The sequence below is a fragment of the Magnolia sinica genome, chromosome 8 (assembly GCF_029962835.1).
Source record: "Magnolia sinica isolate HGM2019 chromosome 8, MsV1, whole genome shotgun sequence".
Classification (NCBI taxonomy): Eukaryota; Viridiplantae; Streptophyta; class Magnoliopsida; order Magnoliales; family Magnoliaceae; genus Magnolia; species Magnolia sinica.
In genome coordinates, this window is record NC_080580.1 from 20,491,730 (window position 1) to 20,563,818 (window position 72,089).

At 41.1% G+C, this 72,089-nt stretch overlaps 1 protein-coding gene across 1 annotated transcript; it reads right to left on the reverse strand.

Annotated features, from left to right (window-relative positions):
* Nucleotides 1-17,056: 17,056 nt before the first annotated feature.
* On the reverse strand, nt 17,057-41,342 carry LOC131253044 (probable pectate lyase 4). The gene is made up of 5 exons (XM_058253867.1): nt 41,159-41,342; nt 20,091-20,442; nt 19,537-19,747; nt 19,341-19,409; nt 17,057-17,352 (listed from the first exon to the last, which is right to left on the reverse strand). The coding sequence occupies exons 2-5, from the start codon at nt 20,291-20,293 to the stop codon at nt 17,116-17,118; spliced, it is 720 nt and encodes a 239-aa protein (XP_058109850.1). The 5' UTR covers nt 20,294-20,442; nt 41,159-41,342; the 3' UTR covers nt 17,057-17,115.
* Nucleotides 41,343-72,089: the final 30,747 nt, after the last annotated feature.

Here is a 72,089-nt window from a genome sequence, read left to right on the forward strand (position 1 = left end):
TATTTGTCACGTCTGGATGGAGCCTCTTCCTCGCTAGTAGCTGAAGCCCTTTTTCACTCATGTGGCGTAGACGCCCGTGCCACATGTCAATAGCTAAATCTTTCGCTGCGTTCAACCCACCCTTGCTCACACTGACACTTGCCTTGTAAAGGGTGTAACACTTCTTTCCTCTAACTGCGATCAACGAACCCTTAAGGAGCTTTTAGCGCCCACCAGCAAACTGACTTTCATAGTTATTATCATCCAACCTTCCCATTGACATCAAGTTGAGGCGAATGTCTAGAATATGCCTCACATCCCTGAGAACCAATGTGTAGCCCACATCGGTCTTCACACAAATATCACCGACTCCTACGATCTTCGATACGCCAGAATTTTCCATCTTCATAGTCCCATAGTCACCTGACTTGTAGCTTGTGAAGAAGTCCCTGCGTGGAGTCGCATGAAAAGAAACTCCTGAGTCAATCACCTAGTCATTGTCCTGACTCATAGCCGTGAGACAAACATCATGATCTGCTGAAAGAATAACTACAAGGTCGCTATCTGAAGTGATCGTAGTGGAATCTGATTCATCTTCCTTATCCTTTCCTTTTCCTTTCTTGTCGTTCTTATTTTTATGACATTCATGCTTATAGTGGCACTTCTTGCCACAATTCCAGCATTCAACATCCTTCCTGGTACTCGACTTGCCTCTTGATTTATCTCGAGCCTTCCTGCCCTTCCTGTTCTTTCCTCTCCCCCATTCCTGTGTCACAAGAGCTTCTTACTGAGTAGATCCTTGAGACTTCCTCCTTATCTCCTCATTGAAGAGACAGCCAGTAACTTGTTCTATGGAAATCTTTTCATCTGGCGCGGAGTTATTTAGAGACACTACCAATGTCTTCCAACTGTCAGGCAATGAACTAAGCAATAACAAAGCCCGCAATTCATCATCTACGACTATCTTCATAGTGGAGAGTTGGTTCACTATATTACTGACCTCATTCATGTTCTCGGCCACAAAACCGCTATCTTTGAACTTGAGATTCACAAGTCGTCTTATCAGAAAGATTTTATTACCGGCTGTCTTCCTCTCATACAGCCCTTCTAGTTTCAGCCATAGGCTAGCGGTTGAGGTTTCTGTAGACGCATGGTGAAATACGGAATCATCCAACCCTTGTCTATTAAACCCCATCGCCTTCCGGTCTAACTTTTTTTAATCATCATCAGACATATCCTTGGATTTTACTGATATGCCTAAAATTGGAGAATACAGGTCCTTGCAATAAAGCAAGTCCTCCATCTTAGTCTTCCATATGGTTCAGTTAGAACCATTGAGGCTGTTCATCCTTGATGAGCCACCTTCCATAATTCAAAAGAACTGATCCCACTTCATTCAATGAACTTAGCTTTGATACCACTTTGTTGGGGGCCTTGCACAAAACCTTAGGATCTAGCTTTCTAAAATAAACCAGAATTATGGGGTAATAAATCAATGAAATAAATCAAAGCATAAACCACATGACATAAGAGATTTTTACGTGGAAAACCCTCAAAGAGGTAAAAACCACGGGACCTCGTCTAGATCAATAATCTACTATGAAGTAGAACGTTACAACCTTCTTCACTCACGCAGGAGTGGATAAATAATAAGAAAAATAAAGAAAATGGAGAGATCTCACCGATTACGAGGACGTAGAAGCGCTGAGATATGGTAGATCACCTCTACGAGCATAGCCTCCCTTCCATAAGCTTCCTCTCTCTCTCTCTCTCACACCTTTGATAGCCCTAAACCCTTTAGCAAACCCTTGCAAAGCTTTAGGAAACCCTCTTGCATGCCCTAGAAAACCTTAGGGACCTCTTATTTATATTTTAGAAAACTCTCTTTCACACCCTTGCGAAAACTGCCTTAAAATTTCGCATCCCGCACAAGATCCGGACTCAAATCTGCGTAAGCTCGACTGGTCGTGCAGAATCCTCGACCAATCGGGCGGCACCTGGTCAAGCCGACCCTCATAGAGTTCGCTGGACTTTGAGCCGAGTGACCCAGGATTGGTCAAGCACTGTTCACTCGACCGGTCGAGCAGGCCGCAGGACTGGTCGAGCAGCGCGGGGATTCCACTGTTTGTGGCATTCGAACCGCACCTCATCTCCTCTGACCTGAGGAGGAAAACCCCATCAAATAGTACCAGCAGGAACCATTATACGTTAACGAGCCATTTTAGGTTATGGAAAAAATGCTCCTCGAACAGCCATTAGGGACCTATCAGGACTTATGGAATAGATAGCATAATAGTAGCTGGCCAGGTAAAAATTGCAGTTTTGCTTGGCTAAGAATTTCCATGGGATATTATTGATGTCTTGTTACGTAGGTTCTCCTGATCATGCATGCATGTGGATTGTGGACATGGGCATACACAAACTCAGACAAGAGAACATGGAATTGGTGGAGACCTCTGTAAAGAATTTTCCTTTTTAAAAGATTAATCCTACAAGTTGTACTAAAAAAATAGGAAAAAAGAAGAAGAAAAAAATGAAAGAAAAAAAAAGGGACTATACCGTGTCTCTAAGTGAGGGTCCTCTCTTTAAAGTGCAGTGACCACGGGGTTTTCCTCGATCAATTCCATGCCTTTACTCAATCAATCTCAAGGCTAAACAAAAAAGTCTCACACAACGAGCGTGATGTGAGCAGCAACATTTTGACCGACAATCAATCCCATGCCTTTTTTTTTGGAAAGGGAAGAATTCATTTCACTAAAAGGATTTACAAAACTGGCTCGCATCAACCAGGATTTGGGCTCCCACAGACAAAAAGGCGAGGGGAGCCTATCATAAGGCAAAGAAGATAAAAGAAAATAAAAGAAGGAGGGAGCGCAGGGGAGTAGATCGTACGCCCCCCTCCTCACCGAGCCTAGGGCCAATATGTCAAGGAAGAGTAGGCCTCTAACCATTGGAGGGAGGTTGGAATGATCTAAAAAAAAACTCGACCTTTGACATTGGCTCCCCAATTTGGCCAAGGCATCCGCTGGCCCGTTACCTTCTCTAAGAGTATGAACAAATTTTACATTTCTAGCTTTGGAGAGGTTGTGTATTCTATCTATCCATCCTTTCCATTTCCAACCGGGAATAACATGACCCGAGAGGAAGTTCACGACGAGGAGCGAATCAGATTCGACAAGAATATTGGGGTACCCCAGATGAAGGCAGTGCTGAAGCCCATCATGAATCGCCCGAAGCTCCACCCAAGTATTGGAGGCAACGCCATAGCCCATGTGGAACCCAAAGAGGAACTCACTCCTCTCGCCTCTGCAGACTCCTCCCCCCTAGCCACACCTGGATTACCCCTAGCAGAACCATCAATGTTTAATTTGACTCAGCCCGGCGGGAGCTTCCTCCAAATCACCACCTGGGATGAACATCGAGGCTGGGTAGACACTGAAATGCCGATAGCCTCAAGCTCCCTGCTCGTTGAATCGGACTGGGAGGGAGGAATTCCCCATCTGTTAACGATGAGATGAACCCAACCATAGATGTGAGAGATGATCACTCTCTGCTTCATAGTCACCCCTTCATATCTCGCTAAATTTCTGCTCTTCCAGATCACCACCTGGGATGAACATCGAGGCTGGGTAGGCACTGGAATGCCCATAGCCTCAAGCGCCCTGCTCGTTGAATCAGACCGGGAGGGAGGAATTTCCCATCTGTTAACGATGAGATGAACCCAACTATAGATGCGAGAGATGATCACTCCTTGCTTCATAGTCACCCCTTCATATCACTTCATGCCTTTAAGTAGTCAATATATTGCAAATAGTTAAGCTCATTAACAACAACTTCTTATTAATTTCCATTGTTGCTGCAAATGTAGGCTATTATGGCCTTTTTACTTAGTAAAAATAACTTAAAAGGGAATAAGAGAAAACTAATTTTTGTTGTAGTACTTCTTCATATATGAAAATGAAATCCATACACATATTTATATTATATATATATATATATAAAACTAAGGGACATGACTCTTCAACAAAGAGACATGAACCTTTTCAACTAAGGGACATGTGACTCTTCAACAAAGAGACATGAACCTTTTCAACTAAGGGACATGTGACTCTTCAACAAAGAGACATGAACCTTTTCACAAAAGTGCATTAATTCAACACTCCCCCTTAATGCACTTTATGAATTACTCCCAACATCTCTTGAAGATGACAAAAATTTGTTTAGGGAGTGCCTTGGTGAATTATGTCAGCCATTTATTCTTTCATCTTACAATACGTCAACTTGATCTCGCCACTCTCAATAACTTCGCGGATGAAGTGATGCTTGATAGCAATATGCTTTGTCTTGTTATGATATACTGGATTTTTTGCAATTGAAATGGTTGACATGTTGTTACAATATATAGTAGTTCCTTCATTTTGCTTTTCGCCAATATCTTCAAGAATTCTTCGTGACCATATTGCTTGAGAAACTGCAAGAGATGCCGCCACATGCTCTGCTTCTGCTGTAGAGTGAGCAACGGTACTTTTCTTTGACGCCTAAGAAATTATCCCAAATCCAAAAGAGAAAGTGTATGCCAATGTGCTTTTCATATCATCTATGGATCCTACCCAATCACTATCTATATATCCTACCAATTTTGAGTTTGGAATAGGAGTATACATGATTCCATAATCTAACGATCCTTGGATGTATCGTAACACCCTTTTTGCAACTCCTAAGTGAGTTTGCTTTGGACAATTCATGAATCTCGAGAGTAAACTTGCAGCAAACATAATATCAAGCCTAGCAGTAGTGAGATATAAGAGGCTTCCAATGATACTTCTGTACAATGATTCATCCACCTTTTTTGAACCATCGTCTTTTATCAGCTTCTCATTTACTATAAGAGGAGTAGTAACTGGGTTGCATCCTTTCATGTTGAATTTTGTAAGAATAGATTTAGCATACCTTTTTTGAGAAATTAAGATTCCATTTTCATCTTGAGAAATTTCTATTCCCAAAAAATAATGCATCATGCCAGGATCATTCATCTCATATGTCTTTATCATATCGAGTTTGAATTGATGGAGCATACTATGATCATTTCCCATGAGTATCAAATCGTCAACATACAATGATACAATGAGAATAGATGTACCTTCAGTCTTGAAATATAAGTTAGGCTCACACTTGCTCTGATGAAACTGATTCTTGGCAAAATAACCATCGATTTGGCTATACCAAGCACCCGACGCTTGCTTTTTAGTCCATACAATGCTTTCTTCAACTGATAGACTTTATCTTCTTTGCCCTCCACCACAAATCCTCGTGGTTGATCAACATAAATTTCTTCATCGAGGACACCATTCAAGAAGGTTGATTTGACATCAAGCTGAAAGATGGACCACTTCCTTTGAGCTGCAAGTGTAATGAGGGTTCGTATAGTCTCCAATCGAGCAACCGGTGCAAAGGTTTCATTATAATCAATGTCTGGTTGTTGTGTAAAACCTTTTGCAACGAGCCTTGCCTTATATTTTTGGATTCAGCCATCTGAATTGAGTTTAGACTTGTAAACCCATTTTACTCCAACAACATCTTTGCTGCTTGGACGATCAACTAACTCCCAAGTAGAGTTCTTCTCGATCATGCAAATTTTCTCTTCTATAGCTTTCACCCAATTGTCTTCTCGAGCTGCAACTTCAAAGCTTTCCGGTTCTACAACCGAAAAATTGTAACGCTCGTAGATGTCTCTCAGACTCTTCTTTTTTCTAGGGGGCGATTCAGATGAAATACTTGAACTTGTTGATGGAGAACTTGATGATGCGGATGGAGTAGCTTCTGGTGAAGAGAATGGAGTTGTGAGTCCATAATCTTCTTCATCATGTTCTGCTTCTGTTTCTTCTTCCACATCTTGAGTGCTTTTCGGCTCATCTTCTTATATAAGAACGGCTTGTTCTTGTATATTTTTCTTTTTCCAATCCCATCTTGTACTTTCACTAAATAAAACATCTCAACTAATCATTAGCTTCCCCGTCTCAAAGTTATATACTCGATAACCTTTCGATAAAGTACTATAACTAATGAAAATGCAAATTTCAGATTTTTCATCAAGTTTTTGACGCTTTTGAGATGGAATATGAATATAACAAATGCAACTGAAAATTTTGAGATGTTTTACAGGAGGCTTGTGACTTGACCATGCTTCAATCGGTGTTTTGCCATCCACAGCTTTTGTAGGACTCCGATTAAGCAAGTAAACAGCTGTAGACACAGCTTTAGTAAAAAAGTGTTTGGGATGCCTTTCTCTTTCAACATAGAATGAGCCATTTCGACAATTGTTCTATTCTTCCGTTCTGCAACGCCGTTTTGCTGAGGTGTATAAGCAATAGTCAGTTGCCTCTCGATTCCTTCTTCTTCACAATATGTCTCAAATTCCTAAGAGACATACTCGCTGCCACGATCACTTCGTAGCATCTTGATTTTGAGACCACTTTGTCTCTCAACTTGTGATTTGAATCCCTTGAAGATCGAAAGAGCTTCTGACTTTTGCTTTATGAAGTACACCCACATCATTCTTGTATAATCATCAACAAAGATGATAAAATACAAGCTTCCACTAAGTGATGGAGTTTGCATTTTTTCACAAATATCAGTGTAGATTAACTCCAAGGGCGCCTTTGCTCTCCACGCGCTTCTTGAGAAAGGTACATGATAATGTTTTCCCAATGCACAACCCAAGCAAATGTCATTTTAAAATTCGATAGATGGTAAACCATCTACTAGATTCTTCTAATCCATCAACTTCAATCTATGAAAGCTCAAATGCCCCAGTCTTTTATGCCAAAACCAAGATTCATCAAGTGTCTCAACTTTTCATGCACAATCGATCGAATATTGCAACTAAATAGGAAAATTATGATTTTTCTCCATATTTACCTTAGCAATCACTCGATTTATGCCTTTCTTGTCATAGATAATGCAAGAATCATTTTCGAAGAATATAGAGTGCCCATTTTGAACAAGTTGCCTAACACTTAGCAAGTTTTGATCCAAGTCAGGAACAAGTAAAACATCTTTTATATACTTAACCCCTTTCTTGGTTTCAATGGCAATTATTGTTGCGCAGCACGCAAACAATGTAGTGAACCGAGATCCAATCTCCGGTCTCACCCACAAACAATAAACAAGAAGAAATATAAGCTAGAAACAGATCAAAGCAATCTAAACAAACCACAAGACAAGCTATGTGGAAAAATCCCAAACTAGGGTAAAAAACCACAGATGTAAACTTTCACTATGAAGAATAAAAAAGGGTACAAGGTAAAATACTAACCTCTCCCCTGGAAGAATAGAGAAAACCCTTTTTCCATACCTTAGAATTATTTTCCAATATTCACCTTCACTCTGGAATAGCCATGGGGACCCCGATTTATAGTTTTGGCAACTTCCCTTTCCCACCCTTGTGAAAGACGACTCAATTTTTTACAGTCCACATCAAATCCGGAAACGAATCTGCGTAACCTCGACTGGTCGAGCAGATTATACGACCGGTTGAGCATGGCCCACGACCGGTCGAGCACCTCGGGCCCAAAAACTGATGCTCGCTGGACTTTGAGTCGAGTCAGTCCACGACTGATCATGACTGGTCAAGCGAACCCCACGATTGGTCGAGTAGGGACCACGACTGGTCGTGCATCCCCCAGATGTGACTCCACATCTCAACAATCTCCCACTTGGAGACACATCACCATAAATCTTTATTTTCTTCATCCGGAGTACACCACCTCCCCGTCTTCAAGCCTGAAGACTAATCAAAGCTGAATAGAGCTTCAACTTCTCTCGTGTGACCGCCTTGGTTAGTATATCCATAGGATTCTCACTTGTATGAATCTTCTCCAGAGCAATCGATCCATCTTCCAGTAACAAACGTATGAAGTGATATCTAATGGCAATATGCTTGGTCCTTAAATGAAAGGATGAATTCTTACCCAAGTGTATTGTACTCTGACTATCACTGTATAGCTTGCAATCTGCTTGCTTCTTACCCAACTCTTCCATGAAATCTTGCGTCTGCACCATCTCCTTACATGCTTCTGTAGCCGCAATATATTTTACTTCTATCATACTGATAGATATTATCTTCTGTAACTGAGAGACCCAACTGACTGCAGCACTACCTAGAGTAAAGACATAACCTGTAGTGCTTCTTCTGCTGTCGATATTTCCTTCCAAATCTAAATCCATGTAGCCTTGTAACTTGATTTTCGATCTACCATAGCACAGCTCTACATCTTTAGTATCTACCAAGTATCTAAGGATCCACTTTACAGCTTCCCAATGTTCCTTCCCAAGGTTGTTCATGAACCTGCTAACAACTCCCACTACTTGAGCAATGTTTGGCCTCGTGCTCACCATAGCATATATGAGACTCCCAATAGCTGAGGCGTATGAGACTTTAGCCATATAGTCCTGTTCCTCCTGCGTCTTTGTACCTTACTCCTTAGATAGCTTGAAGTGGTTGGCTAATGGAGTGCTAACCGGCTTAGCACCTCCCATATTGAATCGATCAATTACCTTGGCTATGTACTTTGCTTGTGACAAAACTAGTTTCTTGTTTTCCCTGTCACGTTTTATCTTCATGCCTAGGATTTGTTTTGCAGCTCCTAAATCTTTCATGAAAAATTCTCTAGAGTTGTCTTTTGAGATTTAAGATGTCTTTCATGCTTGAACCAACTACAAGCATGTCATCAACGTACAGAAGAAGGATGATGTATGACGTATCAAACTTCTTCAAATAGCAACAGTGGTTAGCATAACATCTCCTGTAACCGTTTCCCGACATAAAACTATCGAACTTCTTGTACCACTGCCTCAGGGTCTGCTTCAGGCCATATAAACTCTTCTTCAGTCTACATACCTTGTTCTCCTTTCCTAGTGCCATGTATCCTGTCGGTTGATGCATATATATCTCTTCTTCAAGGTCCCCATGAAGAAAGACTGTCTTAACATCTAGCTGCTCTATATGTAAGTTCTCCGTAGCCACTATACTCAAGACCATACGAATCGTAGAAAGTTTCACCACAGGTGAAAATATTTCAGTGAGATCAATACCTACCTTTTGTTTAAACCTTTTCACAACTAATCTAGGCGTGTACCATTTCGAACCATCATGCTCCTCCTTCAATCTGTAAACCCATTTATTATAAAGAGTTTTCTTACTATTGGGTAGAGTGACTAGCTCCCATGTACGATTAGACTCAAGAGAATCCATCTCCTCATCCATGACCTGCTCCCACTTAACCCGTGTATATGACTATAATGTCTCTTAAAAACACTCTGGTTCACCATTATCTGTTAGCAGTAGATAATGTAAGGAGGGTGAGTATCGGACCGTGGGTCTCCTCTCTCTAGTAGACCTCCTCACAACCGATGTATGCAGCTCTGCCTCATAATGCTCCTGTGCATGATCATCCTGTGGCACTATAACACCCATATCCCGTAACTCTTCCATTTTTACGAATTCTTTCTCCTCGGCCTTATTTTCTTGCACACTGTCCTTATGCATCACTTTTTCATTGAAGACTACATTTTTGCTTCTAATGATTTTCCTATTTTTTGTATCCCAAAATATGTAGCCAAAATCATGTTACCCGTAGCCTATAAACGTGCACCTTCTAGACTTCGCATCCAACTTATTTATGTGCTCTGCATCAATGTGAACTATGAAGTGCAACCGAACATTCTAAGATGTATAAGGTTCACTTCTTTCCCAGTCCACGTTTCTTTTGGTAACCCACAATCAAATGGTGCTGAGGGATTTCTATTGATGAGATATGTGACAGTATTCACAGCATCTGCCTAAAAGGTCTTGGACAACCCTGCATGTAACCTCATGCTCCTGGCGCGCTCAAGGATGGTCCTGTTAATGCGCTCAGCCACACCATTCTGTTGTCTTCTTAAATACATCAAATATATCAGATTTATATTTTAAAAAATAGACCCACAGTTTCCTACTAGCATCATCAATAAAGGAAACAAAATAACGTGAGCCATCAAGAGATAATACATGTGTCGGTCCCCACACATCAGTGTGTACAAGCTCCAACAGATGCATCTTTGGAGCGTGTCCCGTCTTCTTGAAGCTTACCCTCTTCTGCTTGCCATATACGCAGTCCTCACAGAATTTCGAGTCAATAGACTTCAGCCTCGGTAGATTCCCTTTTGATAATAATACATTCATCCCCTTTTCACTTATATGTCCTAACCTCTGATGTCATAACTGCCCATTCACTCCAGTTGATGTGAGTACGAGTGAATTATACGATCCTGAAGTCACATATAAAGTATCTTCCTTCTTGCCTCGAGATATCACTAAGGCACCTTTTGTGATCTTCCACGAATCACTAGTGAATGTTGTCACATAACTGGTATCGGCCAACTGCTCCACTGAGATTAAGTTTCGTTTCAAACTCGGTACATGTCTGACATCTTTCAATTTTAAGTCGTTCCATCTTTCTGATTAACATGAACATCTCCCATTCCAACAATACTGCACAACTCATCATCACCCAGGTAGACTCTCTTAAAGTCACCTGACACATAATCCGCAGAGCTTCCTTACACGAAGTGGCATGAAATGAAGTACCCAAGTCTATGACCTAAGACTCATTCCTCACATCAAGAGACAATATCAACGCCTCTGTGTCACTCTCCTCAGATAGATTCATTGAATCCTTCCTGCCTTGAGAGCTTCCTTCTTGTTTCTTAAGCGCCCTACAATCACATTTCATGTGCCCCTTCTTCCCACAATGCCAACACCCATCTTTGTCTTTCGATCCCTTGGAATTCTTCATCGACTTAGAACGCCGGTGTTTATTACCTCATTTGTTCAGTGATCTTCCTCTTCCTTCAACGTTTAGAGTATTCCCTGAATCCCCTGAAACTTCTGGTGCTTTTCTTCTAGATTCTTCGCTGAGAATTAGACCGGCCACATCATCAAATTTTAACTTTGTCGACCCTGAAGAATTGCTCACAGCAATCACCAAACCATCCCAACTGTCTGGCAGACTGGATAAGATCAATAACGCCCTGACCTCATCCTCAAAAATAATGCCAACGGATTCCAACTGGCTCATGACTGTATTGAACTCATTTAGATGTTCAGCCACGCTCCCACCATCTGACATCTTCATGTTGAATAGTTGTTTCATAAGATGAACCTTGTTGGACGCTGAGCGTTTTTCATACATGGTAGCTAGGGCTTCTATTAATTCTTTTGTAATTTTCACCTTGGATATATTGAAGGTAACGCTCTTAGACAAAGAGAGTCGGATCGCTCCTAAAGCCTTCCGATCCAATAAAAACCATTTATCATCTATCATCTTTTCTAGTTTCTTCTCTTTTCCTCCTAAAGGAATATAGAGGTTCTTCTAATACAAATAATCCTCCATCTACACTTCCAGAAGGCAAAGTTTGAACCATCGAATTTCTCAATTCTAGGATCTTCCCTTCTTCCGTCATCGCTCCTAATATAACTAAACTAATAGCTCTAATACTAGTTGTTGCGCAACACGCCAACAACTCAGTGAACCGAGATCCAATCTTTGGTCTCACCCACAAACGATAAACAAGAAGAAATATAAGCTAGAAATAGATCAAAGCATTCCCCGGACTTGGTGATCGGACTCACAAGGAACCGAGATGGCCGGTTCGCCGCATGACCTCCGTAGTACCCCATTCTCGGCTCCTGAAGCAGGTTCCGATCCTGGGATCCTACAAGGAGGATTTCCATAACAATATAACCATTTCCAATACGAGCATACCCAAGATCATAACAAGTAAATCTGAGAATAAAAATGGCACATATCACAAAATCCACTAAGAATTTGAACTTATACAAGTTTACATAAGGTCCAAAAGGACATACATAAGATAATAGAAGAAAGAAAAGAAGGATGCAATACTGGGTCCTCAAGCTCAGCTCTAATCCAAACTCTGCCACTGCGACACCTGCCTAGGATCTCCTGCACGCATCAATCGTGCATAAGCTTATAGAAGCTTAGAGGGTGGTGTAAGTGTGTGATAATAGTGCACAGAAGAATAATAGGAGATACAGGAAGGAGACATGCTCAATGAGAATATCACTAGCCTTACCAAGGCTTATCATGAATATGATGCAATGAGTACTGGACGCCATACCAAGGCAATGCATGAAGGGGCTTACATAACCAATACTAATGCGATGCAAGTAATGCCAGTGCTCATAACCAAACCATATGTCAAGTATATTTCCAATCATAAGGAAATCACCGAGGTCCATTACACTGCTGGATGACTGCCGCTCTCGAGACCACTTGCAGTCAAACGAGCGTAAGAGACCTCACTACCCGCCTGTGGACAACCAATCACCAGCAAGGCCTGACGGTAGCGGACCCATTCACGAGCTGGTCAGACTCAGCCTAGCAATGCCCTCTTACATCAGGCGAGTAAGGCCACACCCCTATCCAACCGACTACACGACAGTGGGAGTCGCGGCCTAATAGTATAAGGCCCTCGTGCGCTCATATATTCCACTCGGTCACGGCGTTGGAGCAGATCCTTGGTACCATGGAAGTTTTGGGAATTTCACCCATGGGCATCCTATGCACCCAGTATGCTCAAGTAACATTTCCGGTGTCCAAACATGGCCATCCACGATGTATCTGTGGAGGCTACAACCCTGATGAAGCAAGGGTGATAATGCTCATATATTATGCAATGCCAGATGCATGAATCACACAATCACCTATGCATCAATTCCAAGCATCCAACATGCTCAAGAGGGAATATTACGTCCCTCGGGAAGACAGCATGCAATGCCCAATGGCACAATCATAACCACACACACAGTGTCATCCAAGCATACAATGATGCACATGGGTCATGAAGATGGGTCTAGGCGCATCATGCGGCGATATACAAAGTAAATTACATTCCTCCTATCCAAGAAGGAACCAAGACTAGGTACTTAGACAATATCCATAAGGAATCCCACCTCTAGTGGGGGCCCATTTACCTGGGGTAGCCCACAAGACTAAGCATACAACTACGGGTCTAAGTAATATAAAAATGAGCCTAGCAACTGTCTAAGATAAGTATCCAATCACTTTTAAATACAATCAGACCTAGAGGAGTCCATAATGGGGACATTTAACCACCATTCCCCAAAAAGGCATATCTACCATGAACTATATGGGTAAAAGGCCCAAGGCCTACATTTAAGATAAAAATAAAAGTAATTACATACATATATTCCTCATAATAGGCCATAAAAAGATATAATACCACTTTTAACAACATGGCTCTAAGAGGGGAATTAAGGCCCAATGCCCAATTCCCAATGGCCATAGAATCCATGCATTAAGTTGGACTTGGTGGGCAGCCCGCGTATACAATATATGACCCAAAAAAAAGTTTAAGTTTGGATGAAATGGGCCCCACTATATCAGCCCAATAATTAGCAATTTAAGTAGGCAACCGAGGGCCCAATACTATCCTTACCTCAGCCCACAAGTCCATCAAAATGGTGGAAGTCGGCCCAATGTATGGTTGGGCCAAGCTAGGATGTCCCTGCCCAATCTGGGCTCACTGGATGTCCCAAAATTCTGATCTTAAGATGGGGTCTTCATAAGATCACTAAAAGTGACCTAAAAGAATGCATTGATTAAGCCCAAGGATTATAAGAAAGCATAAGCATGTAACACGTACACAAGTTCTCAATATGGTGAGCCCCACAGTTAAATAAAGTTGTAACCATAAAATTGTACATTAAAGGCCCTTTGATAAACTTTTGGCCCGTTTGACTTCCTGGGCCTGCTAAGGTCCAGAAATTAGTTGAGTATGTGGAAATAATCTCATGAAGGCCAACTATACTCACTGGGGAACCGCACCAGATGGAGAGTGTGTATATATCATGAAAAGATCAAGTAGGCCTACTACTGGATTGTGAGTCCAGCAGCAACCCAAGGCAGAGAGTGCTTCCACAATCGGGCGATCCAAGGCTTGGACGGCCTGGACCAAACATGCATTAAGGTAGGTTCTACATACATGCATTTGAGCCTTAAATAAATAGCCTAAGGTCTATGGTGGGCCTTTAACCACCCATAGAGAAACCTATGAGCTTGCCTTAGGATCACCCAGGAGGACATCCAACCTCAACTGGTTTCCAAGAGGTAGCTCACCACTACCCATATAATGAAAGATCTAAGGCCTAAGCAATGCGTAGACTAGTAGGCCATACACCAAGCCCAACTCATAAGCCATATAGTGGGCCCTCAAGTAATGTTTGGGCCCAACCACAAAGGTCATAATTCCACATATTGTGGTGGGCTTCATGGGCAGCCCAGTAATTCATTTACATGGGCAAGTTTCACATTTAACACAAGTGAGTTGGGCCTCACTTTTGGCCTAAGTACAGGGTCAGTTTAATGGGCAGCCAAGGGCCCGACTTCTTGTGTATCATTGCCCCTAAGCCCATCACAATAGATAGGAGAGTATAGGCTCAAGATCAATGGGCCTATCCAAAAGAACTGAGTCCACAAGGCCTACTTGCTAACACAAACATGCATATACTATATCACATAATGGGCCCTAAAGAAATGGCCCAAAACAAAAGTCATCCAATTCACACATTATGGTGGGCTTGAGGGCAGCCCATAAACCCAAGAATACACATAGGCAAGGCCTATACTGACAGTGTGGGCCTTGCCACATCAGCCCAAAGACTTAACAAGGCCCTCCACAATATACATTTATATGGGCCCCACAAGTCAGCCCATAATTAAGCATTTCATGAGGGCATCACGGCTAATAAATACACACGGTCAGCCTGTAGACGGCTCATTGGGCCCGTGAAACAATAAGGTCAGGCCCTACACGATCTTGGGCTCAAGAAATAGGTTTCCAGCCCATTGGGCCTATAAACTACCAAAAATCTGGTTAAGGCTAACCCACAACATCACCACAAAGGTGAGCCTTAAGAGCCACTAATTATGCCCAAAAATATCTAAGGAAATAAGGCAAGGAGTGTGTGCAACACTCCCTTAAATCTGGTGGGCCACAACAGCTCCAAAGCAACCAACTATGGAGCAAATTTGGGCCCCTTGTTGGAATTCCAGCCCACCCACTTCCTGGGCCTGCTAGAAATCCAGAAATTTATGTAATTCAGATGGGTTACTGGCCCATGGTGACCCACACATATCAGTGGGTCCCACCAGATGAGAGGGGAATGCACAACACACATTAGAAGTAGGCCATGCTGCTGGAATACAGGCCCAACAACAGCCCAAGGTAGGGGCGTCCCGTGATGGGTAGTCCTACGGGCCTGAGTATCTGGCCCAAAACTGACCCAAGTTTGCAGGCCATACCACGATCAGTACAGGGGCCCGATGACCATGAAAATTCACAAGATGGTCCTCCCATAGGTGGACCACGAATCCTCAAAATTTTGTGATTTTTGGACGATCAGAAGTATTTTAATTAATTTAAATAAATCAGACCATTAAGAAAATCTGGTGAATCGGGACACCTGGACGTGGTGAGCCATTCCAGCACTTGTCACGGTGTACACAGGGCTCCATTGGCCCCAAAAATTTGTAGGTGAGTCCCACCATAGGTGGACCACCTCTCTGTAAATTTTCATGATTTTAGGATACTCAGAAGTATTTAAATTAATTTAAATAATACAATCTATCCAGGGTGAAATATTGCTGGAATATAACTATCCTGAATTTGGGCCATCCAATGGGTGGGTTCTGGGCCTCCAAAATTCCTGAAATTTGGACCCAAGGTCCCTCATCAAGCCTAAAACAAGTTGGAATCCATAAATATGGCCTACCTTCTTAGAAATTATTTTTTTAATATTATTTTTATGGGACTATGCTGCTGGACTGCACAGCAGAAATTTCTGGCAGTCCAGTATGTTGGCCCACCCTTTTGGATGCCCAAATAGGATTCCTTGGCCCTGAAATTTTGTGGATAGGTCCTACTATGGGTGGGACACCTCCTTACAAAAATTTAGGATTTTTGGGATAGTAAAAATATTTTATTTAACTCATGCAATTTATGGACAGCAAGGTCCAGATTTTTATTTTCCTGCTGCAGCAATGCTGCTGTCCCTGACTTTAGCACCCCATTTGAGTGGGCCCAGGTCTATGTAAGTTTGGAAAAATACAAGGCCAACCTTCCTATACAAGTATACATTAAGGTGGGGTCCACAAAGGTGGCCCAGCATTTCAAAATCAGGCTGATATTTATGAGTTTCCAGCAAACAGTGTAGCTGGACAGTCCAGAAAAATCTGGACCGTCCACCCTCCTTGGCCCACCCTTTTGGGTGATCAAATAGGGACATTTGAAGCTGAGGTTTAGCATACTTTTAGGTGGGGTCCATACCTCAAAGAGAAGTCTAAGAAATCAGGAAAAATGAGACCACAAACAAGGCCTACAACACATACATTACAGCATAAAAAAATTCCAGCAATCTGGACAGCAACATGTTGCTGTCTAGATCAGCCCAAAAATTTAATAAATGGGAAATAAATCATAGATTCCATAAGGTGGGGTCCACCCTGATGTGTCACACAACTCCTAGGCCCAGCACCTCCCCAAGAAAATCCATAAAATCAGGCCCAAAGGCTTTCCAAATCAAGCAGCAAAACTAGGCAGCACAGTTGGGCCTGGGTGTCCAACAACTTGGGCCTGATGTCCCAAATTTAAAAATTCTGGTTGCATGGCACATCAGGTGGGCCATATAATCATTACATCCAAACCATAGAAAGTGGAGAAGAGAGGAATAAAGGAAACTTATCAAGATGGGGTCCATGGAGAATGGCTCCCATCAAGATCACATGCATGCAAGTGATGGCTAAAGACTTTATCCAAGGAGTGGTGGTGGACCTTCACCATTGATGTGGTGAGTCCTATACTCTCCATATGAAGCAACAAAAGATCTATGACAATAAGATCATGCAATCTATCCTACATGCTCACCCACTTGTTGGATCTTCAAGATTCTCCTTCAACCACCATGCTCCTTAAGCTTCAAGGAAGGGGTAATTTAGCCACTAGAATAGGCAGTAGATCAGACTCAAGCGTATATACCCAAATGACAGGAGCCTCTTACGCTGTTGAAGCAATCTCCGGTGGCCTCGGTATCGCCTGCCATCCTGTACAAATTTGGAGAACCTCTTTCAGACCCACCGACGGAGCTTCCATAGTCAATGTCGAGCAGCATTCGCTTGCCTTAAACACAGAATCCACGCCAGGCCCGGTGACTAAACAAGGTTGAGAACCGTTTAGGAACAGATCACCTTCAGACCTTACCCACCCAGATGCAGCCTCTTCACAATCAGCTGCCTGCACCAGCATCACAATACCCCACCACTTCAGTCTCACCATACAAACAGCTACGAGTAAAGTGAAAAAGCACTGACATGCAACCAAATATAGGAACTGGATTTTTCTTTTTTCTTTTTTGAAAGATGACAAAAAAATTTTAAAAAATAAAAATAAAATAAAAAATAAAATAAAATTATCAGGGAGGCTCACAAAACGAGCAAAAGAATACAACACCAACGACGCCAGATCAGGCCCAACTCACTAAGAAACTGGAGATTCTACTAATGATCTCCTCATCCCTAGGCTGGATAAGAACTGGAATTATCAGGCCCAACTCACTCGGAATGCAACTATAATGGAGGACATGCAAAGTTAATCAATTCTATGCATGTGGCAGCCAATCAGATCAACAGTCTAGATTATGGAACAACGGGTCCCACATGTATGGAATTCCAATCACACAGAACATAAACATGAACACTTTGCATATGAATATGAACCAAGCCATCCATCAACATACAGACTATTCTGGCAAGAATCATTAGAGAGGCACATAAGGGGCCCTGTACCTCACCAAATGTATGGTACGGTGAGTTGCAGGATTCTGAACATGTTAGAAACGCAGTTCAGTGATCCAGACCATTGATATGATGGCCCCACATTGAAGGAGGATGGAATTCCATGTTGGGCATAATCTCCCAGACTCTTGATCGTTGGCCTATTTTCCATTGCGTGTGGATAACTGCCGTCTTCTTTTCTTAATCCCCTATTTGTAGACCGGAGGTTGACCTAAAATCTGGGAGATTTTGAGGGCAACCCATACACGGTGGATTGACAGATCAACAGTCCGGATAACCAAATCATGGGCCTCATATATATGGAATTCTGATCTGATGCTCGGGACTATAATTCTGTTCAAACAAATATCACAGGTATAGTTCTCTCACAAACTCTATGCCCCGACCAGCAAACCATCCATTCACAAATCTCCAACATCCGATGAAAATTGCATCAGGTATCTATCAATATCAGACAAGAATGTAGAATCTGCCTCCTGGCGTAAGTAATGAGTTTTACATTCAAGACAACCGTCCCTCAACCCAGAAATACTAGAAAGCTCTCTCCTTCTACCATCATTTTTACACAAAAGCAGCCACTCTTCCTTATTGGACCACTCAACAGTTTAACAAGTAACTAGCTTTCAGAGACTCATGATTCAAATGACTGCTCTTTTCCCTATTAGGTCCACCCCATGCCCAAGTGACTAGGACATATTCGAAGAAACTTTAGAAGATTACCCAGCCGAATATATATATAGACAAACAATAGTTACGCACAATGGAGATAGATGCCTGTATCTGAGCAACAGCCTATATCAAACAGTTAGTGATGTTTGGCAAGGTTAAGGTGAACCGTCACAACAGCTGAGATGGAAGAAGAATAATCCCACTGACCGATAACTCAGTGCCTAATTGGACTTTTTGGAACCCTGGTGTTGGAGCTTGCATTGGTCTTTTTGATTAACCATGTTAGGCGAGAAACTAGTTCCAAATTCCATAGAGTTAAAAAAGGGAAGTCCCATGCAAAACTCCTCAAGTAGTTAAAACTTTTTTACTTTTTTTAATTAAAATATGATTAAGCACAAAGGCAAACTACAGGCTCTCTTCAAAAACAACAGACAAAATCAATTAGTGACCAACCGCCTATTCTATGATATGATCTGCACACCACTATATGAAGAATCTACTATTTGGTCCATATATAGGAGTTAATTGCTTGCTTTCTATTTGTTTCTTAAACGACTTCTATAACAAATTACAATTTTATCTCCACTTTCTGCCTGCCATATTATACTTAAAACTATACATCATTAATAGATAGAAACCAAGCAAATAGAAGCCCTTTCACTATATATTTTAAATGTGCATGAATTCCATCTTATGTCCTACAATAACGAGCATATAGAAGTTAATGTGCAAATATGGGAAAAGCATCAACTGAGTTACCTTCTCTGTCTTATATCTAAATACCTCCTTCTTCTTCCCAGCTTCATATATTTTACACTGAGAAAGAATCTGGAAAAAAAAAAAAAAAATGCCAAAAGAAAAATAAATTCAAACCTGAAAGTTAGAAAAAGAAGAAAAAAAAAAAAATGAGTGCTTTATACTTTCATGATCAAATGGTTTTTAAATGTATTGGAACCTGAGATTCTACACTGGCACACACAGCATATATACCCCAATTCCTTGTGTAATTGTTGTATAAATGAACTTTTGCAAATCTAACACGAGGATGCCGCTGCATAGTCCCGTCAAAAAAACAATGATGAATCGTCACCCTCATCCATCTGTCTCCAGTGTGTGTAGGATCTGCTCCAATAAGCATCGTTTTATCATGCTGTGCAAAGTGACATCTGTTGGTATAAATCATTGAATCTGATTAGCATTGAATGTTCGCTCCAAGGTAATAAAACTCGTTCAAACAAAGTTAACTTGGAGAAAAGAAGTGACAACTCAGAAAAAAAAAAAAAAAAGCATGTAGAGACACAGAACAAACCGAGTTGCACCCCAGAAACATTTATATGTTCCGAGTGAGATACTGCGCAACACAACAGTTCCACCCACAGCAGAACAAGTTGTAGTGGTTTCGGCTCCTGAGCTTACATGGTACTCCCACTGAGTCATGTCTGCTCAAAATGAAAGCCTTGATGGCTGAGGACAGCACAATTAGCTAACAAGCTATTGCATATTACTCACCTTGAAACAGTAATGTCTGTGCTTTCTCGTGTAATATCAATCAGTCCATCATCGTAACCACACAGGCTGCAACGGTCTATCCATATGTGCCTTGACTTGGTCCTTATTTGAATGCCATCAACATCATGTCCTCTACCACCTTCAAATTCCAGGTTGCATACAATGACATGTTCACATTCCTTCAGCCGTAAACCGTTGCCCATCAGTTTTATCCTCTGGCCACGGCCATCGATTGTCTTATAAGATGATACATTTAAGTAAGAATTGAGATGAATGGTGCCAGAAACTTCGAAAACTATCCAAAGTGGTTCTTGTATACGACACCCAGCACGAAGTGATCCATTTCCATCATCTACATAAACAGAAAATAACAAATTAACCTAAGCAAGATAGCCAAAAGCTAATACGGTAGATATCACCTTGTTGCTGGAATCGATACGGGTGGATGGCACGATGTTGCTAGAAACAAATGCAACAAAAGTCTGGGTTTAAAAACTTACCAGAGCTAACGAAATGCACAAAATGGGTAGTGAGAAAAAGGCACTTTTTAGGGGGCGCATGAGTTTCGTGAATGAAGTTCAATAAAGACAAACTAGTAACCACCAAACACAGACTTCTAAAAGGAGGATTGTTCAAAGGAATACTACAATGTGTGTTTTGCACCATTGCTTAGCCGGCAGGGCTTTCAACAGCTCGAGTTTGAGTTTATTGCTGTTGTACCCATAGCAGGACCCGCCTAATGGGGTCGGTCAGGTTCAGCTCTGGTACCATATTCAAGATACCAGGCCCAAACCAAAAAATAAGTTTGGGTATCTTTCAGGTACCTATAAGAGAGAGAGAGAGAGAGAGAGAGAGAGAGAGAGAGTTTTTTGAACATCAAGCAAGATGAAAAAGCAAAAATACAAAACCAATGATCGAGAAAGATAAATTACTATGCTATGCTATATATAATATTAACATGAAAGATTAAATCGGTACTTGACTGGTACCCAACTACGTAAAAAATGGTTCCAGTGTTAGGATCAGACCTGTTTAAATCAGGTCGGGTATCTCGAGTGCCTATGATCTGGGTACCCATTGACAGCCCTATTAGATGGTGGTGATTCATCCATGGTACATGTCAGTGTACATGTGTGTCAACTGCCACTCATCCAAATACCACATCACATTGCAGTCCTAACCAACAATTGATGGCCATTAAACGGACAGTTAAAAGGGCAAACAGTCCAAATTGAACAGGCTATTATAACATGGATATGATCATCCAAATGCGATATATTTAATAAATGCTACATACACAATGTGGCCCACGATTTGGATGGTTTTCAATTGGTTACATGTATGGATTAGTCAATGACTCGCCACCATTAAAGAAATGGTGAAAAAACCTAAATAATAGCACAGCCCAAGTTGAAAAGGCAAATGCATATTTATGGTGATGAAGTTGTAGTTTAGAAACACTATCTTACATGGGAACCACTTCCTTGCCATTTCCACAAAACAATTTAGAGAGAAAAGGAAAAAAATAGAGCATCCAAGACTCGGCCGACTGACACTGGTAGCTAAGTTGCAGATTACAGACCAAAATATCACAATACATTTGCTGTTGAATTAATGCACTTTTGTGAAAAGGTTCACGTCTCTTTGTTGAAGAGTCACATGTCCCTTAGTTGAAAAGGTTCATGTCTCTTTGTTGAAGAGTCATGTCCCTTAGTTTTTTTTATACTATAAATATGTGTATGGATTTCATTTTCATATATAAAGAAGTACTACAATAAAAATTAGTTTTCTCCTATTCCCTTCTAAATTATTTTTACCAAGTAAAAAGGCTACAATAGCTTACAAAGTGGTATCAGAGCTTAGTTCCGGGTCTTGACTGGGTGTTAGAAACTTCTACAAAAGTAGAATCAATAGCAACGAATGGTGCAATAATTCATCCCGCAATTCCCATTTTTGGAGGGGAGAACTTTGATCATTGGAGCATCAAAGTGAAGACCTTGTTCAATCTCAAGGGCTATGGCAGATTGTTGAAACCGGTTATCCAACTACAACCGATCTCACATCTCTCTCAGCCATACAACAAGAACAACTGAAGGAGAATAAGAAGAAAGATGCGAGGCCCTCTTCTTCATCTAACAAAGTGTCTCTGATTCTATCTTCTCTAGAATCATTCCATCTCAAACTTCAAAGCCAGCTTGGGACACTTTACAACAGGAGTTCAAAGGTACGTCTAAAGTGATTGCCATCAAGTTACAAACTCTACAGAAGGAGTATGAAAATCTGAAAATGAAAAACTCAGAAAAGATGAAAGATTATCTTTCACAAGTGATTGAAGTAGTGAATCAGATTAGGATCTATGAAGATTCTATTTCTGATGAAAAGGTGGTTCAGAAGCTTTTAATAAGCCTCTCTGCAAAATATGATGCTACTGTTGCTGCAATAGAGAAATCTAAGGACCTTTCAACTTTATCATTGGTTGAGTTAATGGGCTCTTTAGAATCACATGAACAAAGATTGTTCAGGCGTGAAGAAAAATCAGTTAAAAGTGCATTTTAAACAAACTTTCAATTGGTTCACAAAGTTCTTCTGAGAAGACACAAGTTGGTCCCAGAAAAAATCAAGGCAATTACAAGAAAGGTGGCAAATCGATGTAAAGGAAATGGCAAAATCGAAACAAAGATAAAAATTCAAATCTTACCTGCAATGTTTACAAAAAGTCTAGCCATATTGAAAGTGAGTGTTGGAATCAAGACAAACCTCAGTGTTTTAACTATAAAAAGTTTGGACACGTAAAGAAGGATTGTTGTTTCAAGGACAATCAGCATGCTGCAAACTTCTTTGAAGAAAAAGTTGAAGAAAACATGTTTTTTGCATGTTAATACTCACTCACTCAAACTGAAGACATATGGTACTTGGACAGTGGATGCAGCAATCATATGACAGGTGACAATCGGATATTCACAAATATCGACTCATCCATCAGATCTCAAGTCCGCATGGGAAATGGTGTTATTGTGGAAAGGGGACAATTGTTGAGATGTGGAGCCAGATCTGGGGGACAACATATGACCGGTCATGGTCCCTGCTCAACCGGTCATGGGGTCCGCTTGACCGGTCGTGATCAGTCGTGGACCGGCTCGACTCAAAGTTCAACGAGCATCAGTTTTTGGGTCGGAGGTGCTCGAGCGGTCGTGGGCCATGCTCGACTAGTCTTGCAGTCCGCTCAACCAGTCGAGGTTACGCAGATTCGTTTCTGAATTTGATGCGGACTGCAGAAAATTGAGTCGCCTTTCACAAGGGTGCGAAAGGGAAGTTGTCAAAACTATAAATTGGGGTCCCTAGGGCTATTCTAAAGTGAAAGTGAATATTAAAAAATAATTCTAAGGTGTGGGAAAAGGGCTTTCTCTGTTTTTCCAAGGAAGAGATTAGTATTTTGCCTTGTAACATTTGTTATTCTTCATAGTGAAAATTTGTATCTGTGGTTTTTTATCCTAGTTTAGGGTTTTTCCACGTATATCTTCTCTTGTGGTTTGTTTGGATTGCTTTGATCTATTTCTAGCTTATATTTCTTCTTGTTTATCGCTTGTGAGTGAGACCGAAGATTGGATCTGGGTTCACTGAGTTGTTGGCGTGCTGCGCAACAACTGGTATCAGAGCTATTGGTTTAGTTCTATTAGGAGCGATGATGGAAGAAGAGAAGACTAGAATTGAGAAGTTTAATAGTTCAAACTTTGCCTTCTGAAAGATGCAAATGGAGGATTATCTGTATCAGAAGGACCTCTATATTCCTTTAAGAGGAAAAAAGAAAAAACTAGAAAAGAAGACAGATGATGAATGGTTTTTATTGGATCGGAAGGCTTTAAGAATGATCCGACTCTCTTTGTCTAAGAGCGTCGTCACCTTCAATATATCCAAGGTGAAAACTACAAAAGAATTAATAGAAGCCATAGCCACCATGTATGAAAAACCCTCAACATCCAATAAGGCTCATCTTAAGAAACAGCTATTCAACATGAAGATGTCAGATGGTGGGAGCGTGGCTGAACATCTAAATGATTTTAATACAGTCACGAGTCAATTGGAATCCGTTGGCATTATTTTTGAGAATGAGATCAGGGCGTTATTAATCTTGTCCAATTTTTCAGACAGTTAGGATGGTTTGGTGATTGCTGCGAGCAATTCTTTAGGGTCAACAAAGCTGAAATTTGATGATGTGGTTAGTCTAATTCTCAGCGAAGAATCTAGAAGAAAGGCATCAGGAGTTTCAGGGGATTCAGGGAATGCTCTAAACGTTGAAGGAAGAGGAAGATCACTGAACAAATGAGACAATAAACACGGACGTTCTAAGTCGAGGAAGAAATCCAAGGGATCGAAAGACAAAGATGGGTGTTGGCATTGTGGAAAGAAGGGGCACATGAAACGTGATTACAGGGCGCTCAAGAAACAAGAAGGAAGCTCTCAAGGCAGGAAGGATTTAATAAATCTATTTGAGGAGAGTGACACAGAGGCGTTGATCTTGTCTCTTGATGCAATGAATGAGTCTTGGGTTATAGACTTGGGTGCTTCGTTTCATGCCACTTTGTGTAAGGAAGTTCTACGTAATTATGTATCAGGTGACTTCGGGAGATTCTACCTGGATGATGATGAGTCGTGCAGTATTGTTGGAAAGGGAGACATTAATATAAATCAGAAACATGCAACGGCTTTGAAATTAAAGGATGTCAGACATTCACCGAGTTTGAAATGGAACTTGATCTCGGTAGGGCAGTTAGCCGATACCAGTTATGTGACAACATTCACTAGTGATTCCTAAAAGATCACAAAAGGTGCCTTGGTAATATCTCGAGGCAAGAAGGAAGATACTTTATATGTGACTTCAGGATCATATAGTTCACTCGCAATCGCATCAACTAAAGTAAATGGATAGTTATGACATCAAAGGTTGAGACATATGAGTGAAAAGGGGATGAAGGTGTTATTGTTAAAAGGAAAGCTACCAAGGCTGAAGTCTATTGACTTGGAATTCTGTGAGGACTGCTTGTATGGCAAGTAGAACAGGGTAAGCTTCAAGGTACTTGATCGATTCAATATGGGAGGTGCTAAGCCGGTTAGTACTCCATTAGCCAACCACTTCAAGTTATCCAAGGAGCAAGGTGTAAAGATGCAGGAGGAACGAGACTACATGGCTAAAGTCCCATACGCATCAGCTATTAGGAGTCTCATGTATTCTATAGTGAGCACGAGACTAGATATTGCTCAAGCAGTGGGAGTTGTTAGCAGGTTCATGAACAACCCTGGGAAGGAATATTGGGAAGCTGTGAAGTGGATCCTTAGATACTTGGTAGGTACTAAAGATGTACGGTTGTGCTATGGTGGATCAGAAATCAAGTTACAAGGCTACGTGGATTTAGATTTGGCAGGAAATATCGACAGCAGAAGAAGCACTATAGGTTATGTCTTTACTCTGGGTAGTGCTACAGTCAATTGGGTCTTTCAGTTACAGAAGATAGTATCTATCAATACGATAGAAGTAGAATATGTTGCGGTTACAGAAGCATGCAAGGAGATGGTTTGGACGCAAGGTTTCATGGAAGAGTTGGGTAAGAAGCAAGCAGATTACAAGCTGTACAGTGACAGTAAGAGTGCAATACACTTGGCTAAGAATTCAGCCTTTCATTTAAGGACTAAGCACATTGCCATCAGATATCACTTCATACATTCATCACTGGAAGATGGATCGATTGCTCTGGAGAAGATTCATACAAGTGAGAATCCTGCGGATATGCTGACCAAGGCGGTCACACGAGAGAAGTTGAAGCTCTGTTCATCTTTGATTAGTCTTTAGGCTTAAAGATGGGGAGGTGGTATATTTCAGATGAAAAAGACAAAGGTTTATTGCGATGTGTCTCAAAGTGGGAGATTGTTGAGATGTGGAGCTACATGTGGGGGATGCACGACCGGTCGTGGTCCCTGCTCGACCGATCGTGGGGTCCGCTCGACCGGTTGTAATTAGTCGTGGACTGGCTCGACTCAATGTCCAGCGAGCATCAGTTTTTGGGCCCGAGGTGCTCGACCGGTCGTGGGCCATGCTCAACCGATCGTACAGTCCGCTCGACTGGTCGTGGTTACCCAGATTCGTTTCCGGATTTGATGTGGACTGCAGAAAATTGAGTTGCCTTTCGCAAGGGTGCGAAAGGGAAGTTGCCAAAACTATAAATTAGGGTCCCTAGGGCTATTTTAGAGTGAAGGTGAATATTGAGAAATAATTCTAAGGTATGAAAAAAGGGTTTTCTATGTTCTTCCAACGGAAAGGTTAGTATTTTGCCTTGTAACCTTTTTTATTTTTCATAGTGAAAGTTTGCATCCGTGGTTTTTTTACCCTAGTTTGGGGTTTTTCCATATATATCTTGTCTTGTGGTTTGTTTAGATTGCTTTGATCTGTTTCTAGCTTATATTTCTTCTTGTTTATCGTTTGTTGGTGAGACTGGAGATTGGATCTCGTTTCACTGCATTATTGGCGTGCTGGGCAACAACAATTGCCATTAAAACTAAGAAAGGGGTCAAGTATATAAAAGATGTTTTACTTGTTCCTGACATGGATCAAAAATTGCTAAGTGTTGGGCAACTTGTTCAAAATGGGCACTCTATATTCTTTGAAAATGATTCTTGCATTATCTATGACAAGAATGGCACAAATCAAGTGATTGCTAAGGTGAATATGGAGAAAACTTGCAATTTTCCTATTTAGTTGCAATATTCGATCGATTGTGCACGAAAAGTCAAGACACTTGATGAATCTTGGCTTTGGCATAAAAGACTGGGGCATTTGAGCTTTCATGGATTGAAGTTGATGGATTAGAAGAATCTGGTAGATGGTTTACCATCTATCAAATTTAAAAATGACATTTGCTCGGGTTGTGCATTGAGAAAACATCATCGTGTACCTTTCTCAAGAAGCACGTGGAGAGCAAAGGCGTCCTTGGAGTTGATCCACACTGATATTTGTGGAAAAATGCAAACTCTATCACTTAGTTGAAGCTTGTGTTTTATTATCTTTGTTGATGATTATACAAGAATGATGTGGGTGTACTTCATAAAGAAAAAGTCAAAAGCTCTTTCGATCTTCAAGGGATTCAAATCACAAGTTGAGAGATAAAGTGGTCTCAAAATCAAGATGCTAAGAAGTGATCGTGGCAGTGAGTATGTCTCTTAGGAATTTTAGACATATTGTGAAGAATAAGGAATCGAGACGTAACTGACTGTTGCTTATACACATCAGCAAAACGGCATTGCAGAACGAAAGAATAGAACAATTGTCGAAATGGCTCGTTCTATGTTGAAGGAGAAAAGCATCCCAAATACTTTTCAGCTAAAGTTGTGTCTACAGCCGTTTACTTGCTTAATCAGAGTCCTACAAAAGCTGTGGATGGAAAAACACTGATTGAAGCATGGTCAGGTCACAAGCCTCCTGTAAAACATCTCAAAATTTTCAGTTTCATTTGTTATATTCATATTCCATCTCAAAAGTGTCAAAAACTTAATGAAAAATCTGAAATTTGCATTTTCATTGGTTATAGTACTTTATCAAAAGGTTATCAAGTATATAACCTTGAGATGGGGAAGCTAATGATTAGTCGAGATGTTTTGTTTAGTGAAAGTACGGGATGGGATTAGAAAAAGAAAAATATACAAGAACAAGCCGTTCTTATACAAGAAGATGAGCCGAAAAGCACTCAAGATGTGGAAGAAGAAACAGAAGCAGAAAATGATGAAGAAGATTATGGACTCACAACTCCATTCTCTTCACCAGAAGCCACTCCATCTGCATCATTAAGTTCTCCATCAACAAGTTCAAGTATTTCATCCGAATCACCCCCGAGAAAAATGAAGAGTCTAAGAGACATCTATGAGTGTTGCAATTTTTCGGTTGTAGAACCGGAAAGCTTTGAAGTTGCAGCTCGAGAAGACAATTGGGTGAAAGCTATAGAAGAGGAAATTTGCATGATCGAGAAGAACTCTGTTTGGGAGTTAGTTGATCGTCCAAGCGACAAAGATGTTGTTAGAGTAAAATGGGTTTACAAGTCTAAACTCAATTCAACAAGTCTAAACTCAATTCAGATGGCTCAATCCAAAAATATAAGGCAAGGGTCGTTGTAGAAGGTTTTACACAACAACCAAGCATCGATTATAATGAAACCTTTGCACCGGTTGCTCGATTGGAGACTATACGAACCCTCATTGCACTTGCAGCTTAAAGGAAGTGGTCCATCTTTCAGCTCGATGTCAAATCAACCATCTTGAATGGTGTCCTCGATCAAGAAATTTATGTTGATCAACCACAAGGATTTGTGGTGGAGGGCAAAGAAGACAAAGTCTATCGGTTGAAGAAAGCATTGTATGGACTAAAGCAAGCACCCCGTGCTTGGTATAGCCAAATCGATGGTTATGTTGCCAAGATTCAGTTTCATAGGAGCAAGTGTGAGCCTACCTTATATGTCCAGACTGAAGGTACATCTATTCTCATCATATCATTGTATGTTGATGATTTGATACTCATGGGAAATGATCATAGTATGCTCCATCAGTTCAAACTCGATATAATAAAGACATATGAGATGAATGATCCTGTCATGATGCATTATTTTTTGGGAATATAAGTTTCTCAAGATGAAAATGGAATCTTCATTTCTCAAAAAAGGTATGCTAAATCTATTCTTACAAAATTCAACATGGAAGGATGCAACCCAGTTACTACTCCTCTTGTAGTAAATGAGAAGCTGATAAAAGACGATGGTTCAAAAAAGGTGGATGAATCATTGTACAGAAGTATCATTGGAAGCCTCTTGTATCTCAGTACTACTAGGCTTGATATTATGTTTGCTGCAAGTTTACTCTCGAGATTCATGAATTGTCCAAAGCAAACTCACTTAGGAATTGCAAAAAGGGTGTTACGATACATCCAAGGATCATTAGATTATGGAATCTTGTATACTCCTATTCCAAACTCAAAATTGGTAGGATATACAGATAGTGATTGGGCAGGATCCATAGATGATATGAAAAACACATTGGCATACACTTTCTCTCTTGGATTCGGGATAATTTCTTGGGCATCAAAGAAACAAAGTACTATTGCTCAATCTACAGCAGAAGCAGAGTATGTGGTGACATCTCTTACAGTTTCTCAAGCAATATGGTCACAAAGAATTCTTGAAGATATTGGTGAAAAGAAAAATGAAGGAGCTACTATATATTGCGACAACATGTCAACCATTTCAATTGCAAAAAATCCAGTATATCATAACAAGACGAAGCATATTGCTATCAAGCATCACTTCATCCGTGAAGTTATCGAGAGTGGCGAGATCAAGTTGACGTATTGCAAGACGAAAGAACAAATGGCTGACATATTCACTAAGGCACTCCCTAAAGAAAGTTTTTGTCATCTTCGAGAGATGTTGGGAGTAATTCAGAAAGTGCATTAAGATGGAATGTTGAATTAATGCACTTTTGAGAAAAGGTGCATGTCTCTTTGTTGAAGAGTCATATGTTCCTTAGTTAAAAAGGTTCATGCCTCTTTGTTGAAGAGTCACATGTCCCTTAGTTGAAAAGGTTCATGTCTCTTTGTTGAAGAGTCATGTCCCTTAGTTTTTTTTTTTTTTTTTTTTTATATACTATAAATATGTATATGGATTTCATTTTCATATATGAAGAAGTACTACAACAAAAATTAGTTTTCTCCTATTCCCTTTTAAGTTATTTTTACTAAGTAAAAAGGCCACAATAGCCTACATTTGCAACAACAATGGAAATCAATAAGAAGTTGTTGTTAATGAGCTTAACTATGTGCAATATATTGACTACTTAAAGGCATGAAGTGATATGAAGGGGTGACTATGAAGCAGGGAGTGATCATCTCTCGCATCTATAGTTGGGTTCATCTCATCGTTAACAGATGGGGAGTTCCTCCCTCCCGGTCCGATTCAACGAGCAGGGTGCTTGAGGCTATGGGCATTCCAGTGCCTACCCAGCCTCGATGTTCATCCCAGGTGGTGATTTGGAAGAGCAGAAATTTGAAAGACCAAAACTTTGGAAGAGCAGAAATTTGGTGAGATATGAAGGGGTGACTATGAAGCAGGGAGTGATCATCTCTCACATCTATAGTTGGGTTCATCTCATCGTTAACAGATGGGGAATTCCTCCCTCCCAGTCTGATTCAATGAGTAAGGCGCTTGAGGCTATGGGCATTCCAGTGCCTACCCAGCCTCGATGTTCATCCTAGGTGGTGATTTGGAGGAAGCCCCCGCCAGGCTGGGTCAAATTAAACATTAATGGTTCTGCTAAGGTAATCCAGGTGTGGGGGGGGGAGTCTGCAGAGGCAAGAGGAGTGAGTTCCTCTTTGGGTTCCACACAAGCTATGGCGTTGCCTCCAATACTTGGGCGGAGCTTTGGGCGATTCATGATTGGCTTCAGCACTACCTTCATCTGGGGTACCCCAATATTCTTGTCGAATCTAATTCGCTCCTCGTCGTGAACTTCCTCTTGGGTCATGCTGTTCCCGGCTGGAAATGGAAAGGATGAATAGACAGAATACACAACCTCTCCAAAGCTAGAAATGTAAAATTTGTTCATACTCTTAGAGAAGGTAACAGGCCAGCGGATGCCTTGGCTAAATTGGGGAGAAAATGTTAAAGGTCGAGTTTGTTTTTAGATCATTCCAACCTCCCTCCAATGGTTAGAGGCCTACTCTTCCTTGACAGATTGGCCCTAGGCTCGGTGAGGAGGGGGATGTAAGATCTACTCCCCTGCGCTCCCTCCTTTTTATTTTCTTTTATCTTCTTTGCCTTACGATAGGCTTCCCTCGCCTTTTTGTCTGTGGGAGCTCGAATCCTGGTTGATGTGAGCCAGTTTTGTAAATCTTTTTGGTGAAATGAATTCTTCCTTTTCCAAAAAAAAAAAAAAGGCATGGGATTGATTGTCGGTCAAAATGTTGCTGCTCACATCACACTCGTTGTGTGAGACTTTTTTTTTTTAGCCTTGAGATTGATCGAGTAAAGGTATGGAATTGATCGAGGAAAACCCCCGTTGTCACCGCACTTCAAAGAGAGGACCCTCACTGAGAGACACGGTATAGTCCGTTTTTTTTTCTTTCGTTTTTTTCTTTTTTTTTTTCTTTTTCCTATTTTTTTTAGTATAACTTGCAGGATTAATCTTTTAAAAAGGAAAATTCTTTACAGAGGTCTCCACCAATTCCATGTTCTCTTATCTGAGTTTATGTATGCCCGTGTCCACAATCCACATGCATGCATGATCGGGAGAACCTACGTAACAAGACATCAATAATATCCCATGGAAATTCTTAGCCAAGCAAAACTGCAATTTTTACTTCGCCAGCTACTATTATGCTATCTATTCCGTAAGTCCTGATAGGTCCCTAATGGCTATTCGGGGAGTATTTTTTCCATAACCCAAAATGGCTCGTTAACGTGTAATGGTTCCTGCCGGTACTGTTTGATGGGGTTTTCCTCCTCAGGTCAGAGGAGATGAGGTGCAGTTCGAATGCCATAAATAGTGGAATCACTGCACTACTTGACCAGTCGAGAGCACTGCTCGACCAGTCGAGTGAACAGTGCTCGACCAGTCGAGGGTTACTTGACTTAATGTCCAGTGAGCTCAGTGAACAGTGCTCAACTAGTCGAGGGCCGGCTCGACCAGTCGAGTGAACAGTGCTTGACCAGTCCTGCAACCTGCTCAACCAATCCTGGTTACGCAGATTTGAGTCCGATTTTGTGCGGGATGCGAAATTTTAAGGCGATTTTCGTAAGGGTGTGAAAGAGAATTTTCTAAAATATAAATAGGAGATCCCTAGGGTTTTCTAGAGCATACAAGAGGTAATGCAAGAGGGTTTTCTAAAGCTTTGTAAGGGTTTGCTAAAGGGTTTAGGGCTATCAAAGGTGTGAGAAAGAGAGAGAGAAAGCTTATGGAAAGGAGGCTATGCTCATAGAGGTGATCTACCATATCTCAGCACTTCTACGTCCTCGTAATCGGTGAGATCTCTCCATTTTCTTTGTTTTTCTTATTGTTTATCCACTCCTGCGTGAGTGAAGAAGGTTGTAACATTCTACTTTATAGTGGATTATTGATCTGGACGAGGTCCCGTGGTTTTTACTTCTTTGAGGGTTTTCCATGTAAAAATCTCTTATGTCATGTGGTTTATGCTTTGAGTTATTTCATTGCTTTATTACCCCATAATTCTGGTTTATTTTGGAAGGCTAGATCCTAAGGTTTTGTGCAAGGCTCCCAACAAAGTGGTATCAAAGCTAAGTTCATTGAATGAAGTGGGATCGATTCTTTTGAATTATAAAAGGTGGCTCATCAAGGATGAACAGCCTCAATGGTTCTAACTGAATCATATGGAAGACTAAGATGGAAGACTTGCTTTATTGTAAGGACCTGTATTCTCCAATTTTAGGCATATCAATAAAATTCAAGAATATGTCTGATGATGATTGGAAGAAGTTGGACCGGAAGGCGGTGGGGTTTATTAGACAATGGTTGGATGATTCCGTATTTCATCATACGTCTACGAAAACCTCAGCCGTTAGCCTATGGCTGAAACTAGAAGGGTTGTATGAGAGGAAGACAGCCGGTAATAAAATCTTCCTAATAAGACGACTTGTGAATCTCAAGTTCAAAGATGGCATTTTGTAGCCGAGCACATGAATGAGGTTAGTAATATAGTGAACCAACTCTCTGCTATGAAGATGGTCTTGGATGATGAATTGCAGGCTTTGCTATTGCTTAGTTCATTACCTGATAGTTGGGAGACATTGGTGGTGTCTCTAAGTAACTCCGCGCTAGACGGAAAGATTTCATGGAACAGGTTACTAGCTGTCTCTTCAATGAGGAGACAAGGAGGAAGTCTCAAGGGTCTACTCAGCAAGAAGCCCTTGTGACACAGGAACGAGGGAGAGGAAAGAACAGGAAGGGCGGGAAGGCCCGAGATAAATCAAGAGACAAGTCGAGTACCATGAAGGATGTTGAATGCTGGAATTGTGGCAAGAAGTTCCACTATAAGCATGAATGTCGTAAAAATAAGAACGACAAGAAAGGAAAAGGAAATGAGAAGGAAAATGAATCAGATTCCACTGCGATCGCTTCAGATGGCGACGTTGTAGTTATTCTTTCAATAGATCATGATGTTTGTCTAATGGCTACGAGTCAGGACATCGACTGGGTGATTAACTCAGGAGTTTCTTTTCATGCGACTCCACGCAGGGACTTCTTCACAAGCTACAAGTGAGGTGACTATGGGACCGTGAAGATGGAAAATTCTGGCGTATTGAAGATCATAGGAGTCGGTGATATTTGTATGAAGACCGATGTGGGCTACACATTGGCTCTCAGGGATGTGAGGCATATTCCAAACCTTCACCTCAACTTGATGTCAACGGGAAGGTTGAATGATGATAACTATGAAAGCCGGTTTACTGGTGGCTGCTGGAAGCTCATCAAGGGTTCGTTGATTGTAACCAGAGGAAAGAGGTGTTTCACCCTTTACAAGGCAAGTGTCAGTGTGTGCAAGGGTGGGTTGAATGCAGGGAAAGATTCGGCTATTGACATGTGGCACAGGCATCTAGGCCACATGAGTGAAAAATGGCTTCAACTACTAACGAGAAAGTGGCTCCTTCCAGACATGACAAATATACCTCTCAAAACCTATCTTGATTGTTTATTAGGGAAACAGCATAGAGTTTCATTCGTTAAAACTACTTCTCATGTTAATAAAGTGTATGTATTAAATTTGGTTTATTCTGATGTTTGTGGTCATATGAGAACAAAAACCTTAGGTGGGGCATTATATTTTACCACTTTTATAGATGATGCATCTAGGAGGGTTTGGGTTTATGCTTTGAAATCCAAGGATGAGGTCTTTTGTGTGTTTAAATTGTTTCATGCTATGGTCAAGAGAGAGATAGGCAGATCATTGAAGTGCATCCGCACTGACAATGGTGGTGAATACATTGGCGACTTTCATGAGTATTGTAAGTCCCTGGGTATACGGCATGAACAGACGGTTCCCAAGACCCCCCAGCATAATGGTGTGGCTGAGCGAATAAATCGCACTATTATAGAGAGAATCAAATACATGTTATCCCATGCGAAGTTGCCCAAGACGTTATGGGGAGAAGCAATGCACATAGCAGTGTATCTGATAAATAGGTCTCCATCAGCCCCGTTGAATGGAGAAGTACCTGAGAAAGTGTGGACTGGACAGGATCCATCGTACAGTCATCTCAGGGTGTTTGGATGTAAGGCATCTTTTCACGTACCAAAGGACAAGAGGTCCAAGCTCGATATGAAGATCAGGCAGTGTGTGTTCTTGGGGTACGGTGATGAAAAGTTCGATTACAGATTGTGGGATCCGACCGAGAAGAAGCTCGTCAGGAGCAGAGATGTGGTTTTATTTGAAGATCAGTGTATAGAAGACATTGGTAAGCCAAAGAAGAACCGGCCTAGTTCAGGTGAGCTAGAGGACATGGATCCGATTATTTCTCTCGTGATACCTGATAACGGGGGAGTACAGTAAGGTGTAGAGGATGAGGGAGTTCCTTTAAAAGATAGACTAGGGGAGCAGCCCCCACTTAATCCACCTATTGAGCCACAGGTGAGGAGGTCATCTAGGGACAGATAGTCATCGTAGAGGTACTCGTTACATGAGTACATTATGCTGACTAATTGGGGAGAGCCAGAAGATTATTGTAAGGCCCTAGCCGACAAGCATAAGGGGGAGTGGTTGAAAGCTATGCAAGAGGAGATGGAATCCTTGCATAAGAACCACACCTATGATATGGTGAAACTGCCTAAGGGCAAGAAAGCTCTGAGCAACAAGTGGGTGTTCAGAAAGAAGGTTGAGCAGAAGAATTCACAGACAAGGTTCAAGGCCAGACTGGGTTGAAAAGGTTTGGTCAGAGGAAAGGCATAGATTTCGAGGAGATATTCTCACCAGTGGTAAAGATGACATCCATACGGGTGTTACTTGGGTTGGCGACTAGCATGGATCTAGAGATAGAGCAGTTAGATGTTAAAACTGCCTTTCTCTATAATGACCTGGAAGAAGAGAACTACATACACCAACCAGAGGGGTTCGAAGTCAAGGGCAAAGAGCATGTGTGCAGGCTGAGGAATAGCTTGTATGGGCTGAAATAAGCTCCATGGCAATGGTATAAGAAGTTTGACTCGTTTATGTTGAAGCATGGGTATGACAGAATGGAGTCGGACCACTATGTGTTCACGTGCAAGTTCTCAAATGGTAATTTCTTAGTTCTGCTGTTATGCGTTAATGACATGTTCATCATGGGAAAAGACATCAAGAAGATCGATAGGCTGAAACGAGAGTTGGGTAAGTCGTTTGCGATGAAAGACTTAGGCCCGGCTAAACAGATCCTAGGAACGAAGATAATACGTGACAGAAGCAGCAGGAAGCTTTGGCTGTCACAAGAACGGTATAATGAGAAAGTCCTAGAGTGGTTCAATATGAATGCAGCGAAGTCGGTCAGTATTCCACTAGATGGTCACTTCAAATTGAGCAACAGGCAGTGTCCCAAGATGAAGGCAAAGGTGGAAGAGATGCAAAAGATACCCTACGCGTTAGCTGTAGAAAGTTTGATATATGCTATGGTGTGTACACGCCCAGACATAGCATATACGGTTAGTGTTGTCAACCGGTATCTTGTCAATCCTGGTAAAGAACATTGGGCAGTGGTGAAGTGGACACTGCGATATCTAAGAGGCTCATCCAGGTTGAGCCTATGCTATGGTGACAATAAATCTGTGTTAGAGGACTACACAGATGCAGATATAACAGATGACATAGACTCCATGAAGTCTACATCGGGGTTCATGTTCACGTTTGCAGGGGGAGTGGTCTCTTGGCAGAGCAAGCTACAGAAGGTCGTAGCATTGTCGACGACAGAGGCCGAGTACATTGCGGTCACAGAGGCATGTAAAGAGATGCTTTGGATGAAGAGGTTCCTACAGGAACTTAGCCTGAAGCAGGAGCAGCACGTGGTCTATTGCGATAGTCAAAGTGCTATACACTTGAGCAAGAATCCAAGTCAGCACTCCAAGTCGAAGCACATAGAGATTCGGTATCACTGGATCAGGGATACTTTGGAACAGAAGGTGTTACAGCTTGAGAAGGTCCACATGGACGATAATGGGTCAAACATGATGACCAAGGCTTTGCTCAAGGGCAAGTTTGAGGTTTGTAGAAACCTGAGTGGCTTAAAGAAGGTGAATTCCTCCTGAGTTGGAAAGGAGAAAATTTGATAAGGTTTTCCTCTTCAAGTCAAAGGATATGAGGTGCGGTTCAGATACCACAAACAGTGGAATCACCGCACTACTCGACTAGTCGAGAGCACTGCTTGACCGGTCGAGTGAACAGCGCTCGACCAATCGAGAGCCGGCTTGACTAGTTGAGTGAACAGTGCTTAACCAGTCCTACAGCCTACTTGACCAGTCCTGGTTACGCAGATTTGAATCCGATTTTGTGCGAGATGCGGAATTTTGAGGCGGTTTTCGCAAGGGTGTGAAAGAGAGTTTCCAAAAGTATAAATAGGAGGTCCCTAGGATTTTCTAGGGCATGCAAGTGGTAATGCAAGAGGGTTTCCTAAAGCTTTGCAAGGGTTTGCTAAAGGGTTTAGGGCTATCAAAGGTGAGAGAGAGAGAGAGGGAGAGAGAGAGAAAGAGAGAGAGGAAGCTTGTGGAAGGGAGGCTATGCTCGTAGAGGTGATCTACTATATCTCAGCGCTTCCACGTCCTCGTAATCAGTGAGATTTCTCCATTTTTTTCATTTTGCTTATTGTTTATCCACTCCTACGTGAGTGGAGAAGGTTGTAATGTTTTACTTCATAGTGGATTGTTGATCTGGACGAGGCCCTGTGGTTTTTACCTCTTTGAAGGTTTTCCACGTAAAAATCTCTTTTGTCGTGTGGTTATGCTTTGATTTATTTCATTGCTTTCTTACCCCATAATTCTGGTTTGTTTTGGGAGGCTACATCCTAAGGTTTTGTACAAGGCCCCCAACATTGTTTTGTAACAGCCTTTAGCATTTTCGAATACCTTACTGGTAGGCCCCCATTTTGGATAGATCATCCCCCAAAAGTCCCTCCCATTAGAAACTCATTGCTAATTGATTGGTTGATCTTTCATTTTTTAATAGAACTATTGGCTAAATAGTCAATATGCAAACCCAATCTGATCATTCAAAATCTCTAACCAAGGAGACTTTTCAGGCAATGGGGCATCATTGATGGGGCCCATCCAAACGACAAACTGGAATGTTGAAAGGTTGATTCGATTTGTATGGTTGTCGGGCCCATATTTGCATGAAGCATGACAGAAAGAAGCAACATATTCAGATGCAGTAGCAGGGAAGTGTTTGTTTCGACATATTGTATGGGAAGTGTCAAGAGTATCAAATATATTAGAAATTCTATTTAAACTGAAGGAAAGATTTTTTTCTTTTAGAATTGCTATAAGACTAGCCATGTTGTATGGGATAGAATCTTGGGCAGTTGAAGACATGTTAATAGGATAAGCATGGCTGACATGAGGATTCGTAGGAACTTAGGAGTATCACTGATAGCTAATAAGATAAGGGAAAGTAGGCTTAGATGGTTTGGCCATATGGAACATAGACCAAGAAACAGACCAGTTAGGTGTGAGTTGGTTCAAGTTAAAGGCTCTAAAAATTAAGGGGAAGACCCAGAAAGATGTGGCCAAAGCCTGAAGATAGTAAGAAAAGACTTAATGTCCTATGGTTTAACTGAGGATATGGTTGATAGAGTGGAATGGCTGAACAAGATTCATGTAGCCGACCCCAATTAGTGGGGATGATGCTTTGATGATTATGATAATGTCATAATGAGAGATTATGACACTGCAGAATGATGAGTTTGTGTTCCGATCGAAGAGGAAACAGAATTTATGGTTGAAATATTTTTAAACTTATAAAATTACTACCTATTGGTGAGGAAAGGGGAGTTTATAGCAAGACCCTTTCCCATTGCTCCATGCACCCAAACACAAGGAAGAAAAAAAAAAAAGCACTGATTACTGAGCTCTCGGAACTAATCATTGCCTATCCAATCGTATAACCCACTTCTAGACTTAATCTTACCCCCACCAGTGTCTTAAAATTCTAGTCCTGGAGCACAAAACAGACAGCTCCTGAAGCAGAGCATATAAGCAAGCATCAAAGAGTGCAAGATTATTTTTATTTTTTTGAGTACCAAATAACAACAAAAATATTATTAAAATGGGAAATCAAGGAGAGCGAACCGGCTAAGAGCTTCAATCTCTAAGCTACTACTGCATAATTTTACCTAGAGCTAGGCAATCCTGACCCGATCCGACTAGATCCGACCCGATCTGAACCGATCCGACGGCCTGGATTGGTGCGGATCGAGTAGGGCATTCTAGATCCGAAAGATTTTTAGGTCAAGTTCGGATCCATACCAATCCGAGCCGATCCGATCCGGACCGGGTTTGGTTACATATCATTTCTGCATTCAATACAAGGTAGGAGATTTGGATGCTTGGGGAATACCCACTTCCTCAAATCGGAGACTCTCTCAGTAAGTTTCTCTCTCAACCTTTCCATAATGCAAAAGAAAACAAAGATACAAAAGACCCATTTCCGATCTTGATATATATGGTTTTATAGTGCTTCTTTTCCTACAAGTATAAAAAGGAATGCCCATTTCTCTCCTCTATTGATGCCTTTATTTTCTAATTGTATCAGTGCTTCATATTGCTGTTTATGCCTCTTTTTTTCTTCCAAAACTGAAAATCCAAAAGATCCTTTACATAACTTGATTAATCTCATCATTTTTCTTTTTTCTTTTTTTTTTTTTCTTTTTTCTTTTTTTTTATTTTTTTTATTTTTTATTTTTTATTTTTGCTGTGTTTCTTTATCCACCAAGCCAAGATTCTGTACTTCAAGTGACAGAGCAAGCTTTCAGTGCTTGCAACATCTCAGATCCCATTTTGCACATGGATGATGGCAATTCGGTTTTTAATATTACTTCATTAGGGAAGTTTTATTTCACCAGTGGAGCACCTGGGCATTGCGAAAAGTCACAGAAGCTTGAAGTTTCTGTGTTTCTCACAAATGGTTCTTTCCCTCCCTCATATGCACCCACCAACCATGTTGCCTGCAACTTCACCTTCTTACTTTAACGTCTTCGACTCAATCCCGTCATCTTCCGCGATGTTACATAGCATTTCGGGTTTGGTTACAATTGCTATTGGATCAGCAATGATTATACTACTCATCTTCCGTAGATGTTACTTGCCTTTTGAGGTAGATCAGATTTGAGGATTTCTTTAATCCATCTCAATGGACGGTAAAGCTACCCTCCATTGACTGCAAATAGCCAACATGTCATCTATATACATCATCCAATCCGTTGAAACGATTGGTCCCACAACAATGATCACTAAGAAAAAATTTAAATTTGGACCGATCCGAACAGTGCCCAATCCGATCCGACTCAGTTTTCTTGACCCAATCGGACTCGGATCGGATCAAGTCATGTACATTTCGGATCGGTTCAAGTCAGGTGACCCGGACTCGGTCCTGGATTGAATCGAGCTCGGGTCAAGCCATTGGAACTTCGGATCGGATCGAGTTGGGCCCAAACAGATGCCCGGCTCTTTTTTTTCAAGATCAAACGAAATAATAATCTGGAAATCAACAAACTTATTTCATAGGAGACTCAGCACAGATCCCACAGTTCAGCTCCATATGAGGCCCACTGAACGACATTTGCTGCATTCCCAATATGAAAGATCTATCATCCATAACTCAGTGAGTTTTCCTGATACATTGTCATCTCAAGCAAATGTACCTAGTACATGGAATGCATGCACATGAGCATCTGGCATCTGGTGGCAGCCGAGTATCTGTGCCTTCGAACCGCTTTCTGTAACGCAAACTAATAATTCATGCATTAACCAAAACGCAGACAACATTTGCAAATCCATGCACGAACACAACATAAATGCAGAAATCCATGCAGAAACTTCAACAAATTTCGATTCATGTGATAGTGAAGGATGCAGAATCCATGTCCAACATCCAAGAAAACCATAAATGCAGAACATGGGACTGTGGGGCCTACTATCAAGTGTCTATAGCTCAAAAATCACAATGACAATAACATCCTAATCATCTAATCAGCATCCACCAAAATCCGCCTTAAAGACCAAAAAACAGCCAAAGTAAAAGAAATGCCCCACTTTTTCCAGGTGTTAAGATCGTCCAATCAGTACAATTTTTGAAACAAAAACCATACATTGTGGGACCACAAAAGGGATGCTAATTCGTGGTGTGGCACACCACTGACATTGGTGGTGTGTTGACGTGGCAAAGTTCTATGCACCTCACCATGATGTGTGTGTTATATCCACACCATCCATCCATTTTGCAAGATCATTTTGGGCATTAGCCGAAAAATGAGGCAAATCCAAAGCTCGAACGGACCACACCACAGAAAGCAGCAGGGACAATGACGCCCACCGCTAAAACATTCCTAGGGCCCACCATGATGTTTATATACCATCCAACCTGTTCATAAGGTCACACAGACCTGGATGAAGGGAAAACACAAATATCATCTTCATCCAAAACTTCTGTGGCCCACAAGAAGTTTTCAATGGTAGGAGCTCAATCCCCACTGCTTTCCATGGTTTGGTCCTCTTTTTTTAGCTCATGCCGTAAAAATGATCTCGCAAAATGGATGGACGGTTTAGATATAACACATACATCGTGTTGGGCCCATAGAACTTGCCAAGTCAACACACCACCAAGGTCGGTGGTGTGTGTCACACCACGCAATCCGTGTCCCCACAAAAGAAACGATCTTTCCCCCAAAAGAAATTCTCCGTTAACCATCGCCACATGCGAATTCCAATCACCATCCGATCCTTATCAGACAGCAACAGTTTCAACCACAACGAATCAAACTTCCAACAAGATTGACAAAAGCGACGAAAAATACCAGCTAAAGAGGTGACGTGGTAGATGGATCCATGAAGGCCTCCGATGGCGGAGCGGCCGAAGCCCTCAGCCTGCCCGGCGAGGGCCCGCAAGCTGTTGTCGACGTGGGCTTAAGGCAATCGGGCCATCGTTGTGGTAGCTGCTGTCGTTGAGGGAGTGTAGGAGGAGTTGGGACCGAGGGGAGGAGGAATATAAGTAGTAGGGGACGCTGTAATGGACGGTAGAGAAGAGACGTTTAGTGCTGTTATGGGGTTTATGGGAAGGATTTGAAGAGAAACAGACGTAACAAATACCCGTCAATGACACCCTGATCCATAGCTCAGGTGGCAGACTTAGAGAAAGATACCTCGTTTCAACACTAAGGTCTTGGTATCGATCCGTGTGAACTAACAGTGCGGTGTACTAACGTCAATGCAGAGACCGGAAACACACGATCTCTCTGCTATATCTGTCGGTGGTTTTCTTGCATGAGTTCGTTTTGGCTCTATCGCGATATACGATCAGCGTCTGTCGCATCCCACTGGGGCCCATGTGCTGAAATGTTCCGATGAATTTGAACCGTTCGTATTCTCTTTAATATGACATATTAGCTATTTTTTCACACAATGATAGTTCATTAATGATCTTGACCTTTGATCTTAAGAGATGAATACAGGCCATTGAAAATCTTCTTTTCATCTACAATCTGTGATAATAAAAATCTACTGTTAAGATTAATTTTATTATACTAGAAATTTTTTAATAGATTCCGTAAAACGAACGGTTCCGATCATCGAAATACTGAGTATGTAGGCTCAGCGATCGGAGACACGCGCTGGATTACGAGTCGCAGTGGGGTAAAACGAACTTGGGAGGAGATTAGGTGTTACTCTTACCGTATGGGCCCTACCTTGATAAATCTGGTCAAGTGTTTTGGACCACGTTGTAAAATGTCTGGAAAGATCGTAATAGGTTAGGATTCTAGAAAACAGGTGGATCCGTAATTCATGTGAGCCGTACCTCAAGAAACAGTGGGGATAGAATCCCTGGGTGATAGAAGTTTTGTATCAGGATCATATTTGTACGTAGAATCTGAGTGGTGATAACCTATCAACGGTGTGGATGGCATATAAATATCATGGTCAGCTCCGGAAGGTTTCAACGGTGAACTTTTCTATTACCTTTGTTTCATTAGTGTGGCCCACCTGTGTTTTGTATCTGCTTTATTTTTGAAATCATGTACTATTGTGGTTGTTTCAACGGTTTTCTGAGGTAGGGTCCACTCCAGATTTTAATCTACATCAATCTTTGGATCATAGCCTAAAATGATATCTCCAGGTGGATGAATGGTGTGGATACAACACATACATCATGGTGGGTTCACAAACTTGACGTCACTTCAATAGCTCGCCCACATATTTGTGGGCCCGGGCTCTGTGAGGCCCACCGTGGTGTAAATGTTTTATCTACACCATTCATCATTTTTCTCAGATCATTTTTAAGATATGAGCCAAATAGCGAAGCAGGCACAAGGCTTAAATAGGCCACAAATTGGGGATTATACGTCCACCATTAAAAAATTCTTGGGAGGTTGAGAAGTTTTGAATCAAGCATCCACGTCTACATGACATTATGAATAGGTTAGATGGTAAAATAAAATAAAATAAAATAAAAACATGTGAGCCCTTAGACTTCAACTGCGAGTGTCATTATCACTGCAGCTTCCTTTGGTGCGGTACACTGGAGCTGTGGACCTACTTCATTTTTTGGATTATACCTTAAAATGATCTTAGAAAAAAATTAACGGCATGGATAAAACACTTACATCATGGTGGAGTAGGACGCAATCCGCGTCCGGCACAAGTATAGCTGTGCGCCTGACACAGACACTTTCCTCTTTCGGTAGCAAGAAAGGTTAGTGTATTTTTGGCTGCGGGCCCAATTGCACTGCACGGCCTGACATAGTATAACAGGCCTGTGGCACGGCATTATATGGTTGGCCCGGTATGGCACGGGATAGTAGGGGTGTACACCTGTCTCAGCCATCAGCTAACTCAGCTTGAAGTCGGCTCGGCCTGCTCCTTGAGCTTGATTGGCTAGCTCGGCTCAGTTTGATTAATAGCTCAGGTCATTTCGAGCCGAGTTCACCATTGTAACATTTTCATAAACATATGGACTGCACCTTTAAAATCTCACTGTATTTGAGACCGCAACAATAGTTTTACAAGTATTTTATTAAACATCTTCTAAGCAACATAAAAATAAGAAAAAAAGGGTGTTGGTTTTATATACATACCTTCCTTGCCACCGGCCACACTTCTTTAAGTCATTTCATCAAACATTTGGTGAGCAACATCACTTTCAGAGTAACCGAGCCACCGAACTGGTTCAATCCGAGTTTGATTCGAGCTGGGTTCGATCCAAGTCAAGTCGAGTTAGGGCTAGCTCGAACTCATTTTTGAGCTCAAAAAATCAGCTCAACTTGGCTCGAACTCAACTTCAATTTGAGTCGAATTGAGCTTTTTCAAGTCGGGTCGAGCGAGCTAACCGAGCTAGCTTGGTTCGTGTACACCTCTATGAGACAGTAAGATAGTGGGCTGTGTGGGGATTTGATATCCTAGCCCATAGCCCGGCACGAAGCACGCCCTGTTAGGCCGATTGGCACAATTAACGGTCATCCTAGCACAACCCTCAAATAGTTATTTATGTGAAATTAATAATTTTGCTCCCTCCTCAATAACCATAAAACTACTAGTTTAGAGGTACCCTCTTCTTGGAAGCTATAAAACTTCCAAGGGCCACAAAAGTTTTCAATTAAGCTGATATTTGTGTTTTCCCTTCTTTCATGTCTGCGTTAACACATGAACAAGTTGGATCTCAAGTAAACATCACGGTGGACTTTAGGAAGATTTCAACGGTAGACATCATTCTTCCCATTGTTTTGTATGGTGGGGTCCAATCCAGATTTGGATATCCCTCATTCATTGGATCATGGCCTAAAATGATCTCTCCAAATGAATGAACGGTATGGATACAACACATAGATCATTGTGGGGTTCACATAACCAAGGGCAACTCACCATTTTTAGGGGCTTTAGGCAAGTCATAAAAATGAGGCTTTTTTGTTTTAAAAATAAAAAAAATAATAATAAATTCAAAATTAAACCATAAATTTGCTTCTTACCTTTTTAGATGCAAAATTACTAATTAAACTTTTATATTCAAGTTTACCCAATAAATCAATTTTCGATAGATAAAATTGCTAAACCGTTTAATCTATCTTGAGACATAATTGTTTGTAAATAATTTTTTATAATTTTTAGTTTTGAAAAACTTCTTTCTGCATATGCAACTGCAACTGGTATGGTAAGTGGTATTCCATATGCAATAAAACAATTTGGAAAACAATCTAGCTCTTTTATTAGATTAAGTATTTCAATTGGAGTATTAATTTCTATTTTTGTCAACTTCTTTTAAAACTTTTAATTCCGAAAATAAATCCAAACCGTTAGAAAAATTAAGTTAGAATTTAATTTAGAAAAATGACGTTAGAATTTAATTTTTTTGAGAACTTAATTAGCAATAAAGTGGGTAGTTGTAGTCCTAGGTTTTAGGAGAAGAATTTATTGGGAATGATGCTATTATTTTGAAAAGAGACGATAGAGTTAGACTGTTATTATTGATAGTACCAGTTTATAAGATTTGTTTTTTATTTTCAATTTCAAATTTGTAAACTAATTTTTAGATGTTTATATTTGTAGGCCTTTCAATAAGTTTGATTTGAAAAATTTTAGGCTTTTTTTCTTCTTCTTAATTTTAATTTTACTATAATATAGGACCTTCATAATTAAGAAATTTTAATTTTCCTATAATACAGGGCCTTCATAATTAGGGAGCCTTAGGCAATTGCCTCACCTACCTAGCCCTTTGAGCCGCCCTGCACAGAACTTGGTGACATCACTTCAATAGCCAGTTTCGCTAGTCAGTATCTAATCCTCGTCCGCAGTTCATCCATTTTGCCAGCTAATTTTAGGCATGGTCCCAAAAATGAGGCAGGTTCAAATTTCAAGTGGACCACATGGTAGTAAAACAGTGGTTATTAAATGCCTACCATTAATGGTTATTGAATGCCCTTTAGTGATCTGGCTTTAATGCCTATTTACCATCTAACATGTTGAAAGGTCATGTTGAAAGGATCTAACATGTTGAAAGGTCACGCAACCGGGATTAAGCAAAACGCAAATAGTATTAGCTTGATCCAAAACATTTGTAGCCTCAAAAAGTTTTTAATGGTGGTAATCTAATCCCTAATGCGAGGTCCACCTGAGATTTGGATCTGTCTCGTTTAAATAAAAAAATAAAAATAAAAAATAAAAAATTATCATACCCTTAAAATAAGCTGAAAAAACAAATGGATGGCGTACATATAAATCACATGCATCTAGTTGGGCCCCACGGTTAGGGCCTCACCCACTATACCCCTACCACTCACCTAATCCGTCCCCATTAGGCCCACATGTTGAGATGCTACGATGATCGGAACCGTCCATCCATGAATTTTATGCTATGCATGCTACCTTAAGAAGGTTAAGCTGAAATGGATGAAACAGACCATCACAGAAATGAAGGTAGTACCATGGGAGGAAAATTTTTCAACAGTTCATATCCAACACCAAAAAGCTAGAGTATGGATGATTCTTGAAGTGTGATTATTTGGAAATAAGATGTTTATAGTATCATCTAGAAGATGGACCGTTTTGATCATCGGATTATCTATTCATGTGGGCCCTATGGGGGACACATGCTAACTGCAGTGAATCGCCATACATATAACTAATTTGTATTGGAACATTAACATACAGCACTCTTATCTTTTGCTATATTCATCTTATTGAGACATCCCATCCGTGAAAATGATGGGCCATACCATGAAGATCATCTGAAGAAGAAATTAGAACAATCCATCCTCGGCTCCTGAGGTAGGTTCCAATCCTGGGATCCTACAAGGAGGATTTTCATAACAATATAATCACTTCCAATGCGAGCATACCCAAGATCACAGCAAGTACATTTGAGAATAACAAAGGCACACATCACAAAATCCATTAAAAATTTGAACTTTTACAATCATCCAAAAGGTCCAAAAGGACATACATGAGAATAAAAGGAAAAGAGAGAGAAATCAGCAACACTGGAGTCCTCACTGCTCAACTCTACTCCACGCTCTGCTGCTACGGTGCCTACCTAGAGTCTCCTGCACGTATCAATCGTGCATAAGCTTATAGAAGCTTAGAGGGTGGTGTAAGTGTGTGACAATGGTACACAGAAGAATAGTAGGAGGTATAAGGAGAGAAGCATAATCAATGAACATATCACTAGTTTTACCAAGGCTTACCATGAATGCGATGCAATAAGTAATGAGTGCCATACCAAGGCAATGTATGAAAGGGGGGCTTGTAATGCTAATGCGAGGTAAGTAATGTCAGTGCTCATATCCAAACCATAAGTCAAGTACATTTTCAATCATAAGGAAATCACCGGGGTCCATTACACTGCTGAATGATTGCCGCTCTGCAGACCCCGCACAGTCAAGCGAGCGTAAGAGACCTCACTACCCGCCTGTGGACAACCAATCACCAACAAGGCCTGAAGGTAGCGGACCCATTTACGAGCTGGTCAGACTCAGCCCAGCAATGCCTCCTCACACCAGGTAGGTAAGGCCACACCCCTATCCAACCGACTACACGACAGTGGGAGTCGCGGCCTAACGGTATAAAGCCCTCGTGCGCTCATGTATTCCACCCGGTCACGGCGTTGGAGCAGATACTTGGTACCATAGAAGTTTTGGGAATCTCACCCATGGGCATCCTACGCACCCAGTATGCTCAAGTAATATTTTCGGTGTCCACACATACGGCCATCCACAAATGTCCCTGTTGAGGCAAGGCCCTGATAAAGCAAGGGCGGTATCCTCATGAAATGCGATGCCAATGCATGAGTAGCACACACAAATCATGCACAAGTTTCAGGCACTCAATGTGCAAGAGGGAAGAAACTTCATCCCTGAATGACCACTATACAATGCAATCAATTCATACAGATGATGCATATGGGTTACAACGATGTAAGTGTGCTACCTGAGGAATATGAAATCGTCTGTCCCAAGGAGGGTCAAGATCTAGGCACATCGACAGGTATTCTAAGAAGAAGAGAAGTCCTCTAGTGGGAGCCCAGTACTTTGGGATGACCCACAAACTAAGAGAGTCAAAATTCTAAGGAGGAACAGTCCTACTCAGGCCCAAGGTGGGCCTTTAACCACCTATAAGGGCCTCTATGGGCCTACCTTAGGGCCACCAAGGAGGACATCCAACCTCAACTGGGTCCCAAAAGGTAGCCTACTATATATGCAAAGAAAGGTCCAAGGCACAATCAACCCATGACCTAGTGGGCCATACATTAAGCCCAAAAACAAAGGCAACCTGGTGGGCCCTTAAGCAAGGTTAGGGCCCAACCATAAGGGTCATAGGTTCATTCATTGTGGTGGGCCTAATGGGCAGCCCATTATCCCAACATACGGAAAATTCTTAAATTTTTAACACATGTAAGTTGGGCCTCACATCTCGGCCCAAGTATGAATTTATTATAGTGGGCAAATAAGGGCCCAACTACTTGAGTATTTGGCCCATAAGGCCCATCACAATGACATGGTAAATATAGGATCCAAGGGTTCAATGGGCCTATCAAAAGTTCCAGCCCAACCAAGGCTATAAGGCCCATACTTAACTAAGAGACTAGCCCAAGAAGAATCCTATTTGGGATGGGCCTTTAATCATACACTAATTAAGCCCAAAAAAATAAAAATTAAGATGATAAGATACTGACATAAATCCTCCTCAAATCTAGTGGGCCATATTGCCCCAAAGAACATCTATAGGCAACAGTTATTGGGCTCAATGCCAAATTCCAGCCCACCCAAATTTCTGGGTTGGTTGGAGTTCAACATTAGAAGTATTTCTTAGTATAATTAATTCTGGATGGCTCACACACATCACTGTGGGCCCCACCAGATGAGAGAGGATATACAATACATATATGAAATGGGCCAGACCATTAGAATGCAAGCCCAGCAGTAGCCTAAGGCAGGGATGTCCCATGTGTAGGCAGCCCTATGGGCCTGGGGTATCTGGCCCAAAAATCCACCTAATGTGTTCTAATTGAATAAAAAGGGGGCAAGTATGATCGATCCCCTAAGGACCCTACATGGATGGGTGGTGGGACATTCAACACATCGAGGTGGGCCCACGAAGCAGGCTAGATGCCCCAGCCTGGGCGTCCCTGCCTAGTAGACCACTTCCAGCCATGCCACGGGCAACTCAAATGTATTTGGATCTGAAATTTTGCAAAGTGATACTTCCATAAGTGACCTACACTCCCACAAAATTTTAAGATTTTTGGACACTTAAAAATATTTTAATTTATTTAAATAAAATAGACTGTCCAGAAAATCGGACTGACCTGGACGTCCCAACGTGGTGGGCCAGTCCGGCCCTTGCCACGGTGTACACAGAGGTCCATTGGCCCTGAAATTTGGTAAGTGGGTCCTAGAATGGGTGGAACATATCTCCATAAAATTTCAGAATTTTTAGACATATATAAATATTTTAATTTATTTAAAGAAATCAATCTGTCCTAAAAATCGGATTAATCTGGACACCGTATTGTAATGGACCAGTCCAGCCACCACCATGGTGTGTACAGGTGTCCATTGGCCCCAAAATTTTTAGGTGGGTCCTACCATAAGTGAAACACCTCTCTGCAAAATTTTATAATTTTTGGATACTCATAAATATTTTAATTAAATTAGAAATTTCAATCTGTCCAGAAAGAGATGTTGTTGTCCATGCATTGTTTACCCAATAAGGTGGGCCCAACCTTCATCCAAGAAGGGAAAATGGAGGTTTAGTATTTTCTTCATAAAATAAAGTAAGTTGGGGTCCATAAAAGTAGCCCATCCTTCAGAGAAATCAAGCTGAAGTGTATGTTTTCCCTCCATACATGTGGGTTGGACAGCCCAACAAGGTGGACCGCCCACCCCTATGGGCCTCCTTTTTGGGTACTATATCATGGACCATCTGAGGTATGACCCATCACACCTCATGGTGGGGTCCACACCTTCTCATTACACCCCATACTTATAAATAAAATAATGACAATCATGATCCAAAAATCCATGCCAAAGATTGAACATGACAATCCATGCAACAGTCCAAGTTTTTGGACAGCAATACATGGCTGGACACATCAGCCTATATCTTAATAATCTCAGCCATAAAAAGGGTGTGTGGCCTTCCTAAGTGGGCCCCACATAAGTCCAGATCACATACTAGAACTAGGACATTTGCATGCATTTGATTAAGGTGTCCGATGATCATGGAGTTAGGTGATAAGAGCATCCCACCTTGCTGGATTTTTATTTTTATTTATTTTGGGACATCCAAGGCCCACTATAAATGGGCCACACACACACTATCATCCATACATCAGAGAAAGAAAAGAAGGAAAGAGAGTAATCCGGCCATAGGGGTAGGGCCCCGCCACTAGTGGGCCCTCCCAAGAGTGAATCATACCCATACAACTACATTGATTTTACATGCAATATAAAATCACTACATGCATGATATATAATTGCTATGGATGGTTGGGATGCCATCCCAACATGATCCTTAGGGTCTAGATGACCTTAAGATGGAGTGGATTATAAAATACATCATGATGGGGTCCATGGAGAATGGCCCCATCATGGATCATGACATGCATGTAGGATGGGCCAAAGGGCCACATCCATGGGATCAAATGGGATCCCCACCATGGATTGGTGGGTCCCATATGATCCATCTAGAAAGAAAAAAAGATCAAAGAGTAGAAAATAAGATCAACAATTATAATCACCCACCTTGAATCTTCAAGCTACCACCAACACTAGGTACTCCAAGCTCCAAGCTTAAAGGTTCAATGGTCAAGATGAATTTGTGGTGGCTAGATGGAGGAAGAAAGGAAGGGGAAGTTGCTGGAAATTGGGAGAGGGAGGGCTGAAAATTCTTCCATGGAAGAGGAAAATGAGAGAATGAAGGAGGAGAGAGAGGAAGGGAAGGTTGTAGGGGAGTCATCATTACTCTCCCTCCTTGGTTAGAGAAAGAAATCATGACCTATGATAATACAAACAATGCTTGCTAGGGTAGGTTAGGTGTGGGTAGTGTTTAGGATGGGTAGTATTTATTTCATGGGAATTGTAGTGTGTGTGGGTGGTGTGCATGGGAACTTGTGCCTGAGAGTGGTCCATATGCTTTTGTACAAAAAGTGGGCCACATGATGAAATGCTCACAACTTTTGATCTATAAGCCGGATGAATGCACAAGACGCGTCGTTGGAATCGCAACGACGATGCGGTCACAATGGTATAGGTCTTAACTCGATCCGAATCGGGTCTTCATGACTAGGCTCACGGATGACCGCAAACACTATCCAAGGGTCACGGGTCGCCGGGATTCGACCGGTAGGACCGCGGGATCAAGATGGACGGAATGCATACTCACACACACACATGCACACATGCGAACTCGGGTCGGGTCTCACAGACATCTCATCCGTGAAAACGATGGGCCATACCATGAAGATCATTTGAAGAAGAAATTAGAACAATCCATCCATTAGGTAGGCTCACCGTTCGAATTAACTAGACTACATTTATAGATGTAATGCATAATAAATTAGGTCATTCCTCAAATGGTTTGTAAAACTTATATTGGTATTGATTACAAAAAAAAAAAAAAAACTCCTATTATTGTTTTAGACCACACTACAAGAAAGAGGGTTTTTGGCGACGAAACTTTTAGCGATGAAACACATTTTCGTCACTAAAAGTCACTTTTAGCGACGAAATAAATTTTCGTCGCTAAAAGTTCACTTTTAGCGACAAGACTTTTAGCGACGAAAATTTTCGTAGCTCAAAAGTGTGGATTAGACTTTTAGCGACAAAAATTTTCGTCGCTAAAGGCTCCAAACATTTTTTTCTTTTATCTACGAAAATTTTCGTAGCTAAAAATCGTGTATGAGACTTTTAGGATGAAACTTTTATCTACGAAAATTTTTGTAGCTAAACATCATGTATGAGACTTTTAGCGACGAAACTTTTCGTCGCTAAAGTCTCCATACATATTTCAGACTTTTAGCGACGAAACTTTTCGTCGCCAAAGGCTGCAAACATTTTTTCAAAAAATTCGAATGGATTAGTTTTAGCTACGAAAATTTTCGTAGCTAAAAATCGTGGTTGAGACGTTTAACGACGAAAATTGTCGTCGCTACAGGCTGCAAACATTTTTTCAAAAATTTCGATTGTATTACTTTTAGCTACGAAAATTTTCGTAGTTAAAAATAATGGATAAGACTTTTAGCGACGAAAAGTTTCGTCGCTAAAAGCTGAAATAATTACTTTTAGCAACGAATATTTTCGTAACTAAAAATCGTGAATCAGACTTTTGGCAACGAAACTAGTCATCGCTACATGCTGTAAACAATTTTTCAAAAATTTTCAATAAATTACTTTTAGCTACGAATAGTTTTGTAGCTAAAAATAATGGATAAGACTTTTAGCGACAAACATTTTCGTCGCCAAAAGCTGAATGAATTACTTTTAGCAACGAATATTTTCGTAGCTAAAAATCGTAGATGAGACTTTTGGCGATGAAAATTGTCGTCCCTACAGGCTGTAAACAATTTTTCAAAAATTTCAAATGGATTACTTTTAGCTACGAAAAGTTTCGTAGCTAAAAATAATGGATTAGACTTTTAGCGATGAAAATTTTCGTCGCCAAAAGCTGAATGAATTACTTTTAGCAACAAAAATTATCGTCGCTAAAATGGTTAATGAGACTTTTACCTACAAAATATTTTGTAGGTAAAAGTCTCTTTTTTTTAAAAAAAATATTCCATCTCAAATTTCCTAATATACACCTGTTAGAATATAATTCATCATATTCTTCCTCATATACACCTATTATATAATATATTTCATCATATTCACATTCACATCCATCTAAACCCAAACTATGTAAATTCATCCAGACAAAAACTACATTTATCCAAACACAAACTAGATCCATCCAAACACAAACAATCTTTTGGAAAAAAAAAAACAAATGAAAAGAGAGAGAACATATGAGAGGTGATCCAGACAAATGAAAAGAAAAACACCATTAACCTAAACCTAAACCTATAACCTACACTTATAGGTTTAGGTTATAGGTTTAGATTTAGGTTTTAAGTTTAGATTAAGGTTAGGTTATAAGTTATAAGTTTAACAACTACGGATATTATTTGTAGCTGAAAGTTCGAGCAATAGGCCAAAATTCAAAAGGCTACACCTGTCTGATTAGTGGCTACGGATTTAATCCGCAGCTATATGTTAAATAGCTACAGATATAATCCATAGCAATTATATCTGTAGCGAAAACTTGAAACAACTACGAATATTATTTGTAGCTAAAAGTCCGTAGCAATATGACAAAATTGAAAAGGCCACACCTGTCTGATTTAGTGGCTACGGTCAATATCCATAGCTATTTTGTACATTAAAAAATTAAATCATTTGTTCATTCAATTACCACATGTACAATCATTCATTCACTCAATTACAATCATTCATTCATTCAATTACAATGCTTCATTCAATTACAATCCTTCATTTAATCAATTACAATTACAATTACAATCAATTATAGTTACAATTACAATAATGCTAAAAATACAAATCTTTGGCTCCATTCGAGAAATGTGCTCGACTTCACCCTGAAATTTTAACAACTTCGTATATTCCATCATCCTACAAACAGTCATGTCATTCATAAATTAGAATGCCCCTTGGGGAAAAGAAAGACAGTGAAAGAAGTGCATCACGTATAACCACTTTTTTTTCTTAATGAATTAAAAAAACTCAAAGAGGAATGAAATTGACACAAAATAAATGGTCTCACCATATGATTATAGGTTTAGGTTTAGGTTTAGATTTAAGTTATAGGTTTAGGTTAAGGTTAGGTTATAAGTTATAATTAAGTTTAGGTTATAGGTTTTGGTTTAGGTTTAGGTTAAGGTTTAGGTTATAGGTTATAGCTTTTGGGAACTTGATTATAAGTTAAGGTTTAGGTTTAGAAAATCGGGTTCGGGTTCGGGATCGGGTTTAGGTTTGAGTTTTCAAGTTTAGGTTTAGGTTAGGGAGTTGAGATTAGGATTAGATGTAGGTTTGGGTTTAAGGATTTGAAAATACATTTAGGTTTTAAGTTTAGGTTTAAGTTAAAGGTTTAAGGAAAGGTTATAAGTTTAGGTTAGGTTTAGGTTTAGGTTTAGGTTATAGGTTATAGCTTTAGGGAATTGAGAATGGGTTATGGTTTAGGGAAAAGTTAGGATTAGGTAATAGGTTTTAGGATTTGGGAATAGTTTTACGTTATAAGTATAGGTTTAGGTTAGGTTATAGGTTAAGGTTTAGGGATTTGAGTTTAGGCTATAGGTTTAGGTTTAGGTCTAGGTTTAGGTTTAGGGAATTGAGTTTAGGTTATAGGTTTAGGGAAAGGTTAGGTTTAGGTTATAGGTTTTGGGATTTGAGAATAGTTTTAGGTTATAAGTATAGGTTTAGGTTAGGTTATAAGTTAAGGTTTAGGGATTTGAGTTTAGGTTATAGGATTAGGTTTAGGTTTAGGTTTAGGGATTTGAGTTTAGGTTATAGGTTTAGGTTTAGGTTTTAGGTTTAGGTTTAGGTTTAGGTTTGGGTTTTGGGATTTGAGAATGGGTTCGGGTTTAGGTTATAGGTTTTGGTTTCGGTTTAGGTTATAGGTTTTGGGATTTGATAATGGGTTCGGGTTTAGGTTATAGGTTATAGGTTTTGGTTTTGGTTTTGGTTATAGGTTTTGATTTAGGTTATAGGTTAACAGTTTAGGTTAAGGTTTAGGTTTAGGTTTAGGTTATAGGTTTTTTGGATTTGAGAATGGGTTCGGGTTTAGGTTTATGTTATAGGTTTTGGGATTTGGGAATAATTTTAAGTTATAAGTATAGGTTTAGGTTAGGTTATAAGTTAAGGTTTAGAAATTTGAGTTTAGGTTATAGGATTAGGTTACGGTTTAGGTTTAGGTTATAGGTTTTGGGATTTGAGAATGGGTTCAGGTTTAGGTTATAGGTTTTGGTTTTGGTTTTGGTTATAGGTTTTGGTTTAGGTTATAGGTTTTTGAATTTGAGAATGGGTTTGAGTTTAGGTTATAGGTTTTGGTTTTGGTTTTGGTTTTGGTTATAGGTTTTGATTTAGGTTATAGGTTATAGGTTTATGTTAAGGTTTAGGTTTAGGTTAAAGGTTTTGGGATTTGAGAATGAGTTCAAGTTTAGGTTATAGGTTTTGGTTTTGGTTATAGGTTTTGGGATTTGGGAATAGTTTTAGGTTATAAGTATAGGTTTAGGTTAGGTTATAGGTTAAGGTTTAGGGATTTGAGTTTAGGTTATAGGATTAGGTTACGGTTTAGGTTTAGGTTATAGGTTTTGGGATTTGAGAATAGGTTCGAGTTCGGGTTTAGGTTATAGGTTTTGGTTTTGGTTTTGGTTATAGGTTTTGGTTTAGGTTATAGGTTTTTGAATTTGAGAATGGGTTCGAGTTTAGGTTATAGGTTTTAGTTTTGGTTTAGGTTATAGGTTTTGATTTATGTTATAGGTTATAGGTTTATGTTAAGGTTTAGGTTTAGGTTAAAGGTTTTGGGATTTGAGAATGAGTTCAAGTTTAAGTTATAGGTTTTGATTTTGGTTTATGTTATAGGTTTTGGTTTAGGTTATAGGTTTTGGGATTTGGGAATAGTTTTAAGTTATAAGTATAGGTTTAGGTTAGATTATAGGTTAAGGTTTAGAGATTTGAGTTTAGGTTATAGGATTAGGTTACGGTTTAGGTTTAGGTTATAGGTTTGGGGATTTGAAAATAGGTTCAGGTTTAGGTTATAGGTTTTCGTTTTAGTTTTGTTTATAGGTTTTAGTTTAGGTTATAGGTTTTTGAATTTGAGAATGTGTTCGAGTTTAGGTTATAGGTTTTGGTTTTGATTTAGGTTATAGGTTTTGATTTAGGTTATAGGTTATAGGTTTATGTTAAGGTTTAGGTTTAGGTTAAAGGTTTTGGGATTTGAGAATAAGTTCAAGTTTAGGTTAAAGGTTTTGGTTTTGGTTTAGGTTATAGGTTTTGGTTATAGGTTTTGGGATTTGAGAATGGGTTCGGGCTTAGGTTATAGGTTTTGGTTTTGGTTTAGGTTATAGGTTTTGATTTAGGTTATAGCTTATAGGTTTAGGTTAAGGTTTAGGTTTAGGTTAAGGTTTAGGTTTAGGTTATAGGTTTTGGGATTTGAGAATGGGTTCAGGTTTATATTATAGGTTTTGGTTTTGGTTTTGGTTATAGGTTTTGGGATTTGAGAATGGGTTCGGGTTTAGGTTATAAGTTTTAGTTTTGGTTTAGGTTTAGGTTATATGTTTTTGGATTTGAAGATGGGTTATGGTTTAAGTTTAGGAAAGTTCGGGATTGGGTTTAAGTTTGGGTTTTCAAGTTTAGGTTTAAGTTTAGGTTAGGGAGTTGAGATTAGGATTAGGTGTAGGTTTTGCTTTAGGGAATTGAGTTTAGGTTATAGGTTTAGGGAAAGGTTAGGTTTAGGTAATAGGTTTTGGGATTTGGGAATAGTTTTAGGTTGTAAGTATAGGTTTAGGTTAGGTTATAGGTTAAGGTTTAGGGATTTGAGTTTAGGCTATAGGTTTAGGATTAGGTCTAGTTTTAGGTTTAGGGAATTGAGTTTAGGTTATAGATTTATGAAAGGTTAGGTTTTGGTTATAAGTTTTGGGATTTGAGAATAATTTTAGGTTATAAGTATAGGTTTAGTTTAAGTTATAAGTTAAGGTTTAGGGATTTGAGTTTATGTTATAGGATTAGGTTTAGGTTTAGGTTTAGGAATTTGAGTTTAGGTTATAGGTTTAGGTTTAGGTTTAGGTTTTATGTTTAGGTTTAGGTTTAGGTTTAGGTTTGGGTTTTAGGATTTGAGAATGAGTTCGGCTTTAGGTTATAGGTTTTGGTTTCGGTTTAGGTTATAGGTTTTGGTTTAGATTATAGGTTTTTTGGATTTGAGAATGGGTTCGGGTTTAGGTTATAGGTTTTGGTTTTGGTTATAGGTTATATGTTTTAATTTAGGTTATAGGTTATAGGTTTAGGTTTTAGGTTTTGGTTGTGGTTTTGATTTAGGTTATAGGTTTAGGTTAAGGTTTTAGGGAAAAGTAATAGGTTTTGATTTAGGTTATAGGTTATAGGTTTAGGTTTTAGGTTTAGGTTTAGGTTTTGATTTATGTTATAGGTTATAGGTTTAGGTTTAGATTATAAGTTTTGGGATTTAAGAATGGGTTTGGGCTTAGGTTATAGGTTTTGGTTTTGGTTTTGGTTATAGGTTTTGGGATTTGAGAATGGGTTCGGGTTTATTTTATAAGTTTTGGTTTTGGTTTAGGTTTAGGTTATATGTTTTTGGATTTGAGGATGGGTTATGGTTTAGGTTTAGGAAATTGGGTTCAGGTTCGGGATTGGGTTTAGGTTTGGGTTTTCAAGTTTAGGTTTAGGTTTAGGTTAGGGAGTTGAGATTAGGATTAAGTGTAGGTTTTGCTTTAGGGAATTGAGTTTAGGTTATAGGTTTAGGAAAATGCTAGGTTTAGGTAATAGGTTTTGGGATTTGGGAATAGTTTTAGGTTATAAGTATAGGTTTAGGTTAGGTTATAGGTTAAGGTTTAGGGATTTGAGTTTAGGTTATAGGTTTAGGTTTAGGTCTAGGTTTAGGTTTAGGGAATTGAGTTTAGGTTATAGGTTTAGGGAAAGGTTAAGCTTAGGTTATAAATTTTAGAATTTAAGAATAGTTTTAGGTTATAAGTATAGGTTTAGGTTAGGTTATAAGTTAAGGTTTAGGGATTTAAGTTTAGGTTATAGGATTAGATTTAGGTTTAGGTTTAGGGATTTGAGTTTAGGTTATAGGTTTAGGTTTAGGTTTAGGTTTTATGTTTAAGTTTGGGTTTTGAGATTTGAGAATGTGTTCGGGTTTAGGTTATAGGTTTTGATTTTGGTTTAGGTTATAGGTTTTGGTTTAGGTTATAGGTTTTTTAAATTTGAGAATGGGTTCGGGTTTAGGCTATAGATTTTGGTTTTGGTTTAGGTTATAGGTTTTGGTTTTAGTTTTAATTATATGTTTTGATTTAGGTTATAGGTTATAGGTTTAGGTTTTAGGTTTTGGTTATGGTTTTGATTTAAGTTATAGGTTAAGGTTTTAGGGAAAGGTAATAAGTTTTGATTTAGGTTATAGGTTATAGGTTTAGGTTTTAGGTTTAGGTTTAGGTTTTGATTTATGTTATAGGTTATATGTTTAGGTTTAGGTTATAAGTTTTGGGATTTGAGAATGGGTTCGGGTTTAGGTTATAGGTTTTGGTTTAGGTTATATGTTTAGGTTTAGGTTATAGGTTTTGGGATTTGAGAATGGGTTCAGGCTTAAGTTATAGGTTTTGGTTTTGGTTTAGGTTATAGGTTTTGGGATTTGAGAATGGGTTCGGGTTTAGGTTATAAGTTTTGGTTTAGGTTTAGGTTTAGGTTATAGGTTTTTGGATTTGAGAATGGGTTATGGTTTAGGTTTAGGAAATTGGGTTCAGGTTTAGGATTGGGTTTAAGTTTGAAATTTCAAGTTTAGGTTTAGGTTTAGGTTTAGGTTAGGGAGTTGAGATTAGGATTAGGTGTAGGTTTAGGTTTAGGGAATTGAGTTTAGGTTATAGGTTTAGGGAAATGTTAGATTTAGGTAATAGGTTTTGGGATTTGGGAATAGTTTTAGGTTATAAGTTGTCACGCCCCAGACTCGGTAACCGGATTCACAAGGAACCAGATGGCCGGTTCTGGCCGCAACAGCCTCCGTAGTACCCCATTCTCGGCTCCTGAAGCAGGTTCCGATCCTGGGATCCTACAAGGAGGATTTCCATAACAATATAACCATTTCCAATACGAGCATACCCAAGATCACAACAAGTAAATCTGAGAATAAAAAAGGCACTTATCACAAAATCCACTAAGAATTTGAACTTTTACAAGTTACATAAGGTCCAAAAGGACATACATAAGATAATAGAAGAAAGAAAGGAAGGATGCAAATACTGGGTCCTCAAGCTCAGCTCTAATCCAAACTCTGCCACTGCAACACCTGCCTAGGATCTCCTGCACGCATCAATCGTGCATAAGCTTATAGAAGCTTAGAGGGTGGTGTAAGTGTGTGATAATAGTGCACAGAAGAATAATAGGAGATACAGGAAGGAGACATGCTCAATAAGAATATCACTAGCCTTACCAAGGCTTATCATGAATATGATGCAATGAGTACTGGACGCCATACCAAGGCAATGCATGAAGGGGCTTACATAGGCAATGCTAATGCAATGCAAGTAATGCCACTGCTCATAAGCAAACCATATGTCAAGTATATTTCTAATCATAAGGAAATCATCGGGGTCTATTACACTACTGAATGACTGCCGTTCTACAGACCCCACACAGTCAAATAAGCGTAAGGGACCTCATAACCCTCCTGTGGACAACCAATCACTGCAAGGCCCGACGGTAGCGGACCCATTCACGAGTGGTCAAAAGACTAGCAATGCCCTCTTACATCAAGTGAGTAAGGCCACACCCTATCCAACCGACTACACGAGTGGGAGTCGCGGCCTAATAGTATAAGGCCCTCGTGCGCTCATATATTCCACTCGGTCACGGCGTTGGAGCAGATCCTTGGTACCATGGAAGTTTTGGGAATTTCACCCATGGGCATCCTATGCACCCGGTATACTCAAGTAACATTTCCGGTGTCCAAACATGGCCATCCACGATGTATCTATGGAGGCTACAACCCTGATGAAGCAAGGGTGATAATGCTCATATATTATGCAATGTCAGATGCATGAATCACACAATCAACTATGCATCAATTCCAAGCATCCAACATGCTAAAGAGGGAATATTACGTCCCTCGGAAAGACAGCATGCAATGCTCAATGGCACAATCATAACCACACACACAGTGTCATCCAAGCATACAATGATGCACATGGGTCATGAAGATGGGTCTAGGCGAATCATGCGGTGATATACAAAGTAAATTACATTCTTCCTATCCAAGAAGGAACCAAGACTAGGTACTTAGACAATATCCATAAGGAATCCCATCTCTAGTGGGGGCCCATTTACCTGGGGTAGCCCACAAGACTAAGCATACAACTACGGGTCTAAGTAATATAGAAATGAGCCTAGCAACTGTCTAAGATAAATATCCAATCACTTTTAAATACAATCAGACCTAGAGGGGTCCATAATGGGGACATTTAACCACCATTCCCCAAAAATTCATATCAACCATGAACTATATGGATAAAAGGCCCAAGGCCTACATTTAAGATAAAAATAAAAGTAACCACATACATATATTCCTCATAATAGGCCATAAAAAGATATAATACCACTTTTAACAACATGGGCTCTAAGAGGAGAATTAAGGCCCAAGGCCCAATTCCCAATGGCCATAGAATCCATGCATTAAGTTGGACTTGGTGGGCAGCCCGCGTACACAATATACGGCCCAAAAATAGGTTTAAGTTTGGATGAAATGGGCCCCACTACATCATCCCAATAATTAGTAATTTAAGTAGGCAACCGAGGGCCCAATACTATCCTTACCTCAGCCCACAAGTCCATCAAAATGGTGGAAGTCGGCCCAATGTATGGTTGGGCCAAGCTAGGATGTCCCTGCCCAATCTGGGCTCACTGGATGTCCCAAAATTCTGATCTTAAGATGGGGTCTTCATAAGATCACTAAAAGTGACCTAAAAGAATGCACTGATTAAGCCCAAGGATTATAAGAAAGCATAAGCATGTAACACGTACACAAGTTCTCAATATGGTGAGCCCCACAGTTAAATAAAGTTGTAACCATAAAATTGTACATTGAAGGCCCTTTGATAAACTTTTGGCCCGTTTGACTTCCTGGGCCTGTTAAGGTCCAGAAATTAGTTGAGTATGTGGAAATAATCTCATGAAGGCCAACTATACTCACTGGGGAACCGCACCAGATGGAGAGTGTGTATATATCATGAAAAGATCAAGTAGGCCTACTACTGGATTGTGAGTCCAGCAACAAAGGCCGAGAGTGCTTCCACAATCGGGCGATCCAAGGCTTGGACGGCCTGGACCAAACATGCATTAAGGTAGGTTCTACATACATGCATATTGAGCCTTAAATAAATAGCCTAAGGTCTATGGTGGGCCTTTAACCACCCATAGAGAAACCTATGAGCTTACCTTAGGATCACCCAGGAGGACATCCAACCTCAACTGGTTTCCAAGAGGTAGCTCACCACTACCCATATAATGAAAGATCTAAGGCGTAAGCAATGTGTGGACTAGTAGGCCATACACCAAGCCCAACTCATAAGCCATATAGTGGGCCCTCAAGTAAGGTTTGGGCCCAACCACAAAGGTCATAATTCCACATATTGTGGTGGGCTTCATGGGCAGCCCAGTAATTCATTTACATGGGCAAGTTTCACATTTAACACAAGTGAGTTGGGCCTCACTTTTGGCCTAAGTACAGGGTCAGTTTAATGGGCAGCCATGGGCCCGACTTCTTGTGTATCATTGCCCCTAAGCCCATCACAATAGATAGGAGAGTATAGGCTCAAGATCAATGGGCCTATCCAAAAGAACTGAGTCCACAAGGCCTACTTGCTAACACAAACATGCATATACTATATCACATAATGGGCCCTAAAGATATGGCCCAAAACAAAAGTCATCCAATTCACACCTTATGGCGGGCTTGAGGGCAGCCCAAAAACCCAAGAATACACATAGGCAAGGCCTATACTGACAGTGTGGGCCTTGCCACATCAGCCCAAAGACTTAGCAAGGCCCTCCATACTATACATTTATGGGGGCCCCGCAAGTCAGCCCATAATTAAGCATTTCATAAGGGCATCACGGCTAATAAATACACACGGTCAGCCTGTAGACGGTCCGTTAGGCCCGTGAAATAATAAGGTCTGGCCCTGCACGATCTTGGGCTCAAGAAATAGGTTTCCAGCCCATTGGGCCTATAAACTACCAAAAATCTGGTTAAGGCTAACCCCCAACATCACCACAAAGGTAGGCCTTAAGAGGAACTAATTATGCCCAAAAATGTTCAAGGAAATAAGGCAAGGATTGTGTGAAATACTCTCTTGAATCTGGTGGGCCACAACAGCTTCAAAACAATCAACTATGGAGCAAATTTGGGCCCCTTGCTGGAATTCCAGCTCACCCACTTCCTAGGCCTGCTGGAATCCAGAAATTTATTTAATCCAGATGGGTTACTGGCCCATGGTGACCCACACATATCACAGTGGGTCCCACCAGATGAGAGGGGAATACACAACACACATTAGAAGTGGGCCATGCCGCTGGAATACAGGCCCAGCAACCGCCCAAGGTAGGGGCTTCCCGTGGTGGGTAGTCCTATGGGCCTGAGTATCTGGCCCAAAACTGACCCAAGTTTGCAGCCACACCACGATCAGTACAGGGGTCCGATGGCCATGAAAATTTACAAGATGGTCCTCCCATAGGTGGACCACGAATTCTCAAAATTTTGTGATTTTTGGACGATCAGAAGTATTTTAATTAATTTAAATAAATCAGACCATTAAGAAAATCTGGTGAATCGGGACACCTGGACGTGGTGAACCATTCCAGCACTTGTCAGGGTGTACACAGGGCTCCATTGGCCCCAAAAATTTTAGGTGAGTCCCACCATGGGTGGACCACCTCTCTGTAAATTTTCACGATTTTAGGATACTCAGAAGTATTTAAATTAATTTAAAGAATACAATCTATCCAGGGTGAAATATTGCTGGAATATAACTGTCCTGAATTTGGGCCATCCAATGGGTGGGTTCTGGGCCTCCAAAATTCCTGAAATTTGGACCCAAGGTCCCTCATCAAGCCTAAAACAAGTTGGCATCCAGAAATATGGCCCACCTTCTTAGAAATTATTTTTTTAATATTATTTTTATGGGACTATGCTACTGGACTGCACAACAGAAATTTCTGGCAGTCCAGTATGTTGGCCCACTCTTTTGGATGCCCAAATAGGATTCCTTGGCCCTGAAATTTTGTGGATAGGTCCTACCATGGGTGGGACACCTCCCTACAAAAATTTAGGATTTTTGGGATAGTAAAAATATTTTATTTAACTCATGCAATTTATGGACAGCAAGGTCCAGATTTTTATTTTCCTGCTACAGCAATGCTGCTGTCCCTAACTTTAGCACCCCATTTGAGTGGGCCCAGGTCTATGTAAGTTTGGAAAAATACAAGGCCAACCTTCCTATACAAGTATACATTAAGGTGGGGTCCACAAAGGTGGCCCAGCATTTCAAAATCAGGCTGATATTTATGAGTTTCCAGCAAACAGTGTAGCTGGACAGTCCAGAAAAATCTGGACCGTCCACCCTCCTTGGCCCACCCTTTTGGGTGATCAAATAGAGACATTTGAAGCTGAGGTTTAGCATACTTTTAGGTGGGGTCCATACCTCAAAGAGAAGTCTAAGAAATCAGGAAAAATGAGACCACAAACAAGGCCTACAACACATACATTACAGCATAAAAAAATCCAGCAATCTGGACAGCAACATGTTGCTGTCTAGATCAGCCCCAAAATTTAATAAATGGGAAATAAATCATAGATTCCATAAGGTGAGTTCCACCCTGATGTGTCACACAACTCCTTGGCCCAGCACCTCCCCAAGAAAATCCATAAAATCAGGCCCAAAGGCTTTCCAAATCAAGCAGCAAAACTAGGCAGCACAGTTGGGCCTGGGTGTCCAACAACTTGGGCCTGGATGTCCCAAAATTTAAAAATTCTGGTTGCATGGCACATCAGGTGGGCCACATAATCATTACATCCAAACCATAGAAAGTGGAGAAGAGAGGAATAAAGGAAATCTCATCAAGATGGGGTCCATGGAGAATGGCCCCATCAAGATCACATGCATGCAAGTGATGGCTAAAAAGACCTTATCCAAGGAGTGGTGGACCTTCACCATTGATGTGGTGAGTCCTACACTCTCCATATGAAGCAACAAAAGATCTATGACAATAAGAATCATGCAATCTATCCTACATGCTCACCCACTTGTTGGATCTTCAAGATTCTTCAACCACCATGCTCCTTAAGCTTCAAGGAAGGGGGTTCAATGGTGATGATGGATCTTTGATGGTTAGATCTAGGGGGAGAAGAAGAGGATAGAGGGCTGGAAAAAATTCAGCAATGGAGGACATTTGCAAAGAGGAGAAGAGAGAAATGAAGAAAGAGAGAGGGAGATGAGAGAGTTTCTAAGGTTGAAATGATTGCTTTCTTAGAAAAAGATGAATTTTTGAAAAGAGAAATAATCATTGCTCATGGGATAAGGTGGCTCATCATTGCCTAGAGAAGCCAATCTCATCATGGTTTTCTTGAGAAAAGAAGCCATTATTGCTGGGCTAAAGGTGGCTTACATGGGGAATAGTGCACATGGGGAAATGTGCAATCAGGTGGGTCCCACCAAAAATGCAATCAACGGTCCAAATAATGCGCGGCCCATAACTTTCGATGGACACGCCGGATTTATGCATGAGATGCGGCGCTAGAACCGCGGCGATGATGCGGTCACAATGGCATAGGTCTTGGGTCAATCCGAATCGGGTCTACGTGACCAAACTCAAGGGTGACCGCAATCACTATCCGAAAGTCACGGGTCGCCGAAATTTGACTGGTAGGACCGCGGGACCAAAATACATGAGATGCATACTCACACACACACACATGCACACATGCGAACTCGGGTCAGGTCTCACAATCCTCCCCACCAACAAAGAAATTTCGTCCTCGAAATTGATAAAACTGAGACAACAAAATGCATAAGCCTCCTCATATATATCAATCGTCAATCAAAAGAAGGAAATACAATAAATACAAGCAATCAATCATCAAGCAAATAGGGATAACACTCTTTAATCTCGGCCCAACAACTAGGAGATCTGCACGGTCTACCATAACGTGCCTCAAAAGGAGCCATGCAGTCTCACTATCTCCTCAATAAACACCTTGCAAGCCGATCCATAGACCAAGAAGCACACACTGGAATGAAATGAGCCGACTTCATCAGACGATCAACGATAACCTAGATGGTATCGTGCCCGTGCTGAGTCCTCGGCAAACCTGTGATGAAATCCATCGATATGTGCTCCCATTTCCATTCTGAAACACTCAACAGCTGCAAGGGACTAGGGGTTCAGATGATCGGCCTTAACACGCTGGCAAGCATCACACTCGGCCACAAAACTAGCGACTAGAAAAAAAAAATACTGGCTTGACAACAAAACAAGCCAACAAGCTCAACATCGGCAATACAAAACTATTCAGCGGGCAAGAACATCTCACCAACCAAAATGGAACACGATAATATCATCGGCCTAACACAGCTATCTTTCCAAAAAGTCGATACTGAGAATCCTCTACGGCAGACTCTAATAGCAATCTGATCAAACAAAAGCCCTTGGATACAAAAGGGGTACGATGCACCAAAACACAAGACATACATACGGAGACAAGAAAAATACCCATAACGACTCCCCTAATAACTAAGGGTCCTGCGAAGTCGCGCAAAATCAAGCTTGAGGTGGCTGGGGAGGTGTCTGTCCCCTCTGCATCTGCGGTCTCTGCTGTTGTCAGGGTCTCGGTGGCGGGAGCCACTGTCGCTGCTGCAAGGGAAGAGGGCACTCGCGCCTCTGATGCCCTGTCTGCCCACATCCATAGCAAATGCCAGTAAATGCCCTAGAAGAAGAAGCTGCTGCATGCGATGCTGATGCTCTGGCGGCTCGATAGGCTATGCACCTCTGCTGCTGTCGACGCTGCCGGGAGCTACCGGAGGGGGCCTGCCTCTTCCGGCCTCTCCTCTGATCACGATCCCTCTGCGAACTAGTCCACTTGGCCTCGCCCTGAAGTAGAAATATCGCTAATAGAGCTTGCTGCAGAGTCGAATCTCGCAAAAGGGGACTCACACGCTCCTGTTCCGCCTGACCGGGCATCTCAGGAACGGGTTGACGAGTCTGAAGAACATCAGTGATGACCTGCATCAACTGCTGGAGATGCTCAGCTCCTACAGGAATCGTCAAATAAGCGGGGGTAGCACTAGCCTCTGGCGGAGGCACAGGTATGGCGGGAGCCTCAAGAATAAGTACAATGGGCTTCAGAGGGGAAACAGGAATCTCAGGTGGTGGAGCAAAAGTCACTCGGACCGCCGGAGCAGAATGAGAACCATGTCCATGGGCACCACAGCCACGGGCGACACAATCAAGGGCACCTCGACTAGACGACATGGTTTACAGAAAGAACAAAGGTAATGGAAACCTAGGAATTAGAATCCTTGAAGGCTCAAACGGAATGAGGGAAATGCACTCGGGACACTACTTATCCTAAGATTACAGCAGATATATGATGTTATCCTTAGTTATTCCAAAATTACTTGCTATGCTCTGATACCAACTCCTGTCACGCCCCAGACTCGGTAACCGGATTCACAAGGAACCAGATGGCCGGTTCTGGCCGCAACAGCCTCCGTAGTACCCCATTCTCGGCTCCTGAAGCAGGTTCCGATCCTGGGATCCTACAAGGAGGATTTCCATAACAATATAACCATTTCCAATACGAGCATACCCAAGATCACAACAAGTAAATCTGAGAATAAAAAAGGCACTTATCACAAAATCCACTAAGAATTTGAACTTTTACAAGTTACATAAGGTCCAAAAGGACATACATAAGATAATAGAAGAAAGAAAGGAAGGATGCAATACTGGGTCCTCAAGCTCAGCTCTAATCCAAACTCTGCCACTGCAACACCTGCCTAGGATCTCCTGCACGCATCAATCGTGCATAAGCTTATAGAAGCTTAGAGGGTGGTGTAAGTGTGTGATAATAGTGCACAGAAGAATAATAGGAGATATAGGAAGGAGACATGCTCAATAAGAATATCACTAGCCTTACCAAGGCTTATCATGAATATGATGCAATGAGTACTGGACGCCATAACAAGGCAATGCATGAAGGGGCTTACATAGCCAATACTAATGCGATGCAAGTAATGCCAGTGCTCATAACCAAACCATATGTCAAGTATATTTCCAATCATAAGGAAATCACCGGGGTCCGTTACACTCCAAACTAGGCCGCTCCTACAGGCTGCGCAGCCCAGCAGCGTAAGAGACCTCACTACCCTCCCGTGGACAACCAATCACCAAGAACGGCGGTAGCGGACCCATTCACGAGCTGGTCGGACTCGGCCTAGCAATGCCCTCTTACATCGGTAGTAAGGCCACACCCCTATCCAACCGACTACACGATAGTGGGAGTCGCGGCCTAATAGTATAAGGCCCTCGTGCGCTCATATATTCCACTCGGTCACGGCGTTGGAGCAGATCCTTGGTACCATGGAAGTTTTGGGAATTTCACCCATGGGCATCCTATGCACCCAGTATGCTCAAGTAACATTTCCGGTGTCCAAACATGGCCATCCACGATGTATCTGTGGAGGCTACAACCCTGATGAAGCAAGGGTGATAATGCTCATATATTATGCAATGCCAGATGCATGAATCACACAATCAACTATGCATCAATTCCAAGCATCCAACATGCTCAAGAGGGAATATTACGTCCCTCAGGAAGACAGCATGCAATGCCCAATGGCACAATCATAACCACACACACAGTGTCATCCAAGCATACAATGATGCACATGGGTCATGAAGATGGGTCTAGGCGCATCATGCGGCGATATACAAAGTAAATTACATTCCTCCTATCCAAGAAGGAACCAAGACTAGGTACTTAGACAATATCCATAAGGAATCCCACCTCTAGTGGGGGCCCATTTACCTGGGGTAGCCCACAAGACTAAGCATACAACTACGGGTCTAAGTAATATAAAAATGAGCCTAGCAACTGTCTAAGATAAGTATCCAATCACTTTTAAATACAATCAGACCTAGAGGAGTCCATAATGGGGACATTTAACCACCATTCCCCAAAAGGCATATCTACCATGAACTATATGGATAAAAGGCCCAAGGCCTACATTTAAGATAAAAATAAAAGTAACCACATACATATATTCCTCATAATAGGCCATAAAAAGATATAATACCACTTTTAACAACATGGGCTCTAAGAGGAGAATTAAGGCCCAAGGCCCAATTCCCAATGGCCATAGAATCCATGCATTAAGTTGGACTTGGTGGGCAGCCCGCGTACACAATATACGGCCCAAAAATAGGTTTAAGTTTGGATGAAATGGGCCCCACTACATCAGCCCAATAATTAGTAATTTAAGTAGGCAACCGAGGGCCCAATACTATCCTTACCTCAGCCCACAAGTCCATCAAAATGGTGGAAGTCGGCCCAATGTATGGTTGGGCCAAGCTAGGATGTCCCTGCCCAATCTGGGCTCACTGGATGTCCCAAAATTCTGATCTTAAGATGGGGTCCTCATAAGATCACTAAAAGTGACCCAAAAGAATGCACTGATTAAGCCCAAGGATTATAAGAAAGCATAAGCATGTAACACGTACACAAGTTCTCAATATGGTGAGCCCCACAGTTAAATAAAGTTGTAACCATAAAATTGTACATTGAAGGCCCTTTGATAAACTTTTGGCCCGTTTGACTTCCTGGGCCTGCTAAGGTCCAGAAATTAGTTGAGTATGTGGAAATAATCTCATGAAGGCCAACTATACTCACTGGGGAACCGCACCAGATGGAGAGTGTGTATATATCATGAAAAGATCAAGTAGGCCTACTACTGGATTGTGAGTCCAGCAGCAACCCAAGGCAGAGAGTGCTTCCACAATCGGGCGATCCAAGGCTTGGACGGCCTGGACCAAACATGCATTAAGGTAGGTTCTACATACATGCATATTGAGCCTTAAATAAATAGCCTAAGGTCTATGGTGGGCCTTTAACCACCCATAGAGAAACCTATGAGCTTACCTTAGGATCACCCAGGAGGACATCCAACCTCAACTGGTTTCCAAGAGGTAGCTCACCACTACCCATATAATGAAAGATCTAAGGCCTAAGCAATGTGTGGACTAGTAGGCCATACACCAAGCCCAACTCATAAGCCATATAGTGGGCCCTCAAGTAAGGTTTGGGCCCAACCACAAAGGTCATAATTCCACATATTGTGGTGGGCTTCATGGGCAGCCCAGTAATTCATTTACATGGGCAAGTTTCACATTTAACATAAGTGAGTTGGGCCTCACTTTTGGCCTAAGTACAGGGTCAGTTTAATGGGCAGCCATGGGCCCGACTTCTTGTGTATCATTGCCCCTAAGCCCATCACAATAGATAGGAGAGTATAGGCTCAAGATCAATGGGCCTATCCAAAAGAAGTGAGTCCACAAGGCCTACTTGCTAACGCAAACATGCATATACTATATCACATAATGGGCCCTAAAGAAATGGCCCAAAACAAAAGTCATCCAATTCACATTATGGTGGGCTTGAGGGCAGCCCATAAACCCAAGAATACACATAGGCAAGGCCTATACTGACAGTGTGGGCCTTGCCACATCAGCCCAAAGACTTAGCAAGGCCCTCCACACTACATTTATGTGGGCCTCGCAAGTCAGCCCATAATTAAGCATTTCATGAGGGCATCACGGCTAATAAATACACGGTCAGCCTGTAGACGGTCCGTTGGGCCCGTGAAACAATCAGGTGAGGCCCTACACGATCTTGGGCTCAAGAAATAGGTTTCCAGCCCATTGGGCCTATAAACTACCAAAAATCTGGTTAAGGCTAACCCCCAACATCACCACAAAGGTGAGCCTTAAGAGGAACTAATTATGCCCAAAAATGTCTAAGGAAAAAGGCAAGGAGTGTGTGCAATACTCCCTTAATTCTGGTGGGCAACAACAGCTCCAAAACAATCAACTATGGAGCAAATTTGGGCCCCTTACTGGAATTCCAGCCCACCCACTTCCTGGGCCTACTGGAATCCAGAAATTTATGTAATTCAGATAGGTTACTAGCCCATGGTGACCCACACATATCACAGTGGGTCCCACCGGATGAGAGGGGAATGCACAACACACATTAGAAGTGGGCCATGCTGCTGGAATACAGGCCCAGCAACAACCCAAGGTAAGGGCGTCCCATGGTGGGTAGTTCCTACGGGTCTGAGTATCTGGCCCAAAACTGACCCAAGTTTGCAGGCCACACCACAGTCAATACAGGGGTCCGATGGCCATGAAAATTTACAAGATGGTCCTCCCATAGGTGGACCACGAATCCTCAAAATTTTGTGATTTTTGGACAGTTAGAAGTATTTTAATTAATTTAAATAAATAGACCATCAAGAAAATCTGGTGAATCGGGACACCTGGACGTGGTGAGCCATTCCAGCACTTGTCACGGTGTACACAGGGCTCCATTGGCCCCAAAAATTTGTAGGTGAGTCCCACCATGGGTGGACCACCTCTCTGTAAATTTTCATGATTTTAGGATACTCAGAAGTATTTAAATTAATTTAAAGAATACAATCTATCCAGGGTGAAATATTGCTGGAATATAACTGTCCTGAATTTGGGCCATCCAATGGGTGGGTTCTGGGCCTCCAAAATTTCTGAAATTTGGACCCAAGGTCCCTCATCAAGCCTAAAACAAGTTGGCATCCAGAAATATGGCCCACCTTCTTAGAAATTATTTTTAAAATTTTTTTATGGGACTATGCTGCTGGACTGCACAGCAGAAATTTCTGGCAGTCCAGTATGTTGGCCCACCCTTTTGGATGCCCAAATAGGATTCCTTGGCCCTGAAATTTTGTGGATAGGTCCTACTATGGGTGGGACACCTCCCTACAAAAATTTAAGATTTTTGGGATAGTAAAAATATTTTATTTAACTCATGCAATTTATGGACAGCAAGGTCCAGATTTTTATTTTCCTGCTGCAGCAATGCTGCTGTCCCTAACTTTAGCACCCCATTTGAGTGGGCCCAGGTCTATGTAAGTTTGGAAAAATACAAGGCCAACCTTCCTATACAAGTATACATTAAGGTGGGGTCCACAAAGGTGGCCCAGCATTTCAAAATCAGGCTGATATTTATGAGTTTCCAGCAAACAGTGTAGCTGGACAGTCCAGAAAAATCTGGACCGTCCACCCTCCTTGGCCCACCCTTTTGGGTGATCAAATAGGGACATTTGAAGCTGAGGTTTAGCATACTTTTAGGTGGGGTCCATACCTCAAAGAGAAGTCTAAGAAATCAGGAAAAATGAGACCACAAACAAGGCCTACAACACATACATTACAGCATAAAAAAATTCCAGCAATCTGGACAGCAACATGTTGCTGTCTAGATCAGCCCAAAAATTTAATAAATGGGAAATAAATCATAGATTCCATAAGGTGAGTTCCACCCTGATGTGTCACACAACTCCTTGGCCCAGCACCTCCCCAAGAAAATCCATAAAATCAGGCCCAAAGGCTTTCCAAATCAAGCAGCAAAACTAGGCAGCACAGTTGGGCCTGGGTGTCCAACAACTTGGGCCTGGATGTCCCAAAATTTAAAAATTCTGGTTGCATGGCACATCAGGTGGGCCACATAATCATTACATCCAAACCATAGAAAGTGGAGAAGAGAGGAATAAAGGAAATCTCATCAAGATGGGGTCCATGGAGAATGGCCCCATCAAGATCACATGCATGCAAGTGATGGCTAAAAAGACCTTATCCAAGGAGTGGTGGACCTTCACCATTGATGTGGTGAGTCCTACACTCTCCATATGAAGCAACAAAAGATCTATGACAATAAGAATCATGCAATCTATCCTACATGCTCACCCACTTGTTGGATCTTCAAGATTCTTCAACCACCATGCTCCTTAAGCTTCAAGGAAGGGGGTTCAATGGTGATGATGGATCTTTGATGGTTAGATCTAGGGGGAGAAGAAGAGGATAGAGGGCTGGAAAAAATTCAGCAATGGAGGACATTTGCAAAGAGGAGAAGAGAGAAATGAAGAAAGAGAGAGGGAGATGAGAGAGTTTCTAAGGTTGAAATGATTGCTTTCTTAGAAAAAGATGAATTTTTGAAAAGAGAAATAATCATTGCTCATGGGATAAGGTGGCTCATCATTGCCTAGAGAAGCCAATCTCATCATGGTTTTCTTGAGAAAAGAAGCCATTATTGCTGGGCTAAAGGTGGCTTACATGGGGAATAGTGCACATGGGGAAATGTGCAATCAGGTGGGTCCCACCAAAAATGCAATCAACGGTCCAAATAATGCGCGGCCCATAACTTTCGATGGACACGCCGGATTTATGCATGAGATGCGGCGCTAGAACCGCGGCGATGATGCGGTCACAATGGCATAGGTCTTGGGTCAATCCGAGTCGGGTCTACGTGACCAAACTCAAGGGTGACCGCAATCACTATCCGAAAGTCACGGGTCGCCGAAATTTGACTGGTAGGACCGCGGGACCAAAATACATGAGATGCATACTCACACACACACATGCACACATGCGAACTCGGGTCAGGTCTCACATAAGTATAGGTTTAGGTTAGGTTATAAGTTAAGGTTTAGGGATTTGAGTTTAGGTTATAGATTAGATTTAGGTTTAGGTTTAGGGATTTGAGTTTAAGTTATAGGTTTAGGTTTAGGTTTTATGTTTAGGTTTAGGTTTATGTTTGGGTTTTGGGATTTGAGAATAGGTTCGGGTTTAAGTTATAGGTTTTGGTTTCGGTTTAGGTTATAGGTTTTGG

Bases quoted from the DNA above. Each gene is read 5' to 3' on its own strand.
- LOC131253044 (XM_058253867.1), bottom strand. From the start codon at position 20,293: ATGGGCAACGGTTTACGGCTGAAGGAATGTGAACATGTCATTGTATGC. The intron at 19,410-19,536 runs GTTCCAATACAT...TTTTTTTTCCAG, and splicing joins GTGCCAGTGTAGAATCTCAG to ATTCTTTCTCAGTGTAAAAT. The intron at 17,353-19,340 runs GTAACTCAGTTG...ATGCTGGTGCAG, and splicing joins TTAGATATAAGACAGAGAAG to GCAGCTGATTGTGAAGAGGC.